Source organism: Homo sapiens, chromosome 8, assembly GCF_000001405.40.
Source record: "Homo sapiens chromosome 8, GRCh38.p14 Primary Assembly".
In the NCBI taxonomy this organism is placed as follows: domain Eukaryota; kingdom Metazoa; phylum Chordata; class Mammalia; order Primates; family Hominidae; genus Homo; species Homo sapiens.
In genome coordinates this window covers 85930417-86002505 of record NC_000008.11, presented here as the reverse complement: position 1 = coordinate 86002505, position 72089 = coordinate 85930417, and the positions used below count along the sequence as shown (strand labels likewise).

The 72089-nt window shown below is 37.5% G+C and overlaps 1 long non-coding RNA gene across 1 annotated transcript, besides 5 other annotated features; it reads left to right on the top strand.

Moving 5' to 3' along the window:
* Positions 1-154: part of an enhancer, noted in NCBI's record as "CDK7 strongly-dependent group 2 enhancer chr8:87014581-87015780 (GRCh37/hg19 assembly coordinates)", that runs on past the window's edge. NCBI's record gives its function as "activates an origin of replication core promoter dependent on BRD2, BRD4, P300/CBP, MED14 and CDK7 cofactors, with strong dependence on CDK7, by STARR-seq in HCT116 cells {active_cell/tissue: HCT116}" and the evidence as "EXISTENCE:reporter gene assay evidence [ECO:0000049][PMID:35650434]".
* Positions 23900-28713, top strand: LOC107986954 (uncharacterized). Its single transcript, XR_001745984.1, has 4 exons — positions 23900-23966; positions 24369-24459; positions 25297-25424; positions 26717-28713. It is a non-coding gene; the product is annotated as an uncharacterized LOC107986954 (long non-coding RNA).
* Positions 30960-31160: a silencer, noted in NCBI's record as "peak7094 fragment used in MPRA reporter construct". NCBI's record gives its function as "represses an SCP1 promoter by STARR-seq MPRAs in K562 erythroleukemia cells {active_cell/tissue: K562}" and the evidence as "EXISTENCE:reporter gene assay evidence [ECO:0000049][PMID:32103011]".
* Positions 42994-43428: a transcriptional cis regulatory region, noted in NCBI's record as "candidate enhancer chr8.2191 targeted for multiplex CRISPR interference". NCBI's record gives its function as "positively regulates CA1 gene expression in K562 cells {active_cell/tissue: K562}" and the evidence as "EXISTENCE:mutant phenotype evidence [ECO:0000015][PMID:30612741]".
* Positions 43100-43244: an enhancer, noted in NCBI's record as "145 bp enhancer 208 fragment used in the MPRA reporter construct; PK_construct_4197". NCBI's record gives its function as "activates an SV40 promoter by MPRA in K562 cells {active_cell/tissue: K562}" and the evidence as "EXISTENCE:reporter gene assay evidence [ECO:0000049][PMID:23512712]".
* Positions 43163-43180: a transcriptional cis regulatory region, noted in NCBI's record as "GATA motif; MPRA enhancer 208 activity is reduced when this motif is scrambled". NCBI's record gives its function as "necessary for full MPRA enhancer 208 activity {active_cell/tissue: K562}" and the evidence as "EXISTENCE:site-directed mutagenesis evidence [ECO:0005528][PMID:23512712]".

Sequence of the window (72089 nt, the reverse complement as noted above, 5' to 3'; positions counted from 1 at the left end):
AAATTACTCTCTTTAGGAGGAATAACATGATGCCAACATATTGTGGGCTCAAACAAGCATCAGAAAAACCATGTCGTCTGGTCAATGTCTACTTTTCCTTGTGACATTTCCCATCTCTGAATCCCATGGCAGTTCTGTCTTTGGAATCATCTGTGCAACTCTCTAAGGACATGTGGACACCTCTTCACTTCTAGGTAAAATCACATGTTAAAATTGTCTGTGGCCATCTGTCCAGATAGAAAGGAAGTGAACTATGTGCCTACTTGTCAAGATGCTTCAGTATTTATTTGGGAGTAAGAGGCAAGTCTTGGTGAGATGGCACTGTCTGGTCAACTTAACAGAACGTGCAACCCAGATGAATCCGAAGTGGGAATGAGGGTCCCAGCAGGAATAAGCAATGCTTTCCTCCCTTATTCCCTGCTTCTTCCTCCCCTCTCTTTGCAGTGTGCCTGCTGAGACCCAAGCTGTCCTGAGGAGAACAGCTGCTTTATGCTCAGGAGATCTGCAGTCAGGGCTGCTGTGTGCTCCTTTTCAAGGTGGTAATTTCACCAAAACTCATCGAGGAAGATGGTGGAAAGGCTCCTGTCTTGTCAGTTTCTCCTTGAGAGGAAAGTGAAGCTAAAATAATCTTCGTAACGAAGTTGCCAAAAGAAAAATGCAGGAAAATCCTATCTTGCCAACACAATTTGATCTTGTGTAGCCTGTTAGAAGGCAAACTTGGTTCCTCATAAAAAGGCACTTGGTCTGGCCAGGACCTGAGTCCACTGACTCAGCTCTGCAGTCATTTATTCGTTCACTCAACAAAATATTTTTGATTGCCTAGTACATGTGAGTAAAATACTGTGCTTGCCTATTTTAAAAAGCTTCAATAAAAACCTGGTACCTTCATTTTACTGCTTGAGAGCAGAATGGTTTTGAAAAATACAGTGTGTATTTTAATGTACATAATTCTGGTTCTAGAGTCCATGAAATATCACCTTTCTTTCCTCATATATTTAGGGTGCATTTAAATAAACAAGCTGGCAAAATTTCACTTTTTCATCTTCATCTAAAGATATTTCTAAGCTATGCCTGAGCAGTAAGTTTCATAGTCACATACCAATGTAGCTACTGACCCAATCGGCAGGATCTTTTCTTATACACACTTGCCAGTGGAGGAGTTTATGCTTGATCATTTATATTCTCACACCCAGTTTTCAGGTCATGTTGCTAGAGACCTGCACAACCAGCCTGGGTAAGGGAAAGAATGGAAAGAGATTTCTCTATGACAAAGAAGTGAAGTGATCCAAAATGGAATTAAATAATAGCTTGAAGTTGTAACCAATAGAGCTAACTAGGTTTGCCTTGCACTACTGAATTGGCTTACGTGCACTGCTTAATGGAAAGACACAGTGGACCATTCTCTAGCTCATGAGGCAATGGCCTTCTGTTTAAGTTAAATTATATTTCTATATGCTTCTGTCAGTGCCTCTCCATCCCCATTTAAAGCATTCAGCAGTCCTATGAATACTTATTCAATGGATTTTCCTTGATTGGCTGTGAACTTCAAGAAGGCAAAAATATCCTCACTTCCTTGGTTCACTGAGAGGGATAAACCCAGTTCTAGCACTAGCACTCAATAAATTATACAGAATTTAGTTAAAATAAAAAATTGAGATTTTTTATAGGCATGGATGACCCATAATTATTTAATAATAACAAAATTTAAATACTATGACTTTATTCTGCTATTACAAACTTAGGAAAAATTGTTTGATTGATTAGGATTTTAGTTACTATACAGAAAATAAAAAAATTGTGCATGGAGTATTCCAGAAATGACCCTTTTATGTCAATTCTTGATATATAAGGAAAAGTATATTTCAGATAGAGATGTGTTTGTATACAAAAAAGAACAGTTTTATTTTCAGAGGCAATTCAAGGATGTACTGTCCATAGCCTCCTGTCCTCTATTAGCATTAGCTACAAAACACAACCTGTCCAGGGACATTTGTAACATTGCACAAGAATTTCATGGTGAAAATCTGAGGCTTATGAGTCATTAATGATTGTTTTACTATTTCATATAAAGAGAAGGCAGTAAGTAATAATTAGGTTTTTAGAGGTAGGTTTTTGGTGTCATATAGAAGGCAGTGCATAATTCCCATTAATAATAGAATTTCTGTGTTGAATTATCTACACACCCAACGTGCATATTTACCCATTCATAGATGGTCTCTAAAACATGAGAATATGTGTAACATATTGCTTTGACTACTTAATAGCAGTTACTTCCAGTATAGAAATGATTTAGCAACAATAAAGATTATGTGTTCTGAAGCATAAGAGCACCTTGAAGATTGCTCCGGAGAATTTTTCCTGAGGCTTTCACTATTGTATCAGCTTCTCACTGGTGCCCATTACTTTAGCAATAATTAAAATGAGGTAAACATATCCTAAGAGCGTTTAATATAACTGTGTTAATGAAATTGTCTTCTAGTTAATTAAGATTCTGAATGTTAATATGGTCATAGCTGCTACTGACAGTACTGTTCAATTTCATGCTGGCTTCTGAAGTGAACGTAGCATTACGCACATTCTCTGTCCACTGGGTTTCTAATCGGAATGGGTTGCAGGCAAGGCACAGAGAAAGGATAGGAATCACTCAAGGGAAAGGGGCTTTTGATAGACTGGAGTGCAGGAATACTGTACTCAGTATTATGCAACTGACTCTGGAAATCTTAAGGTGACTGAAGCTGGTTCTTAAGAAAGGTGAGTTTGAGAAAGAATTAATATGAGGAAAGGAAAGGAAACAAGGTAATGAGCTTATTTAGTTCATTCAAATGCAGATAAAGAAGTAAAGTAAGATTGTGAAAAAAGTAAAGGACCTAATAAGGATTTTTGTTTATTTAGGCTGAAGAAATTGGATGCAGTTACACCAAATATGCAGGCCAGGGAGGAGGGTCCAGTGGTCTTGAGGGGCTGCTCATATTTGATCTAAAAGGTTAAGTATAGTTCCTGGGAAGAAAGAAATAAGCACGGTAATATGGTCACAGAATGCAAAACTATAGACACCTTTTTGTTAGATATATATTAAAGAAAGCTGGACCCAAAATTGTATTCTAGTCCCAGCTGTGCTGTTTTCTGACTGTGCAATTTTAGAAAAATCATCCAACTCCTTTTAGTTCAGTTCAACATACTTTTTTAAACTATGTGGCCTGCCCTTTGCAGGGTGCCAGAAACAGATTAAATATCTGCCCTCAAGGAAATTGCAGTGCGGTGGAAGAAGGTGCCCCATAGATGGACTAAACCTCAATCTTCCTCAGCTGCAAAATAAAGATAATATGTATCATTTTGGTTCAAATGTGTTTCCTAGAAGGTTAAAAATAAAAGTTTACATCAGTAAAACTAATGGTTTAGTAAAATTAATATTTCAAATCAGTTTAAAGTATATAAAATTTGCACAGTAATTCCAATTTGAATGTTTCGTTTCATTTAGTTGAAAGAAAGGTTTGGTAATGACTTATCAGACATCACATAATCTTAGTTACCCTAGTGCCCCATGAGGAAAGGTTAATTTTCTATGTGAAGGTGTATGTGCATGTGTGTGTGTCTGTGTGTGTGTGTGAGAGAGAGAGAGAGTGAGATGGTGGGGGTGGGCAGGGTTTGTCCTAGCTAAGAAGGGCCTGACATTTGGAAATATCTGTTGTTAGAATAAGGTAAGACCTCTGTTGCTCAGGCATCTATTTGCAACCACCATTCAACATTGGACCTAAGAGTTTCCTGGGAAAAAAAGTTGAACTGTGTCTACAAATGAGTTTCAAGAATATATAGCCTTATCTTAAGAAATGAGAGGACTGAGATGGGGAGAGGCAGCATTTAAATTTCAAGGGGTAGCCTAGGAGAGAAGTCATCCTAAGGGAAGTAGTTTAGCCATGGCATAAATAAGACCTGAGCATTGATGAGCACTGATGAGCACTGATGAGCATCCTTAGCACCACATATAGGCCATTACCTAAAACCAGCCTGGTGGAGAGGTGTCTATGGAATGAAAGATTTGAGTGTAATTCTGTGGCTCCTCAGAGTCCTGTTGTGGGACTCTTTTTTTTATAGATGCAATGGAGGAGAGAAAGGCTTTCAGCTTTTCATTTGCAACTAATTTCTAAGTAGTTCTGGAACCACAAGTTTAGATGGCTCTGCAGTGACAGCATAAGCCACCATATTGCAGCAGACAAACTTTGGCTCAGAGCTGAGCATTGAGCAAAAATGGCAGCATAGGCAAGTGGCAGCCTGGAATGAAGCATTGATAAGACTGTGGTAGCTCAGCAGAGCCAAGCACTGATCACTAGTGATGAGAGGTGAGCCCAGCTCCAAAATGATTTGAAGATGCATGTAGACATCCTCAGCAGTTCCCAGAAACCCCAGAGTTGTAGAGAAGCTGAAAGTGCAGCAAAGATGATGGGCAGATAAGATCTTGATGTTAAAATTCTTGTAATAGAATTGGCATCCAAAGTGGAACCCAGAAATGGAAACTAGAAGATGCTATTGTCACTTTTCAGGAGCTCAGCCAATCTTACCTGAGCTCTAGTTTAGCATATAGTTACATTTTAAATTAATCACACCTTTTCCATTAGAATTAATTGATTTATTTATGACAATGGGACTGACACTGTTAAAGAACTGATGCTTGGAATGGATGTAGACCCTTAGAAATCCAGGCTTGAGCAAATATGTGAACTACAGCAAGTTTGAATTAAGATTCCAGAGGCCTTTTTAAAGACTCTAGTCATATATAAAACACTTGGCATGCGTGTTGGAAGGAAAAAAATCATGAGTGCAAGGCCCATTAGTTTGCTGCCAATGAATCCTCAGAAAGATACAGAGAAAGTTATTCTTAAGTCACCCTTCTAACATCCTATCTTAGATGTTGATTTTTTTTTAACCTTTAGCTAGATGTGGGGCAAATACTTTTATGGAACCAGAATCTTTGGATATGAGATCCATTTTATAACACTAAGCTTCAGCATGCCAAGCTTGGAGAAAGAAAGTTCAGTTATTACCAGAAGTCATCCAGTTTTCCCCTTGGTCATCATAGGTCACAGCTCTCTCCAGCTCAACTCCATGAGTACTTCCTATGTGTATGGTGCCCTGCTAGGTTACTACAGCATCCTGGGAAGCACATGTAGAGGGTGTGCCATAAATGCCAAAAGGAGTTATTGACAAGGCGTTCCATCCTAGTTGGAGGCACCAATATATATGTAATAGAAATTAATAAATAAGCTGGACATGGTAGTTCACACCTGTAATTCCAGCAGTTTGGGAGGCCAACACAGGAGAATTATTTGAGGCTAGGAGTTCAATACCAGCTTGGGCATTATAGTGAGACCCTTTCTCTAAAATACATATATATATATATATTAGCCAGGTGTGTTTTGGGATGTTGAAATGGGAGGATCAGTTAAGCACAGGGGTTCAAGCCTTCAGGGAGCTACGATCATGCCACCACACTCCAGCCTGGGCAAGAGAGTGAGACCCTGTCTCTGTCCATCATTCAGTCAACCAGCCATTGCTGGCATTTGAAGTTAGCTTTAAAGGATACATAGAGTTCTGACAGGTAGAGAAGGTCTGGGAAAAGCTATTAAGGTACATAGGGGGAAATTGTGCATCAATGGAAACTACACATTATCTACAGATTACCCCTCCTGGCTACCTGATTCTATGAGAGCTATTTTACAGTTCTGTAAGTTGTGGGTAACTGATAGCAATGTGTGCTAGCTTCCACAGGCTGCTGTAACTTTGTGGCATAAAACAATAGAAATTGATTCTGTCATAGTTCTGGAGCCAGAAGTTTGAAATCAAGGTGTCATCAGAGCTCCACTTCCTCTGAAGACTCTAAGGGAGCTTCCATTTCTTGCCTCTTCCAGCTTCTGGTGGCTCCAGGCATTCCTTGGCTTGTGGCTGCACCTCTCCAACACCTGCTTCTGTGATCACATTGCCTTCCCCACGTCTGCTGCCAAATCTCCACTGTGGGTGTCTTATAAAAATATTTGTCATTGGATTCAGACCTCAGCTTGGTAATAGAGGATGATCTCTTCAAATTAAAATCCTTAACCTAATTACAGCTTCAAAAAGCATTTTTCCAAATGAGTTAACATTCACAGGGTCTAGGAATTAAGATGTGGACATCTGTTATTGGGCTTCTATTATTCAACCCGCTAAAATGCAAATAAATTTTGTCCATAGATATGCAAATTCAATTTTTCTGGTAAAGATTCAGTTGACTTCCCTACCTCTCAACCCTTTTGGAAAAATCAGGTTTGCCTCTATTTTCACATTCATTTAAATACTCCTGATTTATAAATGAGTCTGTTCTTTAGATTCTCTTTTCAAATGGCAATGACACCTACCTGGTATCCTCATTGATTGAGTTAAATGAATAAAATCTGTAATGTGTTCATTTTATATAAACATAAAAGTTATGAATTTGGGGGATAATTATCTTTTAAAAATAGCTTTAAGAGAAAAGTGCTGATTGAAAAGAATGTTATAATCATTTATTTACTTGTTCTCTCTTTCTCTCTCTCCTCCATTAAAATGTAAGTTTCGGCCGGGCACAGTGGCTTACGCCTATAATCCCAGCACTTTGGGAGGCCAAGGCAGGTGGATCACGAGGTCAAGAGATCGAGACTATCCTAGCCAACATGATGAAACCCCGTCTCTACTAAAAATACAAAATTAGCTGGGCGTGATAGTGCATGCCTGTAATCCCAGCTACTCGGGAGGCTGAAGCAGGAGAATTGCTTGAGCCCAGGAGGCGGAGGTTGTGGTGAGCTGAGATCACCATTGCACTCCAGCCTGGGCAACAAGAGTGAAACTCTGTCTTAAAAAAAAAAAAATCAAGGTTCACAGTAGCAGGCATTTTTTTCCTGTTTTGTTCACTGATGTATTTCTAGTACTGAAAAAGTGCCTGACACATATTAAAGACATCATAACAACTATTTTTTTAGTGAGTGAATGTTGGATTTTAAAAAAATGAGCAATCTGGGGTGTTTTATATTTAAAAGCACTTGGTGGGAGTGAATGTGCTGAAGGAGCAGGGTGCAAATTGCTGGTGTACTTGAACGCCATGCCCAAGCATTTAGCCTTTGTCTAGGGGTGATGAGGAGTCATTGAAAGTGCAAGCCAATCTTTTACTGAGTTCTGCATTCATCTTGGTCTGTTTTTCTGAAACCAGACTATTAAGGCTCTAGCCAGTAATATAATGATTTCTGCTCCGTGTATAACATTTTTCTTTTTGAAGGGCAGAGAATTCGGATTTTACTAAAATGGAGATTTAGTAATGATAAAAGATAATAATCACAGTGGTTTATAAAATGACATGAAGACATCAAGCTCAACTTCTGGCTATTGGTGTTTGAAAAAGAGATGAAGAATTTTACAGTGAGCAGACACCAATATACATTTATCTTAGCATATCTGTATACATCAGAAATTCTTTTTGATGTAATAATATTGTTGAAAAGATCATTAATATTTATTTCAGAATAAAATATGGTATTTAATGATTTTCAATTCCAGATCCTAGAAATCCATAAATATGAAAGAATCTAGTACAGCCGGGCGCGGTGGCTCATGCCTGTAATCCCAGCACTTTGGGAGGCTGAGGCAGGTGGATCACAAGGTCAGGAGATCGAGACCATCCTGGCTAACACAGTGAACCCCATCTCTACTAAAAATACAAAAAATTAGTCGGGCATGGTGGCGGGCACCTGTAGTCCCACCTACTCAGGAGGCTAAGGCAGGAGAATGGCATGAACCCGGGAGGTGCAACTTGCAGTGAGCTGAGATTGCGCCACTGCACTCCAGCCTGGGCGACAGAGTGAGACTCTGTCTAAAAAAAAAAAAAAAAAAAAAAAAAAAAAATCTAGTGCAAAACCAATAGATGAAACTCAGAAACATGGTGGGAATTCATGCCTAGTTTCTAATTTTCTGGGTCTTTTTTTTTTATCTCTATTTAGTTTCTAAATACATATCAAAATATTTTTCTGTGTTACCTAATGTGTCATCATGTCATCCAACATAAAAGAGTATATGCTGAACTCATCGAAGGCTTGTTTTTATAAGTTGATATTTTTGGTAAACAATCTGTACTTTAAATTGATGAATCTTGAATTATTTACTGCAAGGAACTCTGTCAGATTGAATGTAAAATAGCATAGAATTTATGGTAAAGTCTGAATTTGCTCAGGTCCAGGAGAGTCACAGGGCATCTCTTGTTCAGGGACAGTCCCTATTCTCTCTTTGTATTCTGAATCAATGGCTCTGTTGTAGTCAAGGCTACGGTGACGCATTGTGAGGCCAGGGAGAAATACAATCCCAGCTCTGAAGTTGTTGGAAAGAATACAGATTTGTGGAACACAAATTAGTCTCTAGTATGTTTTAGTGATACTTCGGATCATTAATGACCTGAATTTTCTAGAAGTTTAAGTTTCTCTTATTATTAACCCAAACCAAAATTACCCTATTGTTTCCAACCAAGCTGTTTTCTCTCTTATGAAGTCATTTACCCATGTAAGAACAAATTTTCTAAGTATTCACAGAGAGTTTAAACAGTTTTCAGGGGCAGAGTGCAAGGGAAAATCACAGTTTAGAGAATATAAAAACTACGGATATATTTATACTATTATAAATCTCACCATGAAATTATATTTTAATGGGCTGCCAAATGAATCGAGACTAGGAAGAATAATAGCTTGAGGACCTTTAAGTGTTTTTTTTCTATTGACTAAACAGAAGAACTGTAAGGAATATTCCTATAGGAATATGTCTTAGAACTAGAAAATTCTCTTTCTAATTGGTTGAGAAATAACACCATAAATTGATCTTAGTTAATGTTGCTTGTCTCCACATACCAACTGCAAACTTAAAAGAAGTTTTATTTATGTTTTAAAATACTACTACTTCTGTCAGAAAAAAACTTAAGAAAAGTATTCCAGACTAGTTCATTCCACATTTTTATGATTAAATAAACACATGCTCACATACACAATATCACCTGCAGGAAATGAATTGACCATGGTCATGGTCATCCTATCTGAGTTTAAAGGGTGAAAGAGGCTCTAATGGGAAGAGGATTGAAGAGCATAAATCTGAGGCAAGAGGAAGGACAAATGAGCACTGTTTACAAGGCATGGAAACAAATCACCTAATTAACTAGCACATTTGCAGTTTCTACCCACGGGTAAGCTTCTTTGGCTACTAACACTTGAGCAGGCTGAAGAGCTTCTGGAGACATAGATGTTAATAAGAACTCAAAAGGCTGGGGTCGGTGGCTCACGCCGGTAATCCCAACACTTTGAGAGGCCAAGGAGGGCAGATTACCTGAGGTCAGGAGTTCAAGACCAGCTTGGCTAACATGGCGAAACCCCTCGTGCTCGCCTGTAATCCCAGCTACTTGGGAAGCTGAGGCAGGAGAATCTCTTGAACCCAGCAGGCGGAGGTTGCAGTAAGCCGAGATCGTGCCACTGCACCTCAGCCTGGATGACAGAGTAAGACTCCGTCTTGGAAGGATGGAAGGAAGGAAGGAAGGAAGGAAACTCAAAAGATGGTGGATCTGACATACAAACATGATTGATTAGTCTCTATTCTTTATTGTCCTTACTGATAGGGTGGGTGTATGACTTTTTGGTTAATATCAAGTGTTTATTGGTGAAATAAGTACATATCCTTTTAGTTAAAACCTTTTTAGCTGAGAAGAGTGTTAATAAGAGAAGGGTAGAAAAGGCTTGGTGAGGGTTAGGAATAATGTTGAAGGTGTTCTGAACACTAGATAAGGCTGTAGTTTCACTTATTTTGTTATTTCTATATGCCATAATATCCATATTATTCATTGTTAAGAAGGTAATCAAGAATTATTTTAATAATTCTTGTATTATTTAATGAAATATATTATTTAATACATATGTATTAATATATTAATCTGTATTATTTAATACAGATTATTATATGTATTAAAATATATGTATATATTTTATATACATACATATTTAAATATGTATGCATATATAAATAATACATATAATATAATCATGTATTATTTAATAATAATACATATAATATAATCATGTATTATTTAATAATAATACATATAATATAATCATGTATTATTTAATAATAATACATATAATATAATCATGTATTATTTAATAATAATACATAAATGATTTCTCCAGATATCATGGGAAAAACAGGAGTTTAATTCCTGTCATTTTAATTCTTATTTTTTCCAAAATTCAATCCTTTATAGATACCAATTTATTATGACTTGGTACACTTAAAAAAATCCACATACAGTAAACTTCACTTTTTTGGGAGTATAGTTCTATGAGTTCTGGCAAATGCATAGAGTCCTATGACTAGGAAGATATAAAACAGCTCCGTCACTTCCCAAATTCTATCCTGCTGCCTGTTTATGGCCATCCCCTTTCTCCACACTTAACCCCTGGCAACCAGGGGCTTAAGTGCTTTATTCCTATAGCCTTTTTCCAGGATGTCATTTAAATGCAGTCACTCACACACTATTCATTTTTTGACAGTATCTTCAAAATTTTCAAAGAGAACTATATGCCTTTTTAAAAAGAAAAGTATAAATCAAGGATGTGATACCTGCAAGTATAGTAGACTTGTTATATTGACATTTATTTCATTAAAATACACAACATGAGTATTAGTTATGGTTCTGAAACCATACATTTCTTCTTGGACTCTGAAAGGCCAGGCAAGCCCATGTACATCAAATAAAAATAAAGGAATTCTTGACTGTAAAGAAGTATTGAGCTGAGGCTACCTCCAAAATAAGGAGGGACAGTTATTCTGGGAAGGGCAAGATCCATTTTCTCATTGGCTTCCGGTTAAGCTAGTCATAGAGAGAAGACCTGATGAATGAATGGCCTTTGAAACTCTCAAATTTGCATGGGAGGGCACATTCATAGATGTAATTGGTCACTCCACTCAGCTCTTGGATTGAATCCACTGCAATGGTTTCCTTGATGCGTTTTCAGGATGCACAGATCACTACCATGTGGTCTCAGTGGAGAGGCCCCTTAACTAGTCAATGGCATGTGGGAAACTGCACTCCCTTCTGAAAACCTTGAAGCAACTTTGGTTAAAAGCCTCACAATTTTTCCTTAATAGCAGGCTTTTTCCTTCCACATAATGGCTCTTTCCTTTTCTCTGCCAAACTCACTGCATTGTTCAGGAATCAAAAATAATCCCATGAAAGGAAAATGATGGTATTAAAGTGGTCCACAGGGCCTCATGCAGGTTCAGCCCACAATGCTGCCTTCACTCAAAAAAGCACAGCAATACATTTATTTGGTAAATGGTTTTGGATTATAACAACAATATTGATCCCTTTTTTTTTCTTAATTTCAGGATTTGTCTTTCTAAAGGGCTGCAAACTAATCTTTTAGTTTAGCCACAGCCAAGTAGCCTGTCTAGGTCAAAAGATGTATTTTGATGATTAATCCTTATTGTTACATTGTAGATAGCTGTAGGACTTGTAAACATTTTACTAAATTTCATTTAAAAAGTCTCTGAACCCATTAATTTTGGGAAATTCCAAATACATATAAATTATTTAAATATATGTATTAATAGTAAGATAGAATCTCGAAATATTAATGTTTATGTGTTACTTTTCCCCACTTATTTATGCATGGCCTTTCTTCCACATTAACTCAAGAAGACTGTTTTACTGGGAACAAAAGATCAAGAAAGAATTTGCCTATCTCTCTCCTCCTACTCCTCCTCCTCCTCTTTTTACTTTTTTAATTATCTAAGTCACATTCTTGATAATCAGCAGGATGAAAGACCTGAGGTAAACAAGTCCCAGCTGTTATGAGTCAATACTAGATTTAGAAAGAAATAGAAGAACCAGATTACTCCACCCACACTGCCCTCCTGTCTTCTTAGATCAGAAGTAGGATACCCAAGAAGTAGGGGTTATGGGGCAGAGGACAGGAGGTAGGAACTTCTCTTAGAGGAGTTTGGAGGGGTTAGAGGAGTTAGAGGAGTTTGGAGATCAGAGGATGGGACCTGGCTAGACTCTGTGGGAAGAGTGGGGTGCCGCGGGGAGACTGCTGAGGACTTTTGGGGTCTAAGCAAGGCTGAAAAACCTTTCAGAGAAGCACATCTTCCTGCTCTGGGGAAGGTGCATGAGTCTTTTCACTGTAAGAGACTTTGATGATTCCTGATGATCCCAAGAAACTTGCGGATGCCCCACACATGTAATCCCCACATTCCAGAACATATTTAAGTCCATGGAACAAAGGGTGGGCATCTTTGTATTCAAAGGTGATGAGAAGGTGTGAGGGAAAACACCAACCCCAGAACTGGGATGGGACTGGCTAGCCGTGAACCAGCAAAGAATGAAAGACAATTACTCAGCTTTTAAAAACAGACAAACTAATTAGAGTATCCACATGAGATAGGATGGTTGTGGTCAACACGAAAGCAGCAAAAATTCCAAGTGTCTCTTTGCTGCCTCTTGCTGCCACAATCAATGTTTCCTCTTCCTCCCTGGGTGCCTGACTTCTATTTGCATCCATTCACAGCTAGCTGCCACCTAACCCCTAACAGAGGTGTCAGCTGGCACATTTTGGGTACAGATTTGCATTTTCACAAGTGGCAAGTTAAAGATCGTTGAATTCAGAGGTATATCTCAGGGCAGAATTAAAAGTTTTAGGAGGTTGGATGGGAAAATTTGATGGAATAATAAAAGGAATAAGCTATGGATATATGAATAATATAATGATGTCAAAGATACAGTGTATGATGTAATGTATATAAAACTTTAGAAAATGCAAGCTAAATATAGTCACAGATCAGTGTTTCTTGGAGACGAGAGGGGATGGGAAAGGGCAGAAGGGAGGGATTACCAAGGGGCACAAGGAGATTTGTGGGGGAGATGGATATGTTCAGTATCCTAATTGTGGTGATGGTTTCATGGTTGTATGCATATGTAAAAAATATCAAAATGTACACTTGAAATTTGTGAAGTTTGGCTAGGCATGGTGGCTCATGCCTGCAATCCTGGCACTTTGGGAGGCCCAGGTCAGTGGGTCACTTGAGTCCAGAAGTTCAAGACCACCCTGGGCAACACAGGGAGACCTGTCACTACACAAAATTTAAAAATTAGCTGGGCTTGGGGGCAGGTGCCTGTAGTCCCAGCTACTTAGGAGGCTGAGGCAGGAGGATCACCTGAGCCAGGAGGTCCAGGCTGCAGTGAGGCATGAACACGCCTTTGCACTCTAGCCTGAGTGACAGAGACAGGCTGTCTCAAACAAAAACAAAACAAAAAAGAAATCGGAGAAGTTAATTTTATATAAATTATAATTCCATAAAGCCATGAAAAACAAAACGATGGAGTAAGGAGCCAGTTCTGCCTTCCTTGAAGCAGAGCAGTCATTTGCCTGCTCCATCAACTCATAGAGTCACCCTTGAGAACAGAGTTATCACTCTTCCTTGAAGCTGGTGAAGCTACAGGGCAGAGGGGTAAAGTAACTTAAGGAAGACCATATGGTTTGAGCTGTTTCTCGTGTTATAAAGCTGCAGTGCTGTGGAATACCAGGCTGTTTGGTGTCTCAGAGAGGCAAGGTTCACCGAACTGTCCCTCATTTCTCCATCAAAGTATTACTTAGCATGAGTGAAGCATCCAGTATGTGCTAGTGATTGCAAATATTGTGGGAAAACACATAATGTCATTTAAATTGTAGCATTAGACATGGCCCCTACAGCTAAATTAGTAAGTCCTGGTGATTTTTCATTCACTTTGCTTCTCTTTATGCTACTTCTCTGAGTTGCTTAATAGGCATCTTTAATTTAGCCTTGAAGAGAGGAGAGTTTCCCAACCATCCTTTTATGTATGTTTAGACCTTGTTTAAAGGTGTGAAATTGCCTCACAGATAGGGAATCTTAAAATGTGTTTGGGGTTGTGGATAATACCACTTATCTTTAACACGTTTGTATTTCAAAGCTCTTTAACCATACCATCTCCTCTGGCTTCTCACTCTTTCTCCCTTTCCCTGCGCTTTAGGAAACAGAGTTCTTTGCTGTGATAAAGGCCACAAGATGGTCAGTGAAGAGCCAGGACAGAACTTGATGCTGCTTAGCCCCTTGCCCAGTGCTCTCCGCACACAAACTCCACAAGAAGAGCTTTCCCATTTGAACTATGTTAGATGTCTGGGAGCAGGAAGCCCCTCACGGGTGCTGGAGCTTGCTATAGGTATAAGCTAAATCTCATTTCAATGATTCAGTAAGTCAGACATTCTTGCATTCCATGTGCAAAGTATAAAATTCGGCTGCCTAGAATGTTTTTCATTAGCGATGCCCCAAATAAACATTTACTGGTTAAACATTTCCATATTCATTCTAAGGAATTATTGTGATTCTGAACTGGAATTACACTGAATATCAGCCTCTTCCTAACAAGGAGCTAAAAAGAATAGTCTGCGCAGAGTATTTTATGGAAATAACATGTAAATAATTAAAATAAATCTTAATAGTCTTTCCTTCCCAGAGGGGATAATGAGTCATTCTTTTTGCTCACCTCTACATATCTGTCAGAAAAAAAAGTCAAACTTCATCAGTATTTGAGATGCTTCCGTGGATGTAAGCCCCTAAACAATTCCTTCCTCCCTCCCATAAAATTAAATTAATCCATGCCTGAAAGCATAGCCCTGTTTCCTTTGCTTATTTTTGTCCTAGAACATGTCTGATCTCTCTGCCTGTCTCTACTCTAATCCTGCTTATGGACCTTAACTCCTTGAGGTCAGGCAAGGATGCGGCACAGATTAATTTAAAGTGTTGTGAGATTATGCAACTACTTACGTCCCTAATGTATTTTTAATATATTTTGAGGTATCTTCTTACCTTTGTTTGTTTGTTTGAGAACTCTTTTCTAGGAAGTGGGCAAAGCAAACCACCAAGAAATCCATTAATAACCTTCCAGAATACATAGAGTACCAGGGTTTGAGAGTGGGTCTCCAAGTGACAGGCACAGTGGCTTATCTTGGCTCTACCACAGGAGGGAGCATTCAGGTGAAGTCGATGCAGGGGCTGCCTTACCCTGAGTTTAGATCCTTAGCAGGGAGCGCCTTCAGGAGGATCAAATCATTTTCTGAAACGAGGATCTCATCCCAGGTTCTGTCAAGGGAAGGGGCACTATCTCCGTTTAAGGCAGCTCTCTAAGGCAACCTTGCTGCAGCTCCGGGGAGGAGGGGCACAGGAGGATTATCTGAGAGTAGAAGGAGGGGATAGAGCAGGAGAGGATTTAACTGACACATTCTATGACCCTTGTCACCATGGATTTGATCAAATACTATTTTTTTCTTGTCTTTTTTATTGAGACACCTAAGAATGTTGGTTTGGTAGTCTCAGAGTAAATAGATCATTTTTTTTGTCCACTCAGGGATGTAAAGCTATGCTTGCTATTTATTTTAAATACATATTTCTTGGGTATAGCAGGTATCCTCTTATGTTGTTTGCCAAAAGAAACAGTCTCCAAGCTAAGCAGTCAGCTGAATGGATTGTCTTTCATAGCACTGGTAACAAGCCAGCTCACTTGAATATTTCAAAAGCATAATGAACCCCATGCCCCACCACCAGTATCTGAAATCAGTTCTAGAATCAGCAAAATTCTGTATTTGTAACAAAGACAATAGACTCTTCCAGAACAAGTTCTTTGCTGGCTATCCAAGAAATAATGATAATAAAATAAAAATAAAGTAATTTTGGGGTCAAAGCAACATAGGAAGCATTTACTAAACAATTTATTATTTCAAAAAGCAGGCACGAAAGAAGAACTTCTGTTCATGACAGTTATCTAATAATTTTATTTTAGTCAGCTTCACAACTAAAATATTGCTGTATATCAGAGTTTTTAATGATATTAACTCTAAATGTAGGCAAAAGTGTTAAATGTGGTTTATGTGGTTTTCTTAATTCCACATTTGATAATGAACTTTTAAAATATTTGAAAGAGTTGATTTTCACAACTTTTTCTCAACTCTCTGTCAATGGGCCCTCGATATATATGGCAAAATAATTCGTCCCCCAGGATGTTTCATGCTATTAGATTTAGGAAACCACAAAATTATTTTAAGATCCAAAAAGATGAGTCATTAAATTTCAGACATGGTGACAATATGTGGAAGCTATTTTGGGACCAAGGGCCATCCCATAGGCAGACACATAGGTATAGAGGAGGTGAACAGGCTAATCCAATTTGTCTTTTTGTTTTTTAAATTTATTTTTAGAACACTTTTTTACTGGTTACAGAAATTTTTATGCAAATATACATGATTATCTTTTTATATATTGTGCAACAAACAAAAGAGAAGGTAAAAAACAAGATTATCCAAGCATAGTATAGGGAGAGAAATCTGGACTGGTAGCCAGGAAATGTATATAAATATGAAAAGGAGATATTTGATACTTGATTTTGGATATCCACGCACACTAAGAATACAAAGATCACTTTCAGGACTGGACTGCATTTTAAATGGAAACCTGACTAATTAGATTAGAGTTCAGTCGCTTGCCTGTCCAGACCCCACAGCCAACCCTTAATTGCTAGTGTGATTATGAGTTTGTCAGTGACCTACATTGGAGCCTAATATATCACAGTTTAAAATGTAGATGTTGAGCAAGTTGACCTCTAAATCCCTTTTTAGATCCAACCTATGAATCTTGAGTACATGATCCTGATTGTATCTCTTATACACATGAAGTGTTAGGACAACTGGTGCACTGGAACTGACTGGTAAGAACACACTTCTTTCCAACTCCTCCTTCAGTGATATCTCTTTGGTATTTTGACATCAGCCAGAGTGGGAATATTTACACCACAGAAACTGGCAGACTCTACAAATGTACCTTCCCCACACAAAGGGAAGATTGTTTAATCTTTGCCTAAGCACTCACTGAGTAAGTTAATATACTTGTAAAGCTTTTGGAACAGGGCTGGTACATTGTAACATCTGTATAACAGTTAGCTATTTGGGAAATTCATCTTAATAGAAAATTGTTGCTTTTCAATGATGATTTTCATTGAATTCACAACATTTAAATGTTGTTTTCAACTAGCTGATGCTCCAGTTTCTCTCTGATGTCTGATCTTACTCCTGTATGTCCTGTCTTTTAAGCCCTATAAGGCTTAAAGTTTGCATGACCAAATCTATGTCTTGTCTTATATTATTTTCTAATTTTTAATGTATGAATTGTGTCTTTCCAACTAGACAGCACTTTTCACGGAGTGCAGCAGCCACATTTTCTACTTTTATGTCTCTCTTTTTTAGCCTATATAGACACCTGGCAGTCAAGGTTGTTCATCAATTAATTGAGCAAAGTCAAGGAATGAGGATAGTGAAAGGGAGGATTTTTTAAAAATCCCAAACAACCTAAATTTCAGGTTGTCTCTGATTCTTTCCTTATGTTTCCATTTCACTCTTGCTCATTTTCTGCCTTTCGCCTATACTGTCACCTATGTTCTCCTTCTCTTCAGCTAGCTCACCTACTCAGAGAAGGCAAGAACAGTACCACGCACCTGTTTGTTACTCCAGTGCATTATACTTTACAGTTCTTCAGTGCAAATAACAGAAACTAACTTTTACTTAATCTAAAATTATATTTATTGAAAATATATGTAGAAATTTAAAAGCCAAGAAGAAATTGCTGAGGATTCAAGCTTGGGACAAACAGGCCCAGGAGGTCCCCGCAGCAGACAGCATTTGGGAATGTTTCCTGGGCACAGCCACCAGAATCTGTCCACTCTGTCTGCTTCATGCATGCTACGTCACTCTGCTCACAATTCAAACATCCCTGGATATAGAATCATTAAACAAACTTGAACCATATGCCCACCCTTGGCTATACCTGGGGAGTGAGAAGAAGGATCTATCAGCCTTTGAAAACCTTTTAACTTTTTTAGAGGGAGTGAAGACTCTTGGATTTACTGTTTCATCAAGGCTGTACATGTCTTTTAAGAGATGCGTAGGAAAGCTGAGCAGCTTCCAAATGACAATTGTCCATTAAAGGATTCAATAAGTATTTGATTCTTTGGTTGATGATAAATGAGAAAATATGGGAGTTAAATTTTTTTTCACATTTATTTACGAGGAAAGACTACCTTTCCATAAACTTTGATGTTAATTTTTTACAACCTTCTATCTATATTCTTATAAAATATCTAGGCCAGGCACAGTGGCTCATGCCGTAATTCTAGCACTTTGGGAGGCCAAGGCAGGCAGATTGTTTGAGTCCAGGAGTTTGAGAGCAGCCTGGGCAACATAGTGAAAACCTGTCTCTACAGAAGCTAAAAAAAATCAGTCAGGCATAGTGGTATACCTGTAGTCCCAGCTACTTAGGAGGCTGAGGTAGGAGGATCACCTGAGTCTGCGAAGGTCAAGGCTGCAGTGAGCCTTGATCACACCACTGCCCTCCAGCCTGGGCCACAGAGCAAAACCCTGACTCAAAAAAAATCTCTAAAATAATTAATATTCAAAATTAAGAATGGGAAGATAAAAATATGTTCAATAGAACCCTATTTTAACAGAAAATCACTATTAGAGGTCTCTCATAAATTCAATTATTTCTGTTTCCAATTTAGGCATGGCTGTAAAAAAAAAATGCTGAGACAACCAGCCTGTTGTCGAGGACCACAATCTTCACTGTACGCAAGGGCTTTGATGTGATAGCTACGTTTATTACTGAAATTATGTTCCCATAACTCATAAGGTTGTAGTGACTACCACAAAGTGCTGGACTAATTAAATTCATTGCCAACAGTTCCAGGGTATGTTAGGTTCAACAGGTCACAGTGGCTTCCATAATAGCTTCAGTCCCCTCCCTGCACTGTGCAGTGAGGAGTGAGCACAAAGGAGTTTTGTTTGTTTGTTTGTTTGTTTTCTTTTGTTTTGTTTTAGAGACAGGGACTTGCTCTGTAGCCCAGTATGCTGGAGTGCAGTGGTGCAATAATATCTCACTGTAACCTCAAACTTCTGGGATCAAGGGATCCTCTTGCCTCAGCCTCCCAAGTAGCTGTGACTACCCGTGCACGCCACCATGCCTGGCTAATTTTAACATTTGTTATAGAGATAGGTCTCACTATATTGTCCAGCTTGGTCTTGAGCTCCAGGGCTCAAGTGATCCTCCTGCCTTGGTCTCCCAGAGTACTGGGAGTACAGACATGAGCCATTATGCTGGACCCCAAAGGGGATTTTAAGAGTGATAGTAGGACAATCCTGGAAGAGCCAGGCTTTGGTGGAATGGTCTGCTTGTAGAATTTATGCACTCATTCATTTTTTCATGCACTCATCAGACATTTATTGAATATCTAGTATTTTCCCAGGCATTGTGCCAGACACTAAGGACAGAATAGGCTAATACAGTTGCCCCTCTGTATCCATGGATTCAACCAATTGTGGATCAAAAACATTTGGAAAAAAACATTCACAAAGTTTCTTAAGCAAAACTTGAATTTGCCATGTGCCAAGTACTATGTGAATAAAGTGATGTGTAGGCATTTTATTGGGTATTATAAGTAATCTAGAGATGATTTAAAGTATAAATGAGGATGTGCATCGGTTATATGTAAATACTATTTGCTTATGTGTCTATTCTTTCTACCAAACTATAAGCTGTGGATTTTAGTATCTGTGGGGAGGAGGGTTGAGGCAGTGGGTGGCCGGTGGGTTTTGGAACCAATCCCTCATGGATACCAACGAATGACTGTATTTAACCAGCATGCAAGTCAGCCATATTGGTGATTTACAGCTAGCATCCATTCTAATTGGTCAGAACCTCTCTTGTACTGGTTGCTAAATATTTTGCGTATCATCTCTGGATATGAAAATGAGTAAGATAAAGTTCCTATTCTCAAGAAGCTTGCAGTTTGGTAGAAGGGATAGACACATAGGCAAATGAAAGCTACATGGTATGGGAAGTGCTGTTCTTCACCTGACCATCTATTTATTCTAGCTTGTTTCAGGTTTCTGGGCTTCTTTATATGTTTAATTTTCGTTGTAAAAATTAAAACCATCCAGAAACAAAGTAAAAGTATGCTATATTAATGACCAAGATATTGCTGGAACTCGCTGACCTCTCACTCTATAAATTCTTGGAAATAATTTATTTTCCCAGGCAATGTCTCTTGCTCTAATAAATTGTTGGAAATGATTTATTTTCTCAGGGCTTGTATATTCATACAAGCATAATGAACTTCATAATGAGAGACAGAGACAGAAAATAGCCAATGAGCAGCTATGTTCCTTCTTTTTCTCAATTATGTTCTATAGATTTTCCTGCAACTCTAAAAACCAATACCTACTGAAAACCTCCTAAGTACCAGGCAGTAGATGTGAGGGCTGAAAATACAAACATTTGGGAAAAAAAATTCACAAAATTTTTTAAGCAAAACTTGAAGTTGCCATGTGCCAAGTACTATGTGGAATCTGCACAAATGAAGTGATGCGTAGGCATTTTATTGGGTATTATAAGTAATCTAGAGATGATTTAGAGTATAAATGAGGATGTGCATTGGTTATATGTAAATACTACTTGCTTTTGTGTCTATTCCTTCTACCAAACTGTAAGCTGTGAATTACAGTTTACAGTAGATGTGAGGGCTGAAAATATAAACATTAAACAGATGTGGCTTCTTTTTTTTTTTTTTTGAGATGGAGTCTCTGTCTGTCGCCCAGGCTGGAGTGCAATGGCGCAATCTTGGCTTGCTGCAATCTCTGCCTCCCAGGTTCAAGTGATTCTCCTGCCTCAGCCTCCCGAGTAGCTGGGATTACAGGCGCCCACCACCGCGCCTGGCTAAAATTTGTATTTTTAGTAGAGATGGGGTTTTGCCATGTTGGCCAGGCTGGTTTCAAACTCCTGACCTCATAATTGGCCCCAGTTTGCTAATTCTTCACCTCTTCATATAATTATTTAATAATTAATTTTAAGGTACTATGAGTAAAGCCTAGTCAATACAAACCAATATCATCATTTTTTTTTCCTGTGTTTCTTTTTTTCTGCACTTATGACACTCTGGTTTGTTTTTTGGAGGGGTAAGACTGAATTAAGTGTTACTCCATACAAACCAGTGTCTTTAAATTTGATTTTAGCTCAGTTAACAAATGAAGGAGACAAAAAAGCCACAGCATCTATAGCCTGGTTGTTTAGAATGATGAGGTTGTTAACATTTTGGCTCCTCATCTTTCATTTTTCACCTGCAGCCAATACCATGTTGCCACACACAGTCTTCTTTGTATCTTGCTGTTTGATTATGTCAATGTTTATTTTACAGGCAACTGGTGCCCATGAGGTCACCTAGGGGAGACCCCACGTGTGTGTGATGTACATTTTTAAGGAGCTACTGGTACAGCAGTGCACATTAATGAGCAGGTGAAAGCTACAGAGCAGCTCCAGTAGCAGCATGACAGTGTGAAATTGTAAGTGGTGATGTCTGAAGATGAGTTTGGGAAATGCAGACTCTGCCTTTCTCGTGCACTCATATGAAAAGTCACCTGGGGAGCACTGGATTCTAGGTAAGTTGTTCAAAGAGGAAACAGGCCAGGTGCGGTGGCTCACACCTGTTATCCCAGCACTTTGGGAGGCTGAGGTGGGCGGATAATTTGAGGTCAGGAGCTTGGAACCAGCCTGGCCAACATGGTGAAGTCATGTCTCTACTAAAAATTTGAAAATTAGCTGTGCGTGGCGGCGTGTGCCTGTAATCCCAGCTACTCGGGAGGCTGAGGCAGGAGAATTGCTTGAACCCAGGAGATGGAGGCTGTAGTGAGCTGGCTGTACTCCAGCCTGGGTGACAGAGCGAGACTCCATCTCAAAAAAAAAAAAAAAAAGAAAAAAGAGGAACAGCCCCTGTGTTTAGCAGGTCATTGGGTCGCAGTAATGAAATGCTTGTGAATAAATTCCAGGTTAATATTTTCAATTTTAAATGCAGCCAAAACTGATCACGTTAGGATGCTTTCCATACCTCAGCCTTTGAGCGAAATGTATATCTTCACCCCTACAAATGAAGAGAACTGGGGGGTCTCCCTGCTTTAAACCTCTAGAGACTTTTTGTTCTGCAGACTGTACAGGAAACATGGAACCAATATCTGCCTGGCTTCTGATGAGGCCTCAGGGAGCTTTTACTCATGGTGTACAGTGAAGAGGGAGCAGGCCTGTCACATGACAAAAGAGGAAGCAAGAGAGAGAGGAGGAGGGGCCAGGCTCTTTTAAACAACCAGCTCTTGTGATAACTCATGATCATGGGAAGGACACCAAACCACTCGTGAAGGATCTGCCTCCACGACCCAAACACCTCCCACCGTGCCCCACCTCCAACATTAGGGATTACATTTCAACCTGAGATTTGGAGGGGACAAATATACAAACCATATCACTGTAGTTTGGCAGGTTTTGGCCATCTTTCTCAGCTTTTAGCTTTTGAATTTCAGCTTCTGCAAAGGTTCTAAATATAATATAATAATAATATCTACCATATACTGATTATGCACCAGACTAGGTGCTTAATGTATTACATTAAAACCTCATGACTCCACAAGGACATATATTGCCTTTATTTCACAGATGAAGAAATTGTGAGAGATTAAGCCACTGCTCAAGGCCTCTTAGCTAACAAATGCTTGAGTCACATTTTGAATGAAGGCCTATGTGACTCATGTTTGTTTTTGTTGAAGTAAAATATGCATATGCCAAGCAATAAGAAGAGGCCTACAAATCACGAAATAGCAATTGATGATCACCTCTCTTCATTCCCTATTTTACTTCCCACTGGCCAACACCTTCAACCATCAATTTTCTCTAATGGTGTTTAACTCCACATTTCTAAGTAATATTCTTTGTGATGGTTAATTTTATGTGTCAGCTTGACTGGGCTAAGGGATGCCCAGATAGCTGATAAAACAGTATTTCTGGGTGTGTCTGTGAGGGTGTTTCCCAAAAAGATGAGCAATTGAATCAGTAGACTGAGTAAAGAAGAGCCACCCTCACCAGCCTGGGTGAGTATCATCCAATCTGTTGAGGGCCTGAGTAGAAAAAAATGATGGAATAAGGGCAGATTTATTCTCTTTTTTCTTTGAGTTGGACATCCATCTTCTGCCCTCAGACACTGGTTCTTGGAATTTCAGAGTTGGGCGAGGAGTAACACCATTGGCCCCCTGTTTTCAGGCCTTCAGACTCTGACTGGGACTTGCACCATAGGCACTCCTGGTTTTCAGGACTTTCACTTAAACTGGAACTATATCACCAGCTTTCCTAGGCCTCCAGCTTGCAGGCAGTAGATTGTGGGACTTCTCAGCCCCATGCTTGTGTAAGTCAATCCCTCATAATAAATCTCCTATATATCTCTACATATACTGTTGCTTCTGCTTCTCTGGAGAACCTGGCCTTATACATGCATATACCATTGTTTCTTTTTTATTTTAAATTAAAAATTACATGAGAAATAAATAAATTTACATTCTCATTGTAAAAGATTCAAACAGTACTGAAATTCATTGACTAGAAAAGTTCTCTTTACTTCCCCAATCCTACTCCCCAACCTACTTTTTAATTTTGTATAATGAAAAGTTTTACACACAAATAAATGTGGAGAGGACAGCATATTGATTGAACCCCTGTGGCCACTCTCAGTAATCTTTGATAGCATCCCTGCTTTCAGGCATAACAAATGTCCCAGGCACATCCTGTGCATTTCTTATTCCAGACCTGAAATCAGGCATTTCTCCAACGAATGTTCATTCTTTTTCCTGGAACATGATATTGAGAGACTCAGCAATATCTGTTAACTTCCTGTTACATAGATGAGGAGTTTGCTCTCTTGTGTCATTCTCTGGCCTTAATAGCTGTATTCTAACTTTGGGTTAAGGCAGTATTAATGGATGACATTATTATGACCACGTAATATAATTCATGTATGTATTATGACTATATTTCTATTCTTACATAATTTTTATCTTACCCTTGAGCTATTTATTGTTCTTTTATTTTTATTTGCTTAGTTTTCTATGTACCTTATTCTGTATAATCAAGTCCCCTAGCTGTTTCTTAATGAACATTTCTTGACAAACACATCAGAAAATCTATAACTCTCATTTTTTATTTTAATTTTTTTTGTTCTGGACATTTCTTTCAGTCGTTCTATTCAATTGTGTACTGGTTATTTTCTTGGCCTATTGTGAAGCTGTTATTCTGAGGCTTTTTCTTTTTCTGTCATCAAGAGAATTCTGTTTGATGTTCTTCTATGTTGAATCTCCTTGTTTTCGTTTTGGAACTTGTGTCTTCCTTTTTCTGGGTTTATTCCCTTATTTTGATAGTGAATACCCTCAAGTAAACTTCTAAGAAAACTACAGATTTGGAGCTTCAAATGCCTTGGTGAAGTTTCTAAGAACTTGGATGTCTAAAAAGGTATTTATTCCACCATTGCTCTTGATTAATAGCTTGGCTGGGTATGGAATGCAAGATTGAAAATCTTTTTCATAAAAAATTTGACAATGTACCCCTATTTGTTTCTAGTTTCTAGTGTTGCCTTAAGACTATGATATTATTCTTATACCTGATCCTTAATAAATGATCTTTTTGTTCTCTCTCAAAATTTTGGAATCTTCTCTTTATTCCTATATTCTGAAATTTCATAATGATTATCCCTGTTTAAATCATTTTGTTGTTGTTGTTCATTATAGTGGGGACTCAGTGGGCCTTTTAATCTGGATTTCAAGTCTTTAAATTCTAGGATGTTTTGTGATTTATTCTTTTGATCATTTCTTTTCATCTGTCTTCTTTCTTCCCTATGGAACTTCAATTATTAGATATTTGACTTCTGTATCACGTTTCTTTATCTTTGAGCCTTTTTGTTGAAATATTTTTCTGCTATAATATTTTTTATTTTCCAAGACCTTATACTTGCTGTGTTCCTTAATTCAATATCCAGTATCTCTCTGAGGATACATATATATATATATATACATACATATATATACACACACACATATGTATGTGTGTGCGTATTTGAATAGTATATCATTGACACGGTTTTACATGGTTTATGTATGTATGTCCATGTAATGTATGTCTGATAAATAGCATATAAATCAAATTATTGTGAATGTTAAAAATGGTTTTAAAAGTATTGTCAAGCATTTCCGATTTAGACAAAGAGAAACCTTCCAGAACTAACTTAATTGGTTAGCTTAATATAAGAAAACATTTTCTTTTCTATCTGTGATAAAAGCTTTGTTCTTTTAGTAACTTGTGGTTCAAAAAGAGCAATTATAAAAATGGCAAAGCCATGACCAATCACAATCTCTCCTTTGATGAGACTGTGGCTGATGCTCTATACCAGTGATCCATGGATTCCCTGCTTGATTACACAGGTATGTTTCAACCCTGCAGTGAATCAGTGTATATTGTTACTGACAGGCTTTAATCTGGAGATATGTGATGATACAGCCTCATAGCTCTCTGTAACTCTCTTAAGGGGCCCACATCAAAGGGAACATTGTGGTTATGGTAATTTTAAAATGTCTATTGGTTTGTACCTAACAGATAATAGGATGTACCCTGTTCCACTCTACGATTTTTTCCTTTTAAATTTCTCTTACTTTCATCTTCTAGCGCATCTGGATGCTCTGCATAATTGAAGAACTACTCTTGTATCCACAATATACTTGATATTTCAGATCTGGCTGCTTTCCAAATGGCAGACTGGTTTTAAAACTTTCAGTAAAATTTAGTTAAATGAACCGCTTTGTGTTGATATAATAATAACGATCTCTGTTAGTGGTCATTGTTTATTGTCTTTATTGAACTCTGTATTTTTTTTTAATTTTCCTCTTCCAACATGTAAATCTCCATTCTCAGATAATTGCTTACCCCTGCTAAAGTAGTTCCCTATATTAATTTTTCCCCATTTAGATTACAAACTTCTTGAGAAATCAGACTTGATTTAAAAAAAAATTGCTGTATTCCACTAAACAAAAGACCTAATTGATACGTTCTGTTTCCCATTTTGCACAACCTAAAGACTTCTTTTCCTTCTTTGGTATATTTTCCTAAACTTCTGAGGCCCCAGTTTTTTAGACAACATAGTGCTCCTTGTATAGTAATGCTGGTGTTCCTCACCATTATGTGAGGATATCACCCATCAGAAATGAGAAGGGTTTAGACAGCTGGGGTTTTCAATGTGTGTGTAAGTGAGTGTGTGTATGTGTGTGTATGTCTGTGAGTACATGTGTGAGTTTGAGTGCATGTGCATGTATTCTGGTCATAGAGGCACAGCTGGAGATTCCATTAACCTCTTAGTCACTTGCACAGTATGCAGAAGTAGAAGCTTGCTTCTGAGTAGTGTCATTTCTACTCATAGGCTCCTCTGCTTCTGCATTCTTTGAGGAAGCTCCAGAGAAACCTGAGTTTGAATCTTAGCTTTACCACTTACTAACTGTGTGCTGTAGTTATCTATAATAGCAAGATAATATTTTTCCCTTATCATAAGAGTGATGTGAAGCCTAAATGAGGTCATGCGTATAAAGTGTTCAGCATGAATGGAACCTTAACAAACCCCCAACACTTTGTTAAAGAAATGACATGCTTTTTCTAGGCTATTGCTCTGGATATAAAGCAATTTTGAGAAAGGTCTTACTTGGACTCTTTTTGGTGTCATTTTCAGAACAGGGCAGGAAATTATCCAACTTGCAAGAGAATGCTAGCTGAAAATCGTCCCATCTTATGGAAAACCGGTAGAAAATCCAGGAGGTGAAATGGAGAACATGTTCAACTGGAGAATTCTATTTCTTATGCATGTCAAATATGTTTCCTTCTCCTGCACTAGCTGTTCCTTCTGCTGGAAGAATATTTATATGACTGGCTAAACTTACTGTTCAGATCTGAGAGTAAATTTGCATTTCTCAGAGAGTTAGTTCCTGACCACCCAACTCAAAGTACTAACACTCTATCTAGTCCTTTTCTTGTTTGTTTTTCATGTTTATTTTATTTCCCACCACTAGAATCTAAGCTTTTTGAGAGCCGGCACTTTGTCCATCTGGGTCACTGAATCCCAATGAGTTATTCACAGATGTTTTTAGTACATAGTAGGTGAAATGCATAGATAATATTTCAACTAAGAAAGTGAACAGAAGAAAGTTGGTCATTGACTTATTACTAGTAGCTCACTACTCTCTATGTATGAAGACATCACTTACTGATGGTTATGAAGCAGATGCTCAATAATTTTTTTTTAATAAACAGGAGGGCAAGGAGCCAATGTCGTTTGTAGTGGAGGGTAGTCATGGACACTGAGAGTATGTTTTAGACACAATTTATCAATGGCCAGCCTCAGGCTGAGATAAAATATAACAGAGTTTGCCAAGGTCTTTCATGCCCAGGCAGTCAGTGCTCACATGTTCCCTGTAACTGCCTGGGTACCTTTCCCTGAGTCATCAGTCCTGTGTCTTAATTCTTTTAGTAGCACCTGCATTCTGCTCCTTTAACCTTCCATCAATCAGCTCTTATATACTGTACATCTCTTTCTCAAGAAGCCTTGTGCAACGCATGGTGATTTCAACAGTGATGAATATTTCCTTCCCTCTGACTTCTTATGAAACCAGGATAATGAAGCAAATTAGAATGTATTTTAACATCACTCTCCCTTGTTTGCTGTCCAGCTAATGAACAGTGGACTGGCTGAAGAAAGACCAGCATGAAGCAGAAAAATTGTTTGGTGAAAAATTCAAGAATGGGCCAATATCCATTAAAAGATTGAAAGAGGAGATGTTTTGGGTCCACCTCCACTGGGGACAGAAATTCCATTCTGCCAACACCCCCTCCATATCCATTGTCTGAAAGAGGCACTGCTGTTGAGTCATAAGTAGGCTCCAGTGGCCCATGTTGACCCTTTGAAATTCCCATGGGACTGTCAATTCTATCTATTCTGGGAGCAGCCAACCATAGCTAATTACAGGCCTGTGGTATTAGTGGAACAAGCTTCAGCTTTTTACATTGGCTTGATGGAGAACTGAGTAGATATAAAAGTGTTACATGTTTTTCTGTAATCATAATAACGTAATCTTGTTTCATAATCATTAATAATTCCTAACATTTATTGAAGAGTTAATATGTGTTGAGTATTTTTGTAAGTGCTTAACATGCAGTTTTTAAAATTTTAACTCCTTTTTACAGAAAAGGTTTACAGAACGCCAGAGGGGTAGGTGATTTTGCCAGAGCTCTTTTAGGTAATAGGAAACAAAGCCATAAATTTGATCCCAGCTAGTTTGACCCCATAGTCCAAGCATTAATCCCTGAACCACACTAGCTCTGGCAAGGGTATAAATGAGCAGTGATTACTAACTGACTTAAAACACAATAGGAATTATCCCCAGTGAATTCCAACATATAAAGGGACACTAATTCTTGCCATAGAAAATCTATTTGATAAGTATGAACAAGAATTCCAAGGTTATCAAAAATAATTTCTAATAGTTTAATTCTTTAAAAGAAATGGTGTATCTCATGGACACAGGAAGGGGAACATCACACTCCGGGGACTGTTGTTGGGTGGGGGGAGCGGGGAGGGAGAGCATTAGGAGATATACCTAATGCTAAATGACAAGTTAATGGGTGCAGCACACCAACGTGGCACATGTATACATATGTAACAAACCTGCACATTGTGCAAATGTACCCTAAAACTTAAAGTATAATAATAATAAAAATAAAATAAAATAAAATAAAATAAAATGTCTCATTCTGATCACTGTCAAAAAAAAAAAAAAAAAAAAAGAAATAGTGTATCTTATTAAGCATAGTCTCTAAGGCAAAGAACTATACTTCGCCAGTGGCCTCAGGAGGGCTATCACAAGTTATTTTTCTAGATGGATTTTCCATCTGTTCCCACTAGATGGTGCATGGGTTACACAAATACCCCCAATCTCTACTTGAGAGGAATTACCCTAAAACAAGAAGAAGAGAAATTGAGCAGAGAAAGGTGAATGTGGAATTTGGACTCAGTTGAAGATAGTAACACCCTAAACAGTGACTTGCTAACTATTGGAGCCTGGGTTTCGAGTTCCATCTTTTTTTTCCTCTCAGAATAAACACTAATAGCTACTTAATATGAGTTAAAGAAAATTTGAATCATAGTCAAAAGCTGTCTGAGAGTTTGTTTTCTCAGAAAACTGTGTTACCCATAGTTGCAGCCAGGAGTGGCATTTTGAAAAAGATATTGAGGAACCAATTCCAATGAGCCAAATAAGTGTGTCCTTTAATTTTAATGTGTGTTTTCTAGAACAAGCCAGAATCTGCAAATTGTTATTTCTTCCTAATTTTCCTCAATTAGTTTGTAATAAAATGGTCATGAATAGCCAGTTACCACTTTCTAGTAATCATACAACCAATTATTATGATATTCTAAAATTCCAGATAGTTCAATGAATAGGACCAGAAAATTCTGGGAAATCCCTTGAGAATAAATTTTAAAACCAATAGTCATTTATTGTATTTGAACTTTCATGTCTTCCTCTACAAAATGAAATAGATCACCAAAAACTCTTTGCAGACTTCTTTATGATCTCTAAAGAAAAAGAGAACAGTATGAGTGCTTATACCCAGAAACACACATATGTACATATACACTCTCCTGTTTGAGTCTAAAAGAGAGTTATGTTCTGTTTCCAGAATCAGGATTATGTGGAAACATTATTATGTTTGCTGAAAGGGTAAGAAAACAAAACTTCATTTATGTACAAGGATGAGGTGGTAATTGGAATTAGGTACTGCACAAGAGAGTACTACCATACATTGTATTTTTCTCAACTCATGTAGAACCTGTTTTGAGGCAAAAGATGGTGATGTGATTATAGGTACTAATGTGCATTTCTAGATTAATGTATTACTTTTCACCATATGAGAAGTTCTTTTCTTAACTTTTTTTCTCAGGTAAATCTATTTGATAACTATTTGTATTTAGTACCTCTAAAGATTGAATAGAGCCATCTCCCAATTAATTAATCGTCAACCTCATCTCAATCCCTTCATAAATGGGTCAGTAAATATGCCAGCCCTGAGTTGTGCTGGATAATCTATAATTTAGTACAGAAGATAGAAAATATTCAGTACAAGTTTTTAGGATATGTAAATGGTGCATAAATGGTTATTCATTTCTCTGAAAAGAGTTTTAGTCCCAGAAAGGAATCAATCCTTAACTGAAAATACAAAGAACATTTGATTGTAGTGTCATCAGTCATTTTATATCAGAATAAATGCTTTATTTCCAAGAAAAATGGTCAATAATAGGCTCTGTATGTCCTTTTAAAGCTGATGTTTCAGGAAAAATGAAAAAGATTATGTAAGGTTTCAGTTAGCACTGAATAGTTTCAGCACCAGGTACCTGGGTGTTGCAGATAGAAGTCAAAGGAAAAAGAGGATCTTTAGATGCTCTGTAGAGCCACTTCTGTATCTTAAATCTTCAAAGAAATAAACTTGGTCTATAAATGAAAATGAGTGTTCCAAGAGCCAGGGCACATCATCCAGTGAATCTGGCTATGTTAGAAATGCTCCCTTTTCTGAGAAAAAAATAAGTGCTGGGTTCTATGACATGGCCAAAAATGGAAGGTTTTTTCTTAGCTTGCAGTCTCTTGGGATCACATATCACTATAACTCACTCAGATCCTCCAAAATGCAGAAGATTGATGTCTACAGTGCTGGGTATTAAACCAGGTAATTAGCTCACTGTGTCCATCATAACTTTATTATAATGCCATTGATTAGGAGTTAGTAACAAATAATGATGACAATTCAAAATTACTTGCATAAGGAAAATATAACTAAAAAACAAACACACAAAACACTGGCTAGTCAAGGAAACACCTAACACACCAATTCTTGAAAAAATCATCTAGTAGATAAGGCTTGCAGTTGTCAGCCTATGGAGAGCAAAAGAAATTTCTGTGAGCTTTCCTAAAATGCTCCTTAGGGTATGCTAATATGGAATTATTTCCTTTCACCTATTTCCTGCAGCCTATTCTTACGCGGAGGAAAAAGAACAGCCCCAGTGATTGAGCGCTTAGATAAGATAGCTAGTCTCTTGCTTACTGTTGGTTAAAAGGAAGTCACGTAGTTGTGAAACCTTCGAACCCTAAAGGAAATGGGTGGTATTTGATGGCATAAAATCCACTGGATGCCTTATCTTCCAAGGTCTGGATGACATCTTTTTAATTTCTGCTGCCTATTTCATTGACTTCCCAGGTCAAATGAGTGAGACCTATTAATAAGATGCTTCACACAACCTAAGTTGTTGAGTGGTCTTGGATTTAGTATCTCTGATTTGATCTTAGGTCTTTTTAAAACAACATTGCTTATTTTGAATAGAGCTTTGATTTTCCAAGTTAAAAACAAAACCCAAGAAATAAGTGAAGTATACCAATGAAATATGTTGAAACCAAATGACTATTATGGAGAGACTGGAATTCTTTTTCACTCCAGTGATATGATTTTGTCAACAGGATTTTATTTTGTAGATAACTATCCTTTTAATATATTAATTTTATAGTTTTAAAATTCATTATCTCTCCTTTCTTTCATTCTTGGCAGTGAACATATTTTTTGTACTTTTTTGTTCTAATTGTAGTAAAGACACCATAAATGGAGTGTACTTTGAATCCTAACAGAAATTGCATTGTTAAACATCATAGATTTCCTCAGCATTATAATCTCTGGAAATAATTGATAAGTTTGTCTTTATCAAACATATATAAGATCATATTTGCTCACAGGATCACATATGACAACACTGTACCCATCATGGAAAGCAACTTTTTTCCCTTTCAGAAACTCTTGCTCTACGAAGTTTGTCATATAAGACATGAGAGATGATCTTCACTGATTAGTCATAATAAACAATAGCAAAAAGATTATATGAGATCCTATGAGTATAGCGTTTGGTGATATGCATATTATTAATATACTTTATATTTGTTGGGTAATTTATTTAGGTATACAGAGCATTGTTTAAATTTATTCTCTCATTCAACCCTCCAAAGATATTCCCTCTTTTACATATGAACAAACTGAGGCTCAGATAAGTGAAGGGATTTTCCCTCAGATACACAGATGGCAAGTGTTAGAACCAAATACAGAATTGTTTTGTCCATATCTCATGTGCAACAATTGGAGTTTGGAAAATAAATATAGGACATAATTTCTGCCTGGAGGGAACATGCAGTTTAGTTGGCAAAATGACTGATACCATGATAACAACTTGTATGGTTGGTAAGTGAGCACAGTCCTGGGACTAGATAGACTTTGCGGCTTATGTAAACCTGTTTCTTTGAGTTGACTAAAGCCATATGTAAAGTATAAAACAGAAAATCTTTGGACTGATCAAAGATGCTGTTAGAGACATTTGTTGTCAAAGGATCTAAGACAATCTGTGATACAAAATGTCTTTTAGTCTCAATCTGTGATATAAAATGTCTTTTAGTCTAGACCTACCTCTATGCAAACATGTAACATCCATAATACCATGTGTTTCTCCAGCAGCCATGCAACACGCAATGTAACTACAAAGAGGAAGCCAGACTGTGTCTTTGAGACATGCATTCCGTTTTGCCTCCTAGATAGGTTTCTAGTAGGACCAATAAGTGATGCATGCACGGTATATTGATTAAACATGTTACTGCAAGTGACCTCAGGTTTTGGCCTATGTAAAACCACTAGTTGGTGGTTAATATTCAGCTGGGCTGTAAACTAGAGCACAAAAGTGGGAACAGGGTTTGCAATCTGTTAATGTTTTCTTAAAATCTTGTTAAGTAAGCGCTAAGTTCATCATTAATGGGAGCAACATAAATTGGGTGTTATGATTAGCAGTACAACTCTGTACCTTTGTAAAAGGTTATTTTTTATGTCTTTTTGTTCATTAACATAATTGTGTGTTTTGAATAATTATAGCCAAGGGGGGAAACTGAGAATGGCAGTTTAGTCAAACAGAAATGTAAGTACTCCAAATAAGACATGTAACTAATTAGAATACTATTGAGGTAGTTAAGTTTCTTTGGTGGGAAAAGAGATAGGGACAATTTAAATATAACTCAGTATCTTACTCTTTATGGAGATGATGTACATTTATGCACATTCACAGAGTTTGGCACCTAGTAGGAATTCAAAAAATGTGCTAGCTTTTATGAAATAGTCACTCTGTTCATCGAAGAATGTAAGTCCTTCTCTGCTCCTGAAGCCTTCCTTCCATACTTCCATGGAGCCCTCATCACACCATAGGCTGATGTTTACCTGACTTGTCCCATCCTCCACACTTGGGCTTTTTAAGGACAAGACCCACATTTTACATACTTATCTTTCTCTTTTAGGTAATTAGCATGTCATCTGTCAGATATTATGTACTTAATAAATATTTGTTAAATGTTACAGTAATGCTTGCATTTTCATTTTTACTGTTTATTAAATTTCATATTGACTACCTGATTTCAGCTAATCAAAGTTAAAATTGAATGTTTATAACTTTTCTAAATTTTTTTACCAGACAACTTAGCATACTTCAAGATTCCTTCTACTTCTTGCCCATCGACTGCCCCTTTAATCAGTAAACTCCCTAGATTCTAACTCTTTAATAATTAAATACTTTGCCCCCTTTTTCTATATTTCCACAGCCAGTTCTTTAGTTCATGCCAACACTATTTCTTCCTTGGATAGCTGCTGCAGCCTTCAAAACAGCCTCCCTACCTCTATCTAGCCTGATTCCCCTTCAGTTCATATTTCAAACTGAAGTTAGGGGCCATTCTTGAACAAATGTCTGATCATGACACTGCCCTTCTTAATTAACTCAGTGAGGTCTTCATAGCTTTTAGTAAAATTCAGACTCCTCAGTTAAGTACACATGTCCTTTCAGACCTCAAACCCTACCTGTTCTCCTTCTCCATTTTATTCCAGTTGTATTAAACTATTTATTGTCTCTTAGCTTGGAGCCTTTATCCTTCCCTCTGCCTGAAAGACCTTGCCTCTACCTTCACCTCTTCTTCCCCTCACTAAATTCAATTCATTTCTCAAGGTTCAATGTAAACCTTGTCTCCTCTAAAAAAAGTTTTCTGGATCTCCTCAGGAAGATAGGAGACAATCTTTCTCTGTACTTAGTGGATTCCCATTGCATTCTCTGTGTTGGTACATAACAGATTCTCAATATTGTATGCATACCCATAGGATGTGAACATATAGGTGTTAAATTTTTTTTAAATACAGTTCTAGCTACTTCAATTCAAACAGACATTCTCATATGGTTCAAGACTCCCTGGTAAGGATGGGCCAAGCTGGGCATATAGTGTAAGAATTAAACGAATGTCCATTGGCTTCTGTTAAAGTAACTTATTGAAGTTGTGATAGAACTAAAGGCTGTGAATAACACTCATTGGTAAAAGCAGATTTTAAACCTGATTTATATTGTCTAGTTTAGATGCAAGGTGAATAAGAAAACCAAGAAAATGCTGTATCTTCTTTTGAAGGTCCCATCATATATTATTTTCTACTTTAAGTTGGTTTCATTGAATGTTCAGTAGCTACATATGCATATCTATGGGATATATGTAAATCACAAGTAATGATTCAACAAATCCCATGTACCCCTACTCAATGTAACTGAAAGAATACTGTATTACCTTTGAAACCCTGTGGGTCTCTCCTTAAGCCCATTTTCTTCCCTCTCCTCAGAGGGATCACTATATTGAATTTTCATAAGGTTCCTATATTTCTTTATAGTTTACCACCTGCTGGTTTTGCGTGGTTTTGTACTTTTTATAGAAGTCATATTATATGTATTTTTCTATGTCCAGTTTTTTTTTTACTCAGTATAATATTCCTATGATATAACCATGTTGTTTTATGTAGCTGTAATTCACTTCACTTCTGTAGCATATTCTATTATTTGAATATACCAGAGTTTAAAAAAAGAATACATTCTATGGTTGATAAATCTTTTTGTTGTTCCATTTTTTTGCTATTATATATGATGCTTCTGTGAACTTGTCTAGCATATCTCCTGGTATAGGAGTAGACATGCTTATTTTTTATACGTTTGATACAACTCTACAGAAAATTACACCATACTGGGGCAAGCAATTATTCCTCATAATATTGTACTTACATGATAATGCTGCACGGTTACACATCACTTGGTTGTTAGGATTTGTTGACCATTATAAGCTGGAATAGTTTCCATCCATTTCTACCTGCCATTACTGGCACTACACACGTTCCAGAAACCCTTGTGTTTAAAGCAATTGCCATGCTTAACTATATATTATAGTAACTTATTGATATCTCTGTCTCCCCAATGAGACTGGAAGTTTGGGGATAAGTTCAGTAGCTCTCTTATCTTGATATGCTTTTTGCCCTAGTGTCTAGCTCATATTAGGTGTTTAGTAATTATATTTGAGTGAGCAAGTAGTAGGCACTCCATAAATATTGAAAGATAATAGAATAAACGGTGTTTACCAAATATCTGTATTATGTTGATCTATGATTTTTTTGTCACAAGTGTTCTATATATATTTCCTCTCCCACCTGCTCCTTTAAAAGATGAACCAATGAAGAATAGGGTCTATAGCCACACATCCACTTTGCTTACAGCATTTGGATACAGCACATACTTAGAAACTTTTTCTTCACAGACAACTTGACAATACAAATGCAATGTAACTATACTTAATAAAAACTGCAGGGGACTGGAAATTATAGTAATATACTAATATTTAAATATCCTGTTGCCCACATTATTTTTCCAAACTGAAGTGCTCATCTTGCTCTGAATTTGGTCATCTCTCCTTATCCATCCCAATCCTTCTTATCTCTACCAAACGTAACTTAACGTGCAATGATATTTTAAACACTTCCTTGAAGTCTCTCAAGTTTTTCCTTATCTTAGCAGATGAAACAAAGTCCTGAAAACTTCTCATATTGGATTATGTTGAACAATCTCCGGAGCTGCTCAAGTTCACCTCCCATAGCAACACATTGCATTTTGGGTCCTCAGACCATCTGCATCTGAATCATCCGTGGTGCCTGTTTAAACCTGACCTACTGAGTCAGCATTGCTGAGGCTAGGATCCAGAAATGTGTGATTTCAGCAATCTCCTCTGGTAATTCTTATGCCCATTAAATCCTAACAACTCACTCTCTTATCGAGTAATAAATTCAGTGGGTGGGAGAAGCAGTGACATAGGGGAACACATTCTGATAGAAAATGAGACAAAAACATTCTAAAGAGATTTAGAATACTTTAGAAATATATATTTATCCATAAATTTAAGCCCCAGATTTTAGGACAAATGTGTGGTAATCTTTATGAGTGTATCACAGTTTGACAGATCCATCCCAATCTCTTATTCTCTGTCTCTCTCACTGTGCAATTTTCCAGCTTTGTCATGCTTCCCAGCCCTCTACCTGCCCTCTTCCTGGCACCTGATTCCATCTTTTCTTTAACAGGGAACAATGAGGTTACCAGGGACACTCCCTCAGCTTCTTGCCCCTGTTCTGTGACACTTGGTGGCACTTCATTCATCCTTCCCCACACCAGTTCATCTCGGAAGAAGGACTGCCTCCATCCCCACCTGAGGCCAGTCCTCTCCACTGTGCTCTGCGCTTCTCATCTCCACCGTTTCCCAGGCCAAGCTTCATCAGTTTCCCATCTCCTTCTCTTTTGGCTATTCTCCTCACCATACAGACACCCTCATGACTCTTTCATATTCCCCATCTTAGAAAACGGAGAGAAAAAAAACCTTCATCTGGTCATTGTTCATCTGGTTATCACTCCACATTTTTTCTTTTTCTTTTGATTTGAGACAGGGTCTTGCTCTGTCATCCAGGCTGGAGTGCAGTTGTGTGTTCATGGCTCACTGCAGCCTCAGCCTCCTGGGCTCAAGTGATCCTCTTGCCTCAGCCTCCCACGTATCTGGGATTACAGGTGCATGACAGCACACCTGACTTTTTTTTTTTTTAACTTTTTGTAGAGATGGGTCTCCCTATGTTGCCCACGCTAGTCTTGAACTCCTGAGCTCAAGCAATCCTCTGGCCTCAGCCTCCCAAAGTGTTAGCATTACAGGCATGAACCACTATGCCCAGCCTAGGCTTACTGGGCCCCCTCCCTCTCTTCTCCTTTCTCCACACTTCTCATTATCATTAATGCAATCCTCACAATGCCATCAGCATATCTTTAGAAAACAAAACATGATTATGGCATTCCTCAAAAATTTTCAGTGCTTTCATATGCCCCCGGGATAAATATATAAACTCCTTTTCTTGAAACACAAGGTCTTCCCGTGAGTAAAGTCTTCCTTCCTTCTCCAGTTTCTTCTGCCACTTCCTTCTTTTATTTTACACCTCAGCTGTACTGCAACATGTCACATCTCCATTTTTCTCAACTTTGCCAACTGCTTGGAACACCATCTCCCCCGCACCCCATTCTGCTCACACACCCTATTGCTTTTCTGCTTAGCAGTCTCTCACTCATTCTCCAGCTCTCAGACCCATTGTTACCTCTCTTGTTACTCCTTCCCTGATTCTTACAGCGGACTTAGGTTCCTTTGCTTTGTTCCCTGATCCCTGCCCCCGAGGTTTGCGTATATCTTTATTAAACCAAATTTCTTGTCATATGAAAATTGTTTCATACAACAAACAAAAGTGTGGGTTTGCATGTCTATCTTCCGTCAAGACTGTAGACTTTTAGAGTAGGGTATTGCTTGGCATCTGATAGTAACTTAAGACATATTTGTTGAATAAATAAATGCAGGAATGGGTAAATGAATTTGATGGATATGACTATAAAATTATCTTCATAAAATCAGAAAAATTTTTTAAAACTCTGCAATCTGGAGATCTGTTGAAACGACTAATATTCCATGCAGGTCATGGAGGTAAAGCAGAAATAAAAAGAACATAAAGTCCCAAGTATTCAGTCCTGTTTCTCACAGGCACATAAAACAGATGTCCTAATACTTTCTTCCCCCTGCTTTCTGTTTTAAGAAACAAAGGGACAGGACAACATAACCCACAGGAAATGTTCCATGACATGAAAGAATATCATGAAAGCTGCTATACAGCTGGTGAGATGAATGAAAAATAAACTTAGTGATTTAATATAAACTGTCACTTGCTTCTGCAGAAAAGAAACATTGTGCAGGTGCACGCATCCTGGTGAAACCCACATGGGGTTCTGAAAACAGGATCTCTATCTGATTCGTCTTTGCTTTCTTGGCGCTGCCGAACACAGGCCGTACGCGCAGTAGGTGTTTGTTAAATGAAAGAGGAAAGAAGAAATCTGATCAATTTTTTAAGAGGCATTGAACAAGTAATTTGAAGGGTGCTGAATATTATCCTAATCTCTCGATTATGGTACTTAAGTCAAACGAATGCTGCCGCAAGTTCTTTTACTGCAAAAATAAGCAGTCAATAAAAAGGAAAATATAATGTCTGCAGATGCCATTAAGCATAAGAAGGGAAAATGAATCGAAGACAACTCATCTCTCTGGTTACTGAAGGTATTAAAAAATGAGGCTTGTTGTTTGGTTAGAAACAGCATGTTCTTGAATCACGTGCCCGCTGCCTTGCTCAGTGTTTTTAACTGCAGCTTTTAAACACTGTAGCTTGGGACGGAAGGGTGGGAGTAACTGAAGCATTCATCTCACGTGTTCTACACACAGCTTGTCTGTTTTCAGCACCTAACTCAGGTGTACTTCTTTCTTTTTGCCTAAGTCTTTCCCTTATCCAACTACCTCTCCAATTCCTCTCAAAGTCTGTTCTTATTCATTTATTTGAAAGATATTCATTGAACACCCACTCTGTGCCAGGCACTATTCCAGGTGCTGGGGAGACAGCAGGATTCTCTGCCATTGTTCTCATGGAGGCTGTGGTCTAATCCTGTAAAATCAATGACAAACAAGTAATGCATGCTATGCCAGGTGGGGATAAGAATTACGAGGGGGGCTGGAGGAGGGAGAGCTCTTTCAGACTGGGTGGTCAGAAAATGCATCTCTGAAGAGGCAGCATTTCCTTTCATTTCAGTCAATTTTTCACTTGCACCCATGTGATTGTCACAGGGCCTACCTTAGGTGAGTCTGAGGCTGATAGCTGTTGTGGGCTTGGTCCTGCTGGATTATTTTCTGTTTTTCTTATTGTCCCCTGGCTGTTGTGTGCCCTGTACAATTCTACAGAAAAAGCAATTCTCTTCCCATGCCTTCACTACTTTTTGAAGCTGCAAAAAAATTTAAAGAACAATAGCCAAGAGTCTGAAGGCCCCAGTGTACACACACACACACACACACACACACACACACACACTTTTTTATGCCAGTTAAGTAAATAGTATGAATATTAAATGAGATAATGCTTTAAAATATTTTGTGCCAGTACCTGATACATAGTAAATACTCAAAAAACACTGTTACATTATTATGATTACTTTTATTATTATTTCATAGACACTTGTAAAGATATTGCTGGATCTTGCATTCTTTGATACGCTCCCATTTAGACATCACATTATCGAAGGTTTGCTGGGTGCAGAACTATAGTAGGTGCACAGGTCCTAGGGAAGACAGAGTTCTCTCCCTTTTTTGCTTAAGAGACAGAGCACACACACCACCTATTCAACTATTGAAAAACACTTCCATTTACAAAGCAGCCTAAGCAGAAGCACAAATTAACACATCCAAATTGAAAACCCAATTCTTTAGGGAAGGATGATTAAAATGTCACCTACTAGATGATTTCATCTTTTAATCATAGTGTTCCCTCTTAGAGAGAAGCATAAAACCCTGGAAGCCCAGTAGGAGAGGGTTCTATTATTTACCACTTTGAAAATGAAGAGAGAATCTGCCTGCTGGAGAGGGGAGAAGCGCTCAGGGAAATTTTTGTTAATTAAAAGTAATTCTAACCCACTTGCCATATAACTCTACTTTCTTTTTGGTTTGACTCTTGTAATTTCATTTGGGGTAGTTCATTACAGACGGAAGAAAATGAGGTTAGCCTTTAGGATTCAAATATCTGAACTTCATATGCCAACTATATTCTAGAGTTTTCAACATAGTTTTGAGAAATGCTGGTATGGTGAACCCATGAAGCAGGGTGGCTATATTCAAATAGATCCATTCCAAAAATTCTGCCAATTAATTTCTGAAGCTATGGGCATGACTTTAATTTGTAATTTAATTTCTTCCCAATACCTATGTTCCAGGTTACTGTTGCTTTATAACTAACCTAAACCTTAGTGACCTAAAACACACAAGTATTTTCTTATCTTTATAGTTTCTGTGAACCAGCTCCTGGGAAGGAAGGTCTTGGCTGGGGCGTTTGGGCACATGATGCTCATGTAGTTGTACACTTAGCTGACCTGGAAAAGCAGGGGCTGGGGCCGGTAGGGGCTCCCTTGATGTCAGGACTTCTTCACGTGATCTCTCTGGGGATGTTAGTTTGGGCTTCCTTCTAGCATGGCTGCCTTGGGGCAGCTGAACTGCTTCTAGGGCACTCCAGCCTCCTGCACGAGCATTCCAGCTCCCAGGGCAGGAGCTGACCTAGCCTCAGAGGTCACGCACCATCACTCTGCTTCATCCCAGTGCTTAAGAGTGAGTCACAAGTTTGCCCAAATTCAGGATGGAAGGGGGAGCTGCAAGGTCTTGGAGGAGCATTTGGGATAGGGGATCATGTTGTGGCTGTCCTTGGAAAATACAGTCTGCTGCAGCCTACTAATCGCAGGTTGCAGGAGAAGGTCTACGCCAGAAGACTGCCAAATTTCTCAGGAAATGAAAATGTGATTTCTAGCATTTTAGTGAGAAACTGGAAATGAGAAGTCAGGAGAGCCTAAATATTAGCTAACTAAATCTAAAAGGGGGAAAAAAACACAAACGTTTTGTTGCCTTTTTTTTTCATATTGGGATAAAAACACCGTAGTTATTTTTAACAAAATTAAAGTGTGATTTTTTCCTTTAGTACTTCCATATAATTATTCTGTGATGAAAAATAATGATCCCAGATCTCTTTAATAACTTCACCATTTCAAACCCTAACAAAAAACTTAAAAAATGTTGATACCGATAAGTTTTTTCCTGCTGCCTGAAAGAAGTAGCAAAAACTCAAACATCTTATCTCACAGTCACAGGAGAAATGTGATAAAGACCTGTGCAAACGTTATGTGATACCACTTAGTGCTGAAACCAGGGCTTGAGTCCCTGGTTTACACCTCCTACCTTGCTATTTTAAAAATGGTTTGGTTCTGGTTGGGCTTATTAGGAATGTAATATAAACCACGTGGTCTTGAATTATAAATTAATTTGAACCAACTTTCAGGTGTGGGATTCTGTGAGCTGAGAAGAAAATTATAATTCAGAATTACTCATTCTTTTTTTACCCTGTGTAAATATTTTAGCCCCTACCAACAGTAATTATATTCAAGATGACTAAGAAAACATGATGCTGTGTAATTTGGCTTTATTAATGGATGGCCATTAACATATTCCTGATCTTGACTTGGGGGGAATTACTGTTGTTACCTATTGCATCCATTATGATTTTGCACATGAACATTCCATCATGTGTATATGGGAGAAGGCAAACTCTCCCACAACAAAAGATTCCCCTTAGATTCATATCAGACCCAAATTTGCTTCCAATGTGGAGCATAATATTCACCTCCAGCTTTTTTTCTACTTTAGTTTTTTGAGTTTTAAAGTTTTTATGAGGTAAATGTACATATATAATTTACCATCTTTACCATTTTCAAGTGTATAGTTCAGTGTCATAAATACATTTATATTCTTCTTTTCCCCTCATCTCCCTTCTTCCTCCCAGTGTGGATTTAAATTCTGTGTGTGTGAGTGTGTGTGTGTGTGTGTGTGTGAGTGTGTGTGTGTGTTTGTCCATGTGTGTATGTGCATGTGTTGGGTGAAGGTAAATGTTTCAAGTGGGTACAAAAATAGGCAGAGGCTGGGCACGGTGGCTCACGCCTGTAATCACCGCGCTTTGAGAGGTGGAGGTGGGCAGATCACTTGAGGCCAGGAGTTTGAGACCAGCTTGGCCAACCTGGTGAAACCCTGTCTCTACTAAAAATACAAAAATTAGCCAGGCACAGTGGCTCACGCTTGTAATCCCAGCTAGTTGGGGTGCTGAAGAAGGAGAATCGCTTGAACCAGGGAGGCGGAGGTTGCAGTGAGAACAGATGGTGTCACTGCACTCCAGCCTGGGTGACAGAGCAAGACTGTCTCAAAAAAAAAAAAAAAAAAAAAGTAGATAGGCATTTTAGCAGGACTAGAGAAAGGATACACTCCAAATGAATGGAACAAGCTGGTCCTTATTTGTGGGATAAGTACCCTGGACTGCGTGGCTGTCTCCAGAGTCTGTGCAGCAGCAGCAAATAACTCCAGTGGGAAAGGCATGTGTCTCAGCTCACCAAACTAGGACTACGCATCTAATTAGCAGAACGTTTAATAACTCCCCACCCTCTTTTAAACAAAAACCCTAGGAGTTTCCTCCAGTGGCCTGCCGCTGACAGTGGCTACATGGACTTCTCTGAATGTTCACATTGATATAGCTCTTAGCACAGATGGTTTGTAGAATCCTTTTTTCTGGAAGCCAATACTGTCAGACATTTTCTCAAAAAGAAAGTGAGAATATCAACAGCAGTAATTTCTTCATTTTACCTTATTTTAACTAAATTGTATGTAGACCCAGACAATTTTTTTTCAGATCTGCTTACAGTTAGAGTGTCAAGGCAGACTGGGAAGCAGTTTGTTCTCTTGTCAAAAGGCAGTTAGGTAAATGCAGCTGAAACCTTAAACAGCTCTTTAATTACTACTGAATAAATTAAGCATGAGTGGCAGCCTGGCATTGGACCATTCTGGGTTAGTCTGACATGTTGCAAATGTCTTCAGGTTGAACTTAAGGATAATACCGTACTTCATCAAATACTGCCAACAGTTTCAAAACCAGAAATCACTTGTAGGGCTCCACTTCCTCCAAATAGCTCCATCTTCATTTGATCCAGGAAAGAAGTTGGCTTTCTGTAACTGTTACTCAGACCTCAAATGCACAGAAAATAAGCCAGCTTGACAACAGAGGAAGAATGACAAATGTTATCTTTGGAGACCAGATCTGAAGTGCTAACGTAGGATAGCAGGGAATGGAATTTGCAGAAGAGTTAAGTGACCAACATTACGGTGAATAATGGGAAATGATGTCAAGGATGTTTCTGTCTAACTTCAGAAGACTCAGTTACACAGACATTCAGGATGTTTGCACATTTCCAGGGAGAACAAGCAAAATTAGAACACTCAAGTCAAAGAAGCATCTAAAACCTGATGACTCACTTTCTCTTTTGCTTAAATAAGAGCTTCAAACACAAATATACAGATTCAATACATCTAAATACGGTTCTAAGAAGGCAAAACAAGTTCTCAAATAATGTAACAGAAAAGGGGTGAGTGGCAATTAACAAATTCTTAAAGATCTTCCTATTTAAGAAAAGATTCTACTGATTTAGTCATCTAGAATAGCCATTAAAAGTGTAGACTTGGTAGTGAAATTGCTGTGTTCAACATAAAGACTGTGTCATTTAGCAGGAGTGTGCCTTTGGGCAGGTTACTTACATTTTGTTTATCTCAGTTTCCTTATCTGTAAAATGGGAACACTCATAGTGTCTATCTCTCTACTAATACGATACTCTATATTTATCTAGATAATACTAATACTATAGTGTCTAGATAATGTGTGCAGAGAAAGTGCCTGGTACACGGTGACTACTCAATAAATGTTAGGAATTATAATGATGATGATGATGATGATGATGATGATGATAAGTACCTTTTGAAAAACTAACTTCCTTAGGATGCCAGTACCTGTAATCCTGGATGATTCCAAATTTTCTGTATATCAAGAAAATACTCACCTTTACCATAACATCAAGAAAAATAAAATACTTAGTAATAAAGTTAAGCAAGGAGTTAAAAGACCTACACACTAAAAATGATAAAACATTGATGAAAGAAATTGAAGAGTACACAAATAAATGGAAAAATATCCTGTGTTCATGCTTTGGGAGAATCAATATCATTAAAATGTTCATACCATCCAAAGCAATATTCAGATTCAACACAATTCCTAAGAAAATTCCAATGACATTCTTCACAGAAATAGAGAAAACAATCCATTTGTATGGAACCACAAAAAAAAATGTGTATGGAACCACAAAAATCCCCAAATAGCCCAAGTAATATTGCCAAAGGAAAGCACAGTTGAAGGCATCATACTGACTGACTTAAAATTATATTACAAAGTGATAGTAATCAAAACAGTATGGTATGGGCACAAAAAAGGAAATGCAGGCTAATGGAACAAAATTGAGTCCAGAAATAAATCCAAACTTGTGGTCAACTAATTTTTGACAAGGGCACCAAGAAGACACAATGGATAAAAGGTAGTCTCTTCAGTAAATTATGCTGGGAAAGCTGGATTTCCACAGGCAAAAGAATGAAGTCAGACCTCTATCTTGCACCATACATAAAAATCAACTCAAAATGGATAAAAGGCCTAAATGCAAGACCTGAAAGCATAAAACTCCTAGAAGAGAACATGGAGGAGAAGTTCCTTGATGTTACCCTTGACAATGATTTTTTGAATATCACACCAAAAGCACTAGCTACAGAAGGAAAAATAAATAAGTGGGATTATATCAAACTAAAAAGCTTAAACACAGCAGAGAAAGAAATCAACAAAATGAAAAGGTAACCTATAGACTGGGAAAAATATTTTCAAACCACATATCTGATAAGGGATTAATATCCAACATTTATAAAGAACTCTCACAACCCAATAGCAGAAAAACAAATAAACCTACTAAAAAATGAGCTAAAAACCTATGCAAATATTGATCCAAAGAAGACACAAAAATGGCCAAACAATATATAAAAAGGTGCTAAACATCATTAACAATAAGGGAAATGCAAATTAAAACTACTATGAGATATCACCTCACATCTGTTAGGATGGGCATTATGAAAAAGACAAGAGATAACAAATACTGGTGAGGATGTGGAGAAATGGAAACCCTAGTACACTGTTGGTCGGAAAGTAGTCATTATGAAAAACAGTGTGGGGGTTTCTAAAGAAATTAAAAATAGAACTACAATATGACCCAGAAATCTCTTTTCTGGGTATATACCCAAAGGGGATGAGATCATCACCTTGTAAAGGTATCTACGTCCTTCAATGTTCATTGCAGCATTATTCACAATAGCCAAGATATGAAAACAACCTAAGTGCCTGTTGACAGATGAATGGATAAAGAAACTGGTATAAATATACAATGGAATATTATTACTCAGCCTTAAAAAAGGAGATCCTGCCACTTGCCACAATATGGATGAAACTGAAGGACATTATGCTAAGTGAAATAAGCCAGACAAAGAAAGACAAATACTGCATTATCTCACTTATATGTGATATGTTTAAAAATGTCAAATATACAGAGAAAGAAAATAAAACAGTGGTTACCAGAGGCAGTGGGGAGCCAGGGGAATGGAAGAGGAAATGGGGCTATGAAGAATGAATGAGTTAGAGATCTAATGTACAACATGAAGACTGTAGTAACTAAAATTCTATTTTATTAGGAATCTTTGTTAAATAAGATTTTAGCTCTTACTGTGTTCTTGTCACAATAAAAAGTAACTGTATGAGTTGCTAGATATATTAATTTGCTTTGCTATAAGTAATCATTTTACTATCTATATGTATCTCATAACATCATGTTGTAAACCCCAAATATACACAATAAATTTATTTTTTAAATATTTTGTGTAACAGATTTAGTTTTGATACTCTTATGACTTTAAAACAATGACAGGAACTATACTGTATGGTTTTGTTTTTTAAATGAAGCAGGCTATTGTCTAAATGTATTAAAGCCAGCCAAAAGATTGACCATATGTGAAAACCTCAGGCAACAGCTCAAGGTGAAAGACAGAAAATATGGGACTATAATCCTGCAATGTTTCTAAACACAAAGCAGGCATAGCACAGATATGCAAATGAAGTAAAAAATAGGAATCATCATTGCTAGTCTTGAAGGCTTTCTGTCCCAAATGGAGACTCAAGGACAAGGAAACCAAAATGCTTTACTGTAATGCTCCAGAGACTCATTTAGCAAACAAGGGTATGATTATAGTTTATTTCTTTCTTGGAAATATTTCACATTCATCTTTCCCCTCCAAACACTTTGACCCTACCCTAGCTGGCTTCTTTTCCTTTCATGCCAGATTGCTGCCACAATCTAACTGTTTACCCTTATGTAAGACTATTCCTATCATAACCCTAATACTAACTGAAACCTTGCTTTAAGGAAGCTTCTGAAACAATTAGCAAAATCTTTCTAAACCCAAATCTTTCATCTCATTCTTCCATTTAAGATTCTTCATTACTTTTTACATTAAATCTAAGATTCACTTTCTAGTTTTCGATATTGCAAAGAAACTTTTTTCTTGATGGAAATTATATCTACATTGCTTTTAACATCTAGTTAGAGAATTATATATTGTACAAAAAAGTGACATTTATAAATTCAAAGTAGTTTAAATACAAGTTCCAACAAGAAAATTATAGAATGTTATAGGCTAACTGCAAAATTCATCTGGAAAATAAAACATGAAAGAATAATCAAAAAATTATTTTTTAACATAAGAGGGAATTTGATCTTTCATATATTGAAGCATGTACTTAAGTTATAATAATCAAAACTGCCTTACATTCCTTAAAAAATAGAACAATAGGGTGAACCCAATAGAGAGTTCAGAAACAGAGTAATGTATACTTTGAAATTTAGTAATGATAAAGGCAGTATCTCATATCAGAGTGAAAAGTACAAACTACTCAGTAAATAATTTTGTGCCAACTAATTTTTCATTTGAGGAAAAAAGGTAAATTATTTAAATTACACTATGTACAAAAGTGAACTCCAGCTGGATTAAAAAGTTAAATAAAAATTGTTTTAAAATAATTTCAACTTTTATTTTAGATTCAGGGACTACAAGTGCGGGCTTGTTACATGGGTATATTGCATGATACTGAGGTTTGGGGTACAAACCTCATGATCCTGTCAGCCAGGGAGTAAGCATAGTACTGATAGGTAATTTTTCAGTCCATGCCCCCCTCCCTCCTTCTCCACTCTAGTAGTACTAAATGTCTATTGTTCCCATCTTTATCTCCATGTGTACTCAGTGTTTAACTCCCATTTAAAAGTGAGGATGTGTGGTATTTGGCTTTCTGTTCATGCATTAATTCACTTAGGATAAATGCCTCCAGCTGCACCCATGTTACTTCAAAGGGCATGATTTTACTCTTTTTTAATGGCTGCATAGTATTCCATGGTGTATATGTATCACATTTTCTTTATCCAATCCACCATTCATAGGCATCTAAGTTGATTCTATGTCTTTACTATTGTGGATAGCACTGTGATGAACATACAAGTGCATATGTATATCTTTGGATATATACCTAGTAATGAGATTGCTGGGCTAAATGTTAATTTGGTTTTAAGCACTGAGAAATCTCCAAACTGCTTTCCACAGTGGCTGAGCTAATTTACATTCCCACCAGCAGTGTATAAGCCTCCTTTTCTCTGCAGGCTCACCAGCATTTGTTATTTTTTGACTGCTTAATAATAGTCATTCTGACTAGTATGAGATGGTATCTCATTGTGGTTTTGATTTTTATTTCTCTGATGATTAGTGATGATGAGCATTTTTTCATATGTTTGGTGGCCACTTGTGTGTCTTCTTTTGAGAAGTATCTGTTCATGTCCCTTGCCTATTTTTAATGGGATTGCTTGTTTTTGCTTGTTGATTTAAATTCCTTATAGATTCTGGATATTAGACTTTGTTGGATGCACAGTTTGTATCCAAAACAAACACAGTTGTTTGGGATGAATATTTTCTCCCATTTTGTAGGTTATCTTTAGTCTGTTGCTAGTTTCTTTTGTTAGGCAGAGTAGTTAAATAAAATTTAAAACTGCTAAAGAACTAAGAGAAAACATGAGAGGATATGTTTACAAATCTGATATGAGGAGTGTCTTTTAAGCAAGTTGCAAAATGCAAATACCATAAAAATATTCATAATTGAACTCTATACAAACTACAGTGTTCTTGTACCATAAAAAAGTTAAGAGTCAAAGAAAAGACAAGAAGAAAATATTATTAATATAGAAAACAGATGGAGGAGTAGTATTTAGACTATATAAAGAACTCTTACAAATCAATAAGAAAAACACAACTAAATAGTCAAATGAGCATAGGACAAGGATAGGAAAAGAGAAACAGTGGAAAATATGAAAAGAAGTTTCTCTTCATCAGCAACAAGGGAATGCAGATTAAAACAAATGAGATTTTTTGCCTCTTTAGCAAGACAAATTAAGTAAAAATGGAGCTAATCTAAGTATTATATGAGGACATAGAGAAATGAAGAACACTCAAATTGGTTAAGTAGTTTTCCAGAGAAATTTGGGAATTTTTATTAATATTAATGATGATGGAAAAATATTCCCATATATGTATAAAGTGGCATTTATAAGAATATTCATTTCAGCACTATTGGGGAAAGTAAAAGTTGCCAAGCACCTAAGGAAACTCATGACTAAATTATGGTACATTCACATGAAGTAACCATGCAGCAGATGAAAGAATAAGGAAGACCTATATTTGGAAAAGAGAAAATATTTTCAAGGCATAGTAACTTAAACATGTTGCTAAACTAAATGAACAGAATGATCCCAGTTTTGTAAACAAAACTAAATAAAATCTCACAGAACAAAACTAATTTTCTATATGTACGAAGATGTATGTAAATGCATAGAAAATGGTTTGAGAAGATACAAGGCAAAATGCCAATGGTAGTTTTTTCTGTTGCAGGTAACAAAAATTGAGTGGAATTGATGAAAGTGACAGACTTGAACTTTATCTATATTTTTACAAAAAGATTGTTTTCATGCACAGCCTCTAATTAGACAAATACATTTTTAAAAAGTAAACAAAAATGGTGATGAGATAACATTAGATAGATAATTTCACTCTGGCTGAGGAGCTATTGGGTACCACCTGGCAGAGTAAGCAAATGGTAAACTGAGTCAGGGATGTACATGAAGGTTGTCTTCACCTTTTTCAAGTTACTCCATTTTCAGCCATCTCTGCTAAAAATAATAGTTTACATCTTGTTGTTCTTTTAGATTTGATAATGTGCCTTCCCTATACCATCTAATTTAGTTAAGAATTTGGTATGCCGCTCTGATAGGAAGAATAAATTAGTAAGCTGGCTGAAGAGAACTTAAGGCTTTGTGAACTAAGAAAAGAAATATGGTTGAAGACAATGGAGAAGAAGAAATCCTGTTGAAAGTGCAAGAATCAAGTAAGAATGAGATGGCAGCTCTGTGGGTGGTAGGGTGGTGGCTTGGATGGGTATGTGTTTAGATTCTGGTTGTGTGCTTAGAGCACTAGTTGTGATGACTAAACTTAGTCTGAATTTCTGGCCAGTGAGAATATGCATCTTACAAATGAAATGGATCAGTGCAAGAACAGGGGCAACAATTTGTATGTATTGATTGGCTTACATTACTTTGGCCTGAAATTTCAACACAATGTTAAATATTTGGCCTCTATTTTTACAACCATTGGTGTGGTAGCAGGACCTGAAATTCTATCTGCCCTAATCTAGCGGGAGTGTGCATGTTCCAGGTGATAGGAATGGGTTCACAGCCCTCACTTAATTTTGGCTAACACAGCTTCTTTCTCTCTTAAATGGAGTTGTCCCCCTCCTGGAAAGAAGAGTGTCAGAATAAGACAAACTAGGCCTTAAATTCCAGGTAGGAAGCTGATGGGAAAAAGGACAATTGTGTCTGTAATCCCAGCACTTTGGGAGGCTGAGGCTGGCAGATCACAAGGTCAGGAGATCGAGACCATCCTGGCTAACACGGTGAAACCCCATCTCTATTAAAAAAAAATACAAAAAATTAGCTGGGCGTGGTGGCGGGCGCCCGTAGTCTCAGCTACCCGGGAGGCTGAGGCAGGAGAATGGCGTGAACCCGGGAGGTGGAGCTTGCAGTGAGCCGAGATGCACCACTGCACTCCAGCCTGGGTGACAGAGCGAGACTCCATCTCAAAAACAAACAAATAATCAAATAAAACAGACAATTGCATGGGAGGGGAGGAGACTTGGGATAACAATAAAACCATTGTTTTTATATCAGACCAGCCTAGTAGACAGGAATGGAGGTTAAAGTATGTGATTTAAAGACCTCTGAGTTCCTGCTCTCCAAGCAAAATCCTCCACACTTTCTCAACTTATCTGTTTGAGATTTACCTGGGTTCATTAGTTACACTCCTGGGAATCAATTTGATTCTTCCATCTGGCTGAGTACAGATACCACACAGAAAATTATGACTGATGAATTTAAGAAGATAGACATAAAGTACATTATGAGCCAATTTTTGAGACCAGAGCCAAGGGCTAGCACAGCTTTTGGCAAAATTGTGATTACTTTTGCACCAACCTAATACATGGTAAGCATTATATAAGTGCTTGAATAAATAAATAAATGAAGAGCTCTGTGATTTACAACATGATTTTTGAGCATCTGTCAATCATTTCAGGGTAGAAGACAAAATTAAATTTTAGGGACTTTGGAAACAAGGGAACAGAGGTCAGAGGTCTTGACTGGCCCTACTTTGACCTCCCCTTGCTCATATTTTTTCCTTTTCTCTCCTGCTGCAATGGAAACACTTCCCAGGACTAGGGGAAGGCTTTCTAGGTTTTGCTGTGTCTCCAATGGAGGCTTCATGTGTTTGCAAACATCTAAGAATTCATTAAAATAAGTTTACCTTTCTTTTTCTATTCTTTTCTTTCTTTCTTTCTCTTTCTTTCTTTCTTTCTTTCTTTCTTTCTTTCTTTCTTTCTTTCTTTCTTTCTTTCTTTCTTTCTTTTCTTTCCTTCATTCTTTCTTTCTCTCTTCTTCTTCTTTCCTTCTTTCTTTCTCTTTTTTTTTTTTTTTTTTTTTTGAGATGGAGTCTTGCTCTGTCACCCAGGCTGGAGTGCAGTGGTGCGATCTCAGCTCACTGCAAGCTCTGCCTCCTGGGTTCATGCCAATCTCCTGCCTCAGCCTCCTGAGTAGCTGGGACTACAGGCGCCTGCCACCACGAGCTGCTAATTTTTTTGTATTTTTGGTAGAGACGGGGTTTCACCATGTTAGCCGGGATGATCTTGATCTCCTGACCTCGTGATCTGCCCGCCTCAGCCTCCCAAAGTGCTGGGATTACAGGCGTAAGCCACCGCACCCGGCCCTCTTTTTTTTTTTTTTTTTTTTTTTTAAGCAACTGAAGTTTGTTCAGGGAACAAATAAGTTGCCTTAAAGACTATTTAAGTATAAGCAGAAGAAACATTTGAATGTTTAAAGTCTTAGAAAAAGCTAAATTAAGGGCCTAATTCTATTGAAGACTTTCAAATACCAATATTATGTTCAACTTACCTCTTGTTAGATTCATTTAGGCGCAATGTTCTGGACACGCTGTCAAATTGTTAAGAATGATGGACAAGATCTGGAAGATAAGGCAGTGGGTTAAGGGATGCATTTCAGGGTGCTTGTGCAAAAGAAGATCTGGAAAGTTGGAGTCCTCAACTCCAAGGGTGATATCTGAGAGAGTACAATGAAGATTCCAAAGAAGGTGAATTGTAACTACACAGAGAGAAAGAAGGAAAAACTGAGAAATAGATATTGGGCTTAAACATCTATTCAATCTACAAATCAAAAATAAGGTAGATAAGCAAGCAGGTAGGGAAGAAAATGAGCAGGTGAACAGGAGAAAGCAGAGCTAGTTGATCAAGAAAATAAAAAAAGAATCAGATGAGAGTTAGAAGACAATGTTGGGGCCGGGTGCAGTGGCTCATGCCTGTAATTCCAGCACTTTGGGAGGCTGAGGTGGGTGGATCACAAGATCAGGAGATCGAGACCATCCTGGCTAACAAGGTGAAACCCTGTCTCTACTAAAAACACAAAAAATTAGCCAGGAGTGGTGGCAGTCGCCTGTAGTCCCAGCTACTCGGGAGACTGAGGCAGGAGAATCGTGAACCCGGGAGGCGGAGTTTGCAGTGAGCTGAGATTGAGTCACTGCACTCCAGCCTGGGTGACAGAGCTAGACTCTATCTTAAAAAAAAAAAAAAAAAAGAAAAGAAAAAAAGGAAGACAGTGTTGGTAGCAGAGTCAATGAGGTGAAGTTTTGCACAAACACAGTTGTGATATTACGTACTTCGTTGGATCAGTGGCATAATTCTTGCCTCTCACCCAGGTTCGATTATTAATAATATACTTTATCTTACCCACCACTGTCCCAAATATGACATAAAGTAGTGCAGATAATCAGCTATGCTTTCCTTATATATGATCGAAGTGGTACATTTTATAGATTGACAATTTAGTGAGGTATTCGGTTCTTAAATAATGAAATTAAGTGTGATTTTGAATTTGGATTAAATACTTCCTAAAGTAACTATGCTAGAGTAAACCAGACTTCAGTTTAATTTTAGGAAAATGCACTGGTGGTTTAAAATAAAGCACTTTCAAAGTATGCTGCCTGTTGTTTTCTTAAAAAGTTTTAGAAGAAAAAATCTGTAAACACCAAGGCATGACTATTTTTAAATGAAATAAATTTAAATGCATTTTCCTTGTTTCTTGAAATTTGCAATTTACAGTTTATGCAAAAATCATTTTCATTTGGCTGCTGACTTGGTAAATATTTGAAACACAAACACAAAATATGGATGCAAAAAGTTTTAATATAATCTGCTTGCTACAATCTTTAAATTCTCTACATCTTTTGACTTCTACAGCTTTGTGACATATCAAAATTGACACAAGGCATTTATTTAGAAGACTTCACATTGAGAGACTTTAGCAAATCAAGATTCATTGGGCCTTTCATAAATTTATTTTTAAAAATCTGGATCTAATATAGAAATACGTAAAGAAAATGTAGTTTAGTATGCAAAATAAACATTTTGAAGACTCAGTTGTTCTATTCATGGACTTTTTTGGATAAAAATATTCATATCTGTGTTTCTGGCCTTGTTTATGTGGGACAAAGGGATCAAATATAAATCAAAAGTTGGTTTGCACTGTCTGTATGAAGCTGTTGGTTTACAAGTCAGAAATCTCAGCACCTGTAAACAACATCTCATACAATTTCTTGTTTTTTGTTTTTTTTTTTTTTTTAATTTGCATAGTTCTTGCTAGTTAAAAGCACTGTTCTGCATACGTTAGTCAATTCTGGTCTTCCAAGATGGAGGAAAGTCCCGTGGAAGGTGAAGTAGAAGTCAGGGAAAGCCTTCAAGCAGCAACGTAGGTCTGACCTGAGGAAGGAGAGGAGCGAATGGAGGATCGGGTAGGAAGAGCCTCTGAGTGCAGCACAGCTCCGAGGTCTTGGCCAGGCCAATGGTGGAGCCTTAGGAACAAATATTGGCCATTGGAAGAGTCCTGTGTTGTGCAGAAATGGCCCAACTCTAGTACTCCCACCGTGCTCAGGTACTGGCAGAAGCAACCTGGGGAGAGAGTCACCTCAGTGCGAATGCTCCAGTGGATCCTAAAAATGCGGCCGCTGGAAGTGTCAGCCAACTACACACTTGAAGGGGCACAGCTTCTTCTGAGGGGCACAGCTTCATGGCTGCTCAGTGGGAAAGCCACACAGGCTAGAGAGGGGAACAGATGAACTGCAATCTTTTCGTTTAAGTCATTTTGCCCACTCCCTTGTAATGATAATAATAATAGTTACTATGATTATTATTTCATGGCTCAACTTACAAAGAGCTATTATATAATTTATCTAATTTTATCATCCTCACCTCACAAATGAAGGGGCTCAGAGAGGTTAAGTGACTTTGCCCAAATTCATTTTTATCAGTGCCAGGACTTTCTTCACTAAACCACAGCTGTTACCATTTTCATGCAGATACAGTTTCAGATACTTTATCCTGATCTTTCTTCTTTTCTGATGAAATCTAACACATTGACAAAAAAGTAAATATAACTTGTATGCACATTCCAGTGAATAATTATTAAGCATATATCTGTATAACCACAAGTAGAACATTGCTAATATCCCAGAAGTCCTGAAATGCCTTTTCCCCATCACAGCCTCATTCTTTTCTTGAAAGGAAGCCACTGCCCTAACTTTTGTGACCACTTATTCTTACTCTTCTTTATGGTTATATGACATAAACATGCATCCTTAAATAATGTAATTTAATTTTGCTTATTTATAAAGTTTATTTGGAAAACTTATAATTTAGCAGTTTTTGTGTTTTTCTTCTTAGTATTTGTGAGATTAATTCACAAATAAATTGCACATATTGCGAATTTATTCATTTTCATTGAGGTGTACTATTCCATTTAATGAATGTACAACAATTTCCTTTTATATTCTACACTTGATAAATAGATGGGTTAGGGAATGGAAGGTGTTTTGTTTTGTTTTGTTTAACAAACAGGGCTGGAACAGAGATTTTCATATAGAAAAACAAACAACTGACACCTCACACTCTACACAAAAACTTACTTTAAATGACTTATAGACCTAAGTATAAAATTTAAATCTATAAAATCTATAGACAGAAACATAGGAAAAAATGTCTGTGCTCTTGGTTAGGCAAGAATTTCATAGACAGAAAATAAATGCATAAGAAGTTGATAAATTGGACTTCATTTAAAAAAAAATGATTTGTTCTCCAAAGACACCATTGAGAAAAATTAAAAGGCATGCCACGGAATGGATGGGCATTTTTACAACACATGAGTCTGACAACAGATTTGTATCTAGAATACATAAGTGTTTATTAAATATTAATAAAGATTAGTGTAGCTAAAATTAGAATAAGAATACATCAGAATATCTAAGAATATAATGCAACTAGAACTCCCATAATTTGCTTATGAGAATGCAACATAATAGAGTGACTTATTAAAACTGGAAGTTCCATAAAACATTAAACATTCCCTTGCCATATGACCCAGCCATTCTACTCTTACGTGTTTACTGAAGAGGGGGCACAAAGACTTGTATACAAATGTCTGCAGCAGCTTTATTCACAATAGCAAAAAACTGGAAATAGCCCAAATGTCTATCAACTGACAAATGCATGAACAAATTGCGGTACATCCATACGAAGGAATATACCTTTCAGCAAAATGAAAGAAATACCTACTGATATGTACAATAATATATATGGCTCTTGAAATCCTTATGCTGACTGAAAGAAGCCAGGCACAAAGCTGTGCATACTGTATGATTTATTGAGTTGGTGCAAAAGTAATCATGGTTTTGCCATTACTTTGAAAGGCAAAAACCGCAATGGCTTTTGCACCAACCTAATAATTACATAAAGTTCTAGAAAATGCAAACTAATCTATAGTGACAAAAAAATAATTAGATTAGTGATTGCCTGAGGCTGAGAGTGAAAAAAGTAATGGACCGTAAAGAGGCATAAAAAAAGTTTTGGGGGAGATAGGATATCCTGTATCTATCTGTTAAAAATTCATTGAATTCGGCCAGGCACCATGACTCATGACTGTAATCCCAGCACTTTGAAAGGACGAAGCAGGCAGGTCACCTGAGGTCAAGAGTTCGAGACCAGCCTAGCCAACATGGTGAAACCCCATCTCTACTAAAAACACAAAAATTAGCCAGGCGTGGTGGTGCAGGTTTGTAATCCTAGCTACTCGGGAGACTGAGGCAGGAGAATTGCTTGAACCCTGGAGGCAGAGGTTGCAGTGAGCCAAGATTGCACCACGGCACTCTAGCCTGGGCAATAGAGTGAGACTCTGTCTCAAAAAAATAATAAATAATAAAATTTAAAAGTCATTGAATTGCACACTATGAAGAATGCAGTTTATTGTAAGAAAATTATACCTCGTCAATGTTGGGGAGAGCAAACTCATTAGCGACAACAGCAAAAATATGTGGTTGTATATTTATCTATTCCTCTTTGTGTTTCTGTCAATTTTTGATTTTCATATTTTGAGGTTATGTTATTATTTGCTTATAAATTTAAAGTGTTTCATTTTTGTAAAATATTGAACCTGTTATTTATATGAAATTACTTTATCTTTGGTAATGCTTTTTGCTTAAGAGCCAGTTTTATCTAATGTTTATATAGCTGTGTCTGCCTTGTTGTTTGTTAGAATTGCATAATATACTTCTATCATTTTCTTTAGACTTATCTTTATGTAAAGCACATATCACTTTCTTTAAAACAACTCTGACAATGCTTGTCTCATAACAAGTATTTAGTGCATTCAAATTCTATTTTTTTTTTTTTTTTTGAGACAGGGTCTTGCTCTGTTGCTAAGCCTGGAGTGTAGTGGCATGATCATGGCTTACTGCAGCTTTGACCTCTTGGGCTCAAGCAATCCTCCCACCTCAGCCTCCGAAGTAGCTGGGACTACAAGTGTGTGCCACCATGCCCAGCTAATTTTCTTATTTTTTTGTAGAGGTGGGGTCTCAGTATGTCACCCAAGCTGGTCTAGAACTCTTGGGCTCAACTGATCCTTCCACCTCGGCCTTCCAAAATGCTGGGATTACAGGTGTAAGGCACAGCACCTGGCCAATTCAAATTCTTCAAAGATATTTTTTATGGATATATAATCATAAATTGGCAATTATTGTATTTCTGCACATAGAAATGATCATTCTACTGGCTTTCATGTTCTATTATTGTGCTTAAAACACCTCTTTGCCATTCTTTTGGTGATCTGCTTTTTCCCCGTGGCTGCTTGAAAATTGCTGCATTTTTCTTTGGTGTTTTGCAGTTTCACCATGACACATCTAAATGCAATTTCCTTTATTGAATCTGTTTTCTCTGAGTTCTGAAAAATTATCAGCTATTATCTCTTTAATTTTTGCCTTTGTTTTCTTCACTCTTCTTGAGTTTGTCTTCTTGCATAACTTTGATTAAGAGTATGTTAGCCCTTCTCTTTATCCTTCATGTCTCTTGGTTAACTGCCATGTTCTCCATCTTCTTGTCTCAGTGCTGCATTCTGGTTAATTTTTTACCTTTCAATTCACTAAATCTTCTTCAGCTGTATCTAGTTTGTTCTTTAATCCCTCACCTGACTTTTTATATTTGCCTTTCAAATTTTTTTGTTTCTTTTATATTATTTGTCTCTTTTTCAAATCTGTTATGCCTGTTTTTATAGTTTCATTTCTTTGCAGATTAAGTTGTCTTCTATATCTTTAAACAGAGTAGGAATACTTTTTTTCATAGTTTGGATAATGTTAATTAAGTATTTTGGGATTTGTTTCGGTGATTTAATGTTTCTGCTGATTGTTTTTCATGGTGCCTTGTCTTCTGGTATATTTTGTTAATTTTCATTGTGGATTATTCAATGACTAATTTTTAATTGAATTACTTAATCACTTTTTATGATTATTTAAGACCTAGCATTAAGGTGCCTTCCTGCACCAGGACATGGCTGTGGTGACCATAACATCTCAGGGACTTTTTATGCCTTATCTCTTTTCCTGTTTACTCAGTGCCATGAGAATTTTCCTAGGTTCCCCTGAGGAGTGTGTGTGTGTGAGGCAGAGAGTAGAATGCTTATTTATAGTTTGTTTTTGTTTTGTTTTGTTTTGTTTTGCTTTGCTTTTACCATGAGATGTAACCTTCTGGCATGCAATTCGATGTGGGGAAGCTCTCACAGTCAGTTTACCACCTTGGGTGAACTCTGGGGCTTAACTTCCGTCTACCTAATACCATAAATTCAAATATACTGGGTTCAGCAAATGCCCCTGAGGCAGAAGAAGCTTCAATGTTCCATTTATTTCTCTGAATTCCCATTTGTTTTTAGGTTTTGGATTGGCAGTCTCTTACTTTTTCATTAAATATTTTATTCTTTTGATAATATTCTTTAAAATCTTACATAGTCTTTTAATTTTTTTGGTAGAAATTTAGCCTGAATCTAATTTGCCATTTATTGGAAAAAGAAATCCTCTGTTCTTTGTTGTTATTATAGAAATAATAACTTAGAAATTAACTAGTAGAAATGATTGAACACATCTTTGAACATGGAAGTAGAGCACAAGTAAAACAAGTTTGACTTGAGGTGTGAGGCACTTATTTCCTTTTCTGAGATACAACTTTGCAGCATCAAAACTCTGGCTAGACTGAGTCACCCCAGTACAATTGTCAGCTTTCAACATCATCCTTAGTGGACTCTTACGAATCTCAAAGCATGTGAAATTCATGGACACCTACAGATCGTCACTTATATAATGTCTTCAAAGGGGAGCTGGGAAATGATGACTTAATTATTTTCTATGAAGTCCTAATGTGATTACATATACTCCTAAGTTTCGTTGATTAACATACAGAAGGCTTCTACGTTAGCAATATGTTCAAGTTAGCCAAATCTTCAGGTTTGTCAATCTTATAGAAAGTCATAATTGAATTTTGTGTCTATGAATCACTCTGCAGTTTCCCATTTATTTTAATGTTGTAATGAAGTAAAACTTTAAAGCTACTTCAGCATATAACAGAAGTTCTTCAGAATTATCTCCCAAAGATTAATTTGGTTAATAGTAATAATAAAGTATTTCTTAAAGTATTAATTTGACTAGTTATTTTCTATAATCTCCTCTTCAACTTACAACTATGGTTGAAAAGACAAGGAATTTTATGATAAGAAGAGAGATAATGATTTCATGGTTTATTTGAAAACTTATCAACTACATCATTGCTGGGACATGTTAAGTTTGAAATAGGCACAGACATTTTTGATAGCTAATAGAGACCAGAATACAGGCTGCAGAGAAACAAGAGTTGGTCTTCCACTCCCATTTGGGGATCAATGGGATCATAGCAGAGTCTCATCTGCTGAAGTATGTCAACTAGTGGTAGACAAATTTAATAGGCATGATTCTTACTTGAAATATAAGTAAAATAAACATTAGGAGAAATAAAGCTTTCAAATTTTCATCATGAATACAAAATTTAAAGCAAAATATGTTCAAATGTTGAGAGAATCTCTGCTTATAATGAAGAGTGAAATAAGACAAATCACTGAAACTTATGAATGCCATATATGTAAAGTTCTATATCTGTTTCCTGGAAAAGAAGACCATTCAAGTCATGTTTCTGGTGAGGGAAGAGACAATAAATAAGGAAAATCATCATTTCCAAATGATTTATTTTTAAATATATCATTTGGAATTGATGAATTTAAAGATAAATCATTTGGAAATTATGATTTTCCTTATTTCCTGCTACTCCCAACATTATATGTTTAAAAAAATTCAAAGAATTTTAATAGACAGAATCTTTCCTCTATTTCAGATGCCACATTTACTGGCATTTGTAGCTCTACTAAGACATAAAAGTCAATATGTCAACATGAAATTGTGAAATATGAGGCCTGCCAGTTGATGAGAAACTATCTTCGAAATATCAGACTTTATTAGTATTAACCAAAATAGTCTTCATGAGGTAATTCTGAAGAGCTCCTGTTACATGTTAAAGTTCTTGCTTTGAAACATTAACACATTACAAAATTAAAATAAATGCAAAACTAATTCATAATCATAGAATGATTCATAGACACAAAATTCAATTGTCACTCTCTGGAAGATGGAGAAACCTTAAGAGTTGGCTAACTTGAATATATTGTTAATGTAGCAGACTTCTGTATGTTGATCAATGAACATTTAGAAATATATTTTATCATATAGGCCTTAATTCTTTTCACAGAGATTCCCTAATAGACTAGGTCATAATTGATGATTCCTTATTCAGAATCTTACAAATCTGCCAATGGGCTTCCGGTGCTGTACTAATCTGATATGCTTGGCTAATTCTTTTTATTAATCAGAAGTTATTTTTTTGCTGAACACATTTAACAGAAGGAACTTTTCTTTTACATATCCATCAACCAATGATAAGGTGGTCGAGGTATCAGGTAATAACCCAGAGAAACTGAGGTTTTCTGCTTGAGGACTGTCAAAGTTCCAAAGAGCTGATGACTTATTGTCTCAAACAAGGATCAAAACGATCTGGTCATTGTTGTGTACAGATTTGTGTTATGTGCACTGTAGCTGCACGTTTAAAAATAGACCTAATGAAAAAATGTTCAACATTACTAATTTTTAGGGAAATGGAAATCAAAACCACAAGGAGATATCATCTCAACCCAGTGAGAATGGCTATTATCAAGAAGACAAAAAATATAACAAAAGCTGATGAGGATGCAGATGTGGAGAATGGGAAACTCTGGTACACCTTTGGTGGGAATATCAATTAGTACAGCCATTACAACAACAATATAGAGGGTCCTCAAAAACTAAAGATAGAACTGCCATATGATCCAGGAATCATATTTCTGGATATATATCCAAAGTAACTGAAATCTGTAAGTCAAAGAGATATCTGTATTCCCATGTTTATTGCTGCCCTATTTATAATAGCCAAGATGTGGAATCAACCTAAGTGTCTATCAATGGATAAATGGATAAAGAAAATGTGGTATATACTGCATGTTCTCACTTTTAAGTGGAGCTAAACATTGAGCCCACATGGACACAACTATGGAAACAATAGCCATTGTGAACTGCTAGATGGTGGAGGTGGAGTGGGTTAAAAAACTACCTATTGGGTACTGTGGTCACTACCTGGGTGGTGGGAGGGATCCATACCCCAAACCTCAGCATTGCACAATATTCCCATGTTAACAAATCTGCACATGTAACCTGTGTATCTAAAATGAAAGTTGAAATTAAAAAAAATTTTTTAAAGAAAATGTGGTATATATACACAATGGAATACTATTCAGCCTTAAAAAGAATGAAAGCATATCATTTGTGGCAACATGGATGAGCTTGAAGGACATCATATTAAGGGAAACAGGCCAGGCACAGAAAAATTACATACTGTATGTTCTCATTCATATGTGGAAGCTAAAAAAAGCTGATCTCATAGAAGTAGGGAATAGAATAGTGGTTACCAGAGGCTAGGGAGGGTGGCGGTGAGGAAGATAGGGAGAGTTTGATTGACAGATACAAAATTATAGCTGGATGGAAGAAATAAGTTCTAGTGTTCTATAGCACTGTAGGGTGGCTATAGTTAACAATAATTTATTGTCTATTTTCAAATAGCTAGAAGAGAGGATTCTGAATATTCTTAATACAAAAAATTATAAATGTTTGAAGTGATAGATATGCAGTAATGTGTGGGTATTTAACACATACATACAATGTGTAATGATCAAATCAGAATGATAGATATGATAATTATCCTGATTTGATCATTACGCATTGTATGCATGTGTTAAAATACCCTCACTGTACTGCATACATATGTATAATTATTACACTTCAATGAGAAACAATAAAAAATAATGCTTTTCAGCATATCTTACTTTTACTTTTCTTACATTTTCTGTTTTTCACTCCTTTTCCTCTTTTCTGATGAACGCATATAAATAAGACTAGATGCTTCCATAGCCAGCCAACCTTCCTGTCTCTGACACACAGGTGAGCTCACAGTCCATCACAGCATCAGGTGATATTGCGGAAAGAGGAGGCTGAAGTGTACAGATGAATCCGTCCTAGCAGTTCTCACCATAAATTTATCAGGCTGCCTAAACTACTGCCCACTCGGTTACCCCGGTTACAGCCCACATGATCCATCTTCTCACGCCCATAGATGTTCATCAATAAAACAAAATTCATTATTATCAAAAGAAAATTTTTTTCGGCTTCTTTTGGGAAAGGAACAAATTATTCTTGTATTGAATTTGCTGCCTACTCACAGCCAGTCTCCTTTTGTGCCTTCCTCCTTCTCCAGCCCTTCCTCATTCTCTCTCTGTTGCTGAACTTAACTGATTTCTGCCTGTAGAGCAGGTACCCCAACGCCAGGCAGCAGCAGCACAATAGATCTGCTTTGGGAAGGACAGGGCAGGACATCTGCCTTCCCTCCAAGATGCTGGCTGCTCCACTGCTTTTTCAGCCTCTACAAACTCCGAGCCTCTGTGCCTCCAAAGCCATATATATTTTAAAAGCTTATTGATGTAACAATGTAAGGGCATAGTAAGTCACATTTCTTTTGGTTAAGTGAAAGTTGTGATGCTAAGGGCAAACAAACTATTTCAAGGATTTCACAAACATCAATTATTTCAGAAAAGTAATGCTAGTGAGTGAGGTAACGGGGAGGACTGTGAGGAACTAGATCCCTCTGCCATTTTAAAAGGGTCAAAGTCAATTTTTAAGTGGCCTAGAACAATTTTTTAAAAGGACCAGATACTGCCTATGAGGCCATTACATTTGTAAAACATTTGAATGTTTATGTAAACCATATAAAAGACCAAACTTTAATAATGCTTCCTAAGTATTTATGTGTTTCTATAATGCATGCAACCACTTGCCCACGAAACAGGTGTTTGTGTGGATGTTATGTCTACAGTGTCAGAGTTAATCCAAATTAATCCAAGTTAATCCAAACAAACTCTGTGTAAGGAAGTGAACTCCGTAAGGCCTGAGCTGAATTTCTACTTTAGTTTCCCCTAGTCAAGGAAACAAGCTGACTACTTGCATTTATTTTCCAGTAGAACTGTGGTCTGTGAGAAAGGTCTGCTCCTTTCCCTGGTAGGCAGGGCTTCTTACTGGCATGATGAGTTCTTAAACGTCTAGAATAGATAGACTCTAAGGGCTCTTATAGTGAAAAAATTGAGGGACCAGAAATGCTACTGGAATGTAAAGAGGGAAGAGCTTGTTTCTGTTTCACTTGCTTCAGAAAGTACTTAGTGTGCTTAGTCACTAGGGGAGATAAACAAGCTTAGGTGTCAGATACATAAATAAGAAAAAAAGCCATTGCTCCAGGCCTGTCATTTGGATTCTAGACATAAGTGCCTCAAACCAGGATAGTGCTACAGGAGTGGGAGGCTGCATCTCCCAGCCTTGAAGGGGCTGAATCATTACAAGAACAGCACCCCCATAAAGCCCAAAAGGAGCATTTTGCGTTGGGACCATTCTGTCTTTTTTTTTTCTTTTTTTTTTTTTTTTTGAGACAGACTTTTGCTGTTGTCGCCCAGACTGGAGTGCAGTGTTGTGATCTCAGCTCACTGTAACCTCCGCCTCCAGTTTCAAGCGATTCTCCTGCCTCAGCCTACCAAGTAGCTGGGATTACAGACGCCCCCCACCATGCCTGGCTAATTTTTGTATTTTTAGTAGAGACAGGGTTTCACCATCATGGCCAGGCTGGTCTCCAACTCCTGACCTCAGGCGATCCGCCCTCCTTGGCCTCCCAAAGTGCTGGGATTACAGGAGTAAGCTGCCATGCCTGGCCTGGACCATGCTGTCTTTATCCTTAAAGAGACAGGCCAAATAAATAAGAGCCATTGGACAGAGAAAAACCAAAACAAAAAACAAAAAAAACAAAAAACACCCAAACCTTGAAAAATATTTGTACAAAACAAATCTGTAGCCTAAACATTTTTGATTTTCATGTTAGCCCCTTTCTCTTTCCCAATATATTCAAAGCATTTGACAGTAAATCAGAGGAAGTTTACATTCAGAGAAAGAGAGGCATGCCAAGAGTAGCCTGCATCCTCTCGTTTCCATTTTGAAATAGACTGTGACTGTGGAGTGGTAGAGTTTGTCTTTCTCTTCATTGTTCTGGCCTGATTCTGTGATGGCCCAGGAACCTAGGCTTCTTAGCTCTGGTGGGCTTTCCTTTAATTTGTCCAGCCCAGGCTTCCCTTATTGAACCAGAGGGAAGGACAGCTGCTGCCTTGTCCTCAACTCCTGCGTAGCTTTGAAGAAGAGCTGTTTGCTGGCCTCAAAAAACTTCTTGGACCAAAGGTTAAAGAAAAATAGTAAGATAATCCTCTCATTGCTTCTGTTAAAGAAGAAAGAGGAAGGAAGCCTTAAGACATATAAAGTAGTGTAAAAATAGCATTTGATGTGGTCAGTTTTGAGCATTTAATAGGATAATAAATCTTGATTTATTCCACAGGCACGACCAATTTAGGTGATATAGTACCCATTAGCTAATGATTTTGACCTTAAAATACTAGCTATTATTTATTGAATACCTACTATGTGTGAGCACAAAATATATATTAACTCATTAAGCCTAAAAGCAACTCAATAAGGCAGATGTTACTATGTTCATTTTGGGTGTGGGGAACTAATATACAAAGAGATGGAGTAAATTGTCCAAGGTCAAACAGCTAGCAAGTGGCAGAAGTAGGAATTAAGCCCAAAGCTTCTGAACTTTCCACGTGGACCTTCCACAACCTCAAATGAGTAAGGGAGGGGTCTTTATCCCCTCAACAGGCCCCAGTTGTGCTCCACTGCATACAAAGTGGGAGCACTGACCTCAGTAATTACCATCATTGACCTCACTGAATTCACATGCAAGCCTTTCTGAGTTTTCTTTAAGGACAAAGAACTATGTCTTAATTCAAAACAGCTCATGAAAATCCCCTAAACCTCAAAGTGGCTGGTCTCTGTCTTGTCTCAGAAAAGTAACTGATGATTATTATATATGTAAGTAGGGAATTTTTAAGCTTCAGAAAAGGACAAGGAAAGAAAATGATGAGAACATACTTCTCATGAGAACACCCATGGTGGCTCTATGTCAGCACCGTCATCCTTGAGAATGACAGTGTTTGGCTCAGTGCCTGTGCATAGTAAGTTCTTGATAATTGGTGAATGCTCTCCTGAGTGTGGAATGGCTCTGTCCTGGGGTAGGTGGGAGGTGGCCATTGAAAGGGTTCAGAACTTGGGCAGGGTTGTCCGAATGCATCAATTATTAGCTCTTTTTCATTCAGCTCTTGAGGAGCATGGCCATGAAAGTTTTGTTCTCAATTATTGTTTAATTTCTCACCTCCTTGCCTAAATTATTCTCATGTAGCCAAGGCAACATAACTTGACAGTCTCATTTTATCCTCTCTCTCTGTTCCAGTCTATCTGATCTCTACTGTTCGGTCTCCCAGACAGTCTCCCTGAAAATATTAAGACTGTTTCAATTGCTATCCTACCAATCCAGAAAAGCTGGAGAAGCCAGTTAGTCTTCACAAAAGGACAGCTCTTCTTCCTTAGCATGATTAATCAGTGAGGGGAGACGATTTTTTAAAATTTAATTTATTTTAATTTTAAGTTCTAGGATACATGTGCAGGACGTGCAGGTTTATTACATAGGTAAATGTGTGCCATGGTGGTTTGCTGCACCTATCAACCCATCACTTAGGTATTAAGCCCGGCATGCATTAGCTATTTATCCTGATGCTCTCCTTCACCCCGCCCAAGTGGAGACTATTAATTCCAAGAAAGCAACTGTGAGAACAAAAGTTGCTGAACAGATGGAAAGGTTCAGGATTAAAAGATATAATGTATGAAAAAAAATTAGCTCAGTTCCTGGCCCAGAGAATAGACTGAACAAATGTTCGTTGTCTTTCCCCACAAAGTCTTACATCATAGAGCCTATAAAAATATTAAAAGACATAATGTGTGTTCAAATAATGTTTTCTTTTCTTTTCTTTTTTTTTTTTTGAGTTGGAGTTTCACTCTTTTTTCCCAGGCTAGAGTGCAGTGGTGTGATCTCGGCTCACTGCAACCTCTACCTCCCGGGTTCAATGATTCTCCTGCCTCAGCCTCCTGAGTAGCTGGGATTACAGGTGTATGCCACCACGCCTGGCTAATTTTGTATTTTTAGTAGAGACAAGTTTTCACCATATTGGTTAGGCTGGTCTCGAACTCCTGACCTCAGATGATCTGCTCGCCTTGGCCTCCCAAAGTGCTGGGATTACAGGCATGAGCCACCGCACCCAGTCGTTTTCTACATTAACGTTATAAATACATATTATTGTGATAATATAAGGTTTAAAGTTTGCACATGACCTCTTTTTGTTACAGTCACCTGCCAATGCTCTCAGGTGTCTCATTTCTCAATCCTGGAGACTCCCAGTCCATCTCTCATTTTGTTTCCCTGCCATAATCATTGTAGTTTCAATAGCCATAGCAATGGTTCTTCCAGGACCTTGGTTTCTGGGTTCCTTCACTTTCCCTCCATCCTTCCTCAGCCACTCACTTCACAATCTCAACTGCAAGCATCCTGCCCTCTGCCAACACCCTGTCTCTTTCCAGCTTGCTTCCCTAGTCTAACAAGCCATTGACTTGCTGTGATCCACTGTCCTTCACCCCCTCACATTTTCATTTGACAGGCAATGGGGAAGAAGGAAGAAAAAGGTACAACTGTGCAGGTGTGAGCCACCTGTGCAGGCATCATAAACCATGATACGGAAAGTAGATGTGTTTCCATGTACTTCTATGTGAAAAATCAGTGAAGGGAGTTGATGGAAGCAGATAAGTCTGATTGCTGTGTGAAGAAATGACTTATGAGGACAAAATGAAATGTTAAATAATGATGAGGCAATTGTAAGAAACAAGGGGAGAAGTGATTGCACATGGACTAGGGCAATGAACAATAAAATGGAGAAAACAGGCAGGGTTGTCACCTATTTTAGAGGCAGACATGACAGGACTTTGTGATGGCTTGCATATAGGAACCATGAGGGAGAGGAAGGATTCAAGATAATTTCTAGGATTTTCTGTTTGTGCAGCGGGATGCTGTCATTTACAGAGCTGTGAAGACTGAGAGACAAGCAGATATGAGGGAGGTGAGCACTGCATGAAGGCTGGGTTTTAGACATGTTAAGTTGAGGAGGCCTGTAGGACATTCAAGTGATCATATTAGTTGGTAGTTAGATTTATGTGAATGGAACTTAAAGGGGTAATTTAGCTGAGAAATACAAAGTTGGGCATTATTAAAATACAGAAGGAACTTAAAGTCACAGGAAAGCATGAGATAACTTAGGAAGAGAGTTATAGAAAGAAGAGCTCAGAGCCCAGGACCAAGCAATGATAAACAACAACTTCATAGGTTAAATGTAGCAAGAGAAAGCAACAATAGACACAGAAAAAGAGCAACTAGTGAAGATACATTGCAGAATCTGCTGGAGTTCTGGAAACAACATGTGGTGGTATTTAGGCTTCTGTTTGTGAAGAACAGGAAGACACGTTTTTACTCAAGTTCTAGCCTTCTTCTCAGATTGTTTCTCCACATTCCTCCGCATCCCCTAGGCTCAACTCCAAGTTAAATTGAGAGACACACTTTTAGTTATTTAGTCTAAGAGAAGGCTGAGTTGGTGGGTTATAGAGGTGGCAAATGCAATCTAAAAATTGTCAAAAAGATTAAAAGAGATTATGGGTGTTTTCTGTTATCTCTATGTTCTCTCATTCCCTAGTTTTACTTTCACAAAAAAAATAATTTCTAAGTCTCTTCTTATTTTCAATTCAAAAAGAAAAAAGACAGAGTGAAAGAAGGAAAGAATAGCACAGATAAATTAAGCTAAATGATGATGGTTTCTTGATTAGATTAAGTGCACTTTAAGTATGGTACATAATCAAATCAAGATTATCTTTGCTTTTTTATTTCTTGAATATTATCAGTACAATTATTATACTGAGAATCATTTCTGGGACATATGGAATTCTTAAATAAAATTACAAGGAAACTAATATTCTCTGGAACCATTTGAAAATGCTGGTATAAGATGCCTACCTCAGCAACACCAGCTGAACTCAATGTGATGATCTCAACAAGCAGGCAAGTATTCCCTGTAGTTTGATGACCTTCTTCCTCTATTTCCTTATGCCTTCCTGGAGAGAGAGCTGATTAAATAATAAGAAACCTCCATTTCTGGGGCCTGGGAATAGAACTAGTAGTTTTCTTATCCAAGATTGTCACTGACGTACTCTGAGATCTGAGAACCAAGAAGATAGGAATGAGAGCAAGAAAGCAGAGAATCAATGAGCTGAAGTCTCTTGGAAATTGTTTAAGTGCTACTGTTCTTAGTTTGCTTATATACTGTATTGGGTATGGAAATTCAGGGCAAAAGTCAAATATAAAGTATCAGGGACAGACTAAAGAGAAGTCCTTGGTTTTTGTTTTTGCTTTTTGTTGTTGTTTATTTTTTATAAATCTTTTGCTTCTATTTAGGCCTTGTGGTGGCCCCCAATAATCCCCACCTGGTATTCACTCTGTTGGGTGTTTGCCTCCCACTTTGCATTAGGGTCACTCTGTGTGACCATTAGAATATGGCTGAAGCATTGGTAAGTGACTTCCAAAGTTAGGTCATAAAAGGCACTGGACTTCTACTGGCTCTCTCTTTTTTGGATTGTTCACCCTAATGGAAGCTAGCTGCCACGTTGTGAGGCTCTCAAACAGCCCTGTGGAAAAGTCTACGTGGAAAGGGACTGAGAGCTCCAGAAAGTAGCTTGGTGGGCTGTTTGGGAAGTGGACTCTCCAGACCTTCAGATGACTGCAGCCAAGGTCAGCATCTTGACTGGGGAATCCAGTGGAGAGACCCTGAGTCAGATCTAGCCTCATAAGCTATTCCCAGATACCTGACTCTCAGAAAATACGTGAGATAATAAATATTAGTTGTTACAGGCTGTTAAATTTTGGGGTACTTTATAAGCATCAATATAGGCCTTTTTTGTTGTTGTTCAAAGCTAGAAAGAAACAGCGCTTAGTATCTTTTGGTCTGTGTAGACTTAGTCCTGAAGAAGTGTGCAGCAAATGAAGAAAGTGTGAGGTTACAATTTCTGGAGTCAGGTAGACATATAGAGAGAAATCAACTGTAAATAGTAAGAAAAGTTTCATCTAAGCAAGCAGAATTTCAAGAATAGAGAATAAACAACAGGTAATACGTGGCATCCTGTGCTGCAATTTTGATGTCAGGAGCACCCTAACAAGCAGAATGAGTAACAGCCAGGAGTCTATCAGCAGACTCTACCCTTGTATCCAGACAGGCAGCACCAGGGAACACTTTTAGCAGGTAAGGGCCTCAGGCTGAGGGTTCTGACTTCGTGCTCATGAAAGAAGATGGGCACGAAGAAAAAGGGACTGGGGACAGGGTTATCAAAACGAGGCTAAGGTACTAAGAACAGTACAAGGACCAAAGTTAATAAGTAATCCACAAAGAAGGGCCAGAACTCGGGAGTAAATCTAGCTGCTAGAAAAGACCAATGAAGTCAAAGCTCAATTAGTGGAGAGGCTGACTTGTTTAATCCTCCAGCAGTTACCTGGAGTTCCTATGAAAGGGTTGGGTATTAATAGTGGTCACTGATCCTAAGATAGAGATAGATATGTGGGCATGATCCAGGTCTGAAAGAGAATCAGGGTCAAAAGAACAGAACTTTAGGAAAATCCCAAGAGCCTGGATTGTTTCTTTGATCTACATAGATTTCTGACAACACCTGGGATTTCTTTTCCTATTTTATCCAAAAGGATGTAAGAATAGACTCTCAGATTTTTTGGTGTTACCCAGAAGTAAAAATGCTTCCACTGGAATATTTGCTGGATAAGTTTATATATTGTTGTCCTAACCACATGGGAGAAATGGAATGAGATAGAGACCTCCACTGAAATAAGAAGTATCCTTAAGAAATATAAATTTAACCAATGCAAAATGTGTAGACCCATGCCAATTGCCATGCTGGGTAATGTGCATGATACTGTTGTGTAATACTGCAGATGATTTCTGATTAGCATCTAGTTATTTGCTGACACGTTTGATTTTTCTCCCAAAGGAAACTGAGGACAGGCTCAGTACCTTTTACAGAGCAATGCTAAGTATACCTGTACAAAATTTTATCATCACTTATTATTTATTTTGCAGTCTATGTAATAAAGTCACACTGCATTTGTTTGGAGAAACTAGAAATTGGTTTCTAGACCCAATCTAATTAATTATTTTTATTTTAGTAAAACATAACATAAAATTTACGATTTTAACCAATTTTAAGTGTACAATTGAGTGGCATTAAGAACATTTACATTGTTGTGCAGCCATCACCACCACCCATCTCTAGGACTTTTTCATCACTCCATGTTGACACTCTATGGCAATTAACTCCTCATTCTTCCTTCTCCCCAGCCTCTGATAACCACTATTCTCTTTCTGTCTCTATGAATTTGACTACTTTAGGTTCCTCATGTAAGTGGAATCATACAATATTTATCTTTTTGTATCTGGTTTATTTTGCCTGGCATTATGTTCTCAAAGTTCACATTGTAGCTTGTATTAGGATTTCATTCCTTTTAAGGCTGCATAATATTGTATTTTATGTATACAGCCATTTTGTTAATCTCTTCGTCTGTTGATGAGACTTAAGTTGTTTCTACATTTTGGCTATTGTGAATAATATTTCTATGATGATTGGGATACAAATATCTGTTCTAGTCCTTGCTTAAAATTATTTTGTCTATATACCCAAAAGTGGAATTGCTGGGTCAAATGATAACTCTATGTTTAATTTTTTTGAGGAACCATCATACTGATTTCCACAGTGGATGTACCATTTTGCATTCCATCAGCAATATACAAATGTTCCAATTTCTCTGTGTCCTTGCCAACATTTGTTATTTTCTATGTTTTTTTTTTTTTAATAATAGCCATCCTAATGGGTAAAGTGGTATCTCATTTTGGCTTTGATTTGCATTTCCCTAATGATTAGTTGTTAGCGGTGTTGAGTATTTTTTTTCATGTGCTTATTGACCATTTATATGTCTTCTTTGGAGAAGTGTCTATTCAAGTCCTTACCTCATTTCTGAATCGGGTTTTTTGTTTTTGTTTTTGTTTTTGTTTTTCTTTTTTTTTTTGATGTTGAGTTTTAGGAATTCACTCTATATTCTGGATATTAATACCTAATCAGATATGTAATTTGCAAATATTTTCTCCCATTCTGTGAACTGCCTTTTAACTCTGTTGATAGTGTCCTTTTATGCAGAAAAGTTTTTAATTTTGATGAAGTACAATTTATATATTTTCCTTAATTGTCTGTCTTTAGTGTCATAGCCAAGAAATTATTGCCAAATCTAAGATCATGAATCTTTTCTCAATTTTTTTCTTCTAAGAGTTTTATAGTTTTAGGCCTTACATTTTGGCCTTTGCTTCATTTTGAGTTAATTTTTGTATATATTGTCAGGTAAGAGTGCAACTCCATTCTTTTGCATGCAGACTTACAGTTTCCTTAGCACCATTTGTTGAAAAGACTGTCCTTTCCCCATTGAATGGTCTTGGCACTCTTGTTGAAAATCATTTGACTACATATGTGAGCATTTATTTCTGGGCTCTATAGTCTATTCCATTTGTCTGTTTGACTATCTTTATGCCAGTACCATGCTGTTTTCATTACTGTAGCTTTATAGTAAGTTTTGAAATCAGAAAGTCTGAGAGCTACAGCTATGCTCTTTTTCAAGATTGTTTTGGGTATTCGAAGTCCCTCAAAATTCCATGTAAATTTTAGCATGGATTTTTCCATTTCTGCAAAAATTTCATTGGGATTTTGGTAGGGATTTCATTGAATCTGTAGGTTGCTTGGGACAGTATTACCACCTAATTTACTTGTATGTAATAATCATAATACTAACAAATGTTTTCTGAGTGATTACCATGTGTTGGAAACTCTGCTAAGCACTTTTCATGAATTATCTAATTTAATTTTTGTGACATCATGAGCTAGGAAATATTACTATCTTCACTGCACTGATGAGGAAACCGAGGCTTGGTGAGATGAAGAGAGTTGCCAAGGTCTTTCTTCTGCTTGGTGAATAGCTGTGCAGTGGCATTGGGGGACCCGGGTCGGATGCCAGAGCTCTCCTAAATGAGTTACCACAGATCTTGCAGCTCATTCTGGAAGGCACTGGAGCTGGCGTCTATGCCAGGGGTCCAGATCCAGACACCAATTGCAGAATTATTACCTGGACCTCATCAGCATGTGCCTGGGTCCTGAAGACCTCTTCTCATAGCCAAGAACACTTGCTGTCCATCAGCAGATACAGCATCATCCCAGGGCCCTGGCATACAGGCCTCACTGTTAGGAAAGCCTGCTCCTGAGATCATGGGAAAATTTCAGCACAGC